Source organism: Rhododendron vialii, chromosome 6a, assembly GCF_030253575.1.
Source record: "Rhododendron vialii isolate Sample 1 chromosome 6a, ASM3025357v1".
NCBI classification, from domain to species: Eukaryota; Viridiplantae; Streptophyta; class Magnoliopsida; order Ericales; family Ericaceae; genus Rhododendron; species Rhododendron vialii.
In genome coordinates this window covers 39,785,658-39,853,857 of record NC_080562.1, presented here as the reverse complement: position 1 = coordinate 39,853,857, position 68,200 = coordinate 39,785,658, and the positions used below count along the sequence as shown (strand labels likewise).

The 68,200-nt window shown below is 38.4% G+C and overlaps 5 protein-coding genes across 7 annotated transcripts; 2 read left to right on the top strand and 3 right to left on the bottom strand.

Moving 5' to 3' along the window:
* Nucleotides 1–9,903: 9,903 nt before the first annotated feature.
* Nucleotides 9,904–16,997, bottom strand: LOC131330282 (uncharacterized). 3 transcript variants are annotated; one of them, XM_058363817.1, is made up of 4 exons: nucleotides 13,160–13,245; nucleotides 12,958–13,065; nucleotides 10,809–11,164; nucleotides 9,904–10,141 (listed from the first exon to the last, which is right to left on the bottom strand). In XM_058363817.1, coding segments are annotated over exons 1-4 (504 nt in total). In that variant the 5' UTR covers nucleotides 13,199–13,245; the 3' UTR covers nucleotides 9,904–10,140. The 3 variants fall into 3 exon arrangements, 2 of the variants coding, with proteins under 2 accessions (XP_058219800.1, XP_058219799.1); XR_009201033.1 differs by lacking the exon at nucleotides 13,160–13,245 and adding an exon at nucleotides 16,935–16,997 and having other exon boundaries at nucleotides 9,911–10,214; XM_058363816.1 differs by having other exon boundaries at nucleotides 9,911–10,214.
* Nucleotides 16,998–25,454: 8,457 nt separating this feature from the next.
* Nucleotides 25,455–27,288, top strand: LOC131330281 (uncharacterized mitochondrial protein AtMg00810-like). The gene has a single exon (XM_058363815.1). The coding sequence runs from the start codon at nucleotides 25,902–25,904 to the stop codon at nucleotides 26,976–26,978; it is 1,077 nt and encodes a 358-aa protein (XP_058219798.1). The 5' UTR covers nucleotides 25,455–25,901; the 3' UTR covers nucleotides 26,979–27,288.
* Nucleotides 27,289–27,769: 481 nt separating this feature from the next.
* LOC131328734 (iridoid oxidase-like) lies at nucleotides 27,770–28,626 on the top strand. The gene is made up of 2 exons (XM_058361638.1): nucleotides 27,770–27,885; nucleotides 28,006–28,626. The coding sequence occupies exon 2, from the start codon at nucleotides 28,087–28,089 to the stop codon at nucleotides 28,624–28,626; it is 540 nt and encodes a 179-aa protein (XP_058217621.1). The 5' UTR covers nucleotides 27,770–27,885; nucleotides 28,006–28,086.
* Nucleotides 28,627–29,218: 592 nt separating this feature from the next.
* On the bottom strand, nucleotides 29,219–31,092 carry LOC131329802 (uncharacterized). Its single transcript, XM_058363173.1, has 3 exons — nucleotides 30,700–31,092; nucleotides 29,852–29,945; nucleotides 29,219–29,749 (listed from the first exon to the last, which is right to left on the bottom strand). The coding sequence occupies exons 1-3, from the start codon at nucleotides 30,760–30,762 to the stop codon at nucleotides 29,427–29,429; spliced, it is 480 nt and encodes a 159-aa protein (XP_058219156.1). The 5' UTR covers nucleotides 30,763–31,092; the 3' UTR covers nucleotides 29,219–29,426.
* A 20,790-nt stretch (nucleotides 31,093–51,882) lies between these two features.
* LOC131329812 (indole-3-acetic acid-amido synthetase GH3.6-like) lies at nucleotides 51,883–54,729 on the bottom strand. The gene is made up of 3 exons (XM_058363188.1): nucleotides 54,283–54,729; nucleotides 52,821–53,749; nucleotides 51,883–52,711 (listed from the first exon to the last, which is right to left on the bottom strand). The coding sequence occupies exons 1-3, from the start codon at nucleotides 54,603–54,605 to the stop codon at nucleotides 52,119–52,121; spliced, it is 1,845 nt and encodes a 614-aa protein (XP_058219171.1). The 5' UTR covers nucleotides 54,606–54,729; the 3' UTR covers nucleotides 51,883–52,118.
* Nucleotides 54,730–68,200: the final 13,471 nt, after the last annotated feature.

Below are 68,200 nucleotides of genomic sequence, written 5' to 3'. Positions count from 1 at the left end.
AAACCCAAACTGTTTCTCTGACACTGTAGTCACCATCCTCAAGCGATGCTCAATAACTCTTTTCCACAACTTCATCGTATGACTCATCAATTTAATACCTCTGCAGTTGTTGCAGTTTTGGATATCCCCTTTATTCTTATAGATAAGTACTAGCGTGCTCCTTCTCCATTTGTCGGACATCTTCTTAGTCATAATAATTTTGTTAAACAATTTCGTCAACCAAATCACCCCCAGGTCACCTAGACTTTTTCACACTTTCAATAAGGATATCATCTGGTCCTAAGGTCTTACTTGGTTTCATCCTTTTCAAAATTTTGACCACTTCGAATTTTTGTATTTTTAGATCATTTTATCCTCAATAGTTATAATTAATTTTTTAACTCTAGAACTTTTCATATGAGGGCCTTAAAAGAGTCGTAGGACCAATTGAGGACAACTTTGTCTTTTTGAATCAACTCACTTGAGATTGGATTATGAATACCAAATCCTAGGAGGAATTCGTAATACCCCTATGGAGCTCACTGCTCATCCCAACAGAGTAATAATTCGATTATCAAACAGGGGTTTGGGAAGCCCTTGAGATTGGTAGTCCAATCCTAAGGCATAGTACAGTTATCAAACGTGGTCATAGGGTAATATAAAGCAAATTAAGCTGCTACGGAAACCCACAGAAGAACCAACAGTGGGAACCAACGGCCATGCGAAGCCCACTCCGGGTCCTGCACAGATAATCCAAGCCGTTCAATAATTTAAAAATAAAAAATCGAGTGAATTTGTGAAATTAAAATAAACTCAATCGGATATGTATAAATGCTAGATCGATCCAATCTTCCATTTTTTTATTATGATTCTAGGATGATTGAAAAAATAGAAGATTGGATCTATCTAGCATCTTCACATATTAGATTGAGCTGATTTTTGACGAACCCATTCTATTTTTTATTTTTAAATTATTGAACGGCTCAAATCATCCGTATGAGGTCTGGAGTGGACCCCGTGGCCGTCAATTCCCACCATCGGTTAGCCGTCGGTTTCCTTAGTATTTTCGAATGGAAAGTCAAAGTAGCGATCTAGATTCATTTGAGTAAACAATGATGCTCCTTGAGATGATGATGATTAAAATAATAAAATAATAATAATAATAATAATAACACCACATGTTTCTACTTCTTTCAACCCTTTTACCAAGAACCCAACTCTCAGATGATTTGAATTCTGTTTGAGAGTTCTTATATGTACAGTACGTATTTGAACACATAGCTAGTTTCAAGAGAAAAGTACACCAAAAAAACAAGTTCTCAAACACAAAAAAATGGTGAGCAGTTGGTTTTCACTTACATGGTTGAGAACTTGAGTCACGTTTCGCTACCACTTGCTCTTCTTCTTCTTCCTCTCCCTCTTTTGCTCATTTGGACTGGGGCGCGGAACTAGGCAACCAAACAGAGACCACCAGGGCCAATTGGGGATGGCCAGTGGTTGGCAATATGTTTGATCTTGGAACTATGCCACACGTAACCCTGTGCAAGCTCAGATTCAAATATGGACCAGTAATTTGGTTAAAGCTTGGATCGGTAAACACCATGGTTATACAATCACCCAAGGCAGCTGCAAAATTGTTCAAGAACCACGACTCCACCTTCTGCGACCGAAGAGTCCTCCATGCACTGACATCATGGAACTACAACCAAGGATCAATGGCCATAGGAAACTACGGAACATTCTGGCGATTACTGAGGAAATTGTTAAATTATATCGTAATCATATAAAATCTTAATCGTGTCTGTGGACACACGCCCCAAAAATTCTATTTTTCGTGGATAAAATCGAGTGCGCCCTTTTTTGGAAAAGCGCGGCGAAACGCTTCGATTCAGAGTCCCCACTTGGGTTTTGCGGTATGCACCCAAGGAACCAAACTTGAAACGTTTGCTACGTGTTTGATTTGAAAAAGGCTTGCAGATTGGACCGTCGTCACCTTCGATATCTGAGGTTCTGGAGCTAGGTTACGAGAGGTGAAGGATTTTATAGCACCCCTCTCGCCCAATCGGAGATCGATCTCTACTCGGGCATTTTATAAAATATTTGCATTTTTCTCTCATTAATCATTTTTTTTAGCCAATTAGGGCGAGGGAACAGTTAAAGGGATTGAAACTGTAACAAGTTGCGTTATATGAGAAAATGTGATGGATAATTGATTGAAGCAATAAATATAGATTGAAAACAAGCACCTGTAAGCATTTTAGACAAACTGGGACATATCGATCCCGGAATGACGCACACAAAGAAACCTGCATACACTGGCAATGCCACTGCATGTAGGAGAAACCTGCGTACGTCACACTAGGACTGTCGTGCGCCGGTAGACCTAAACTCACAGCTTCTATTCTCAACCCTCTGGGCTCTGGAAAGGACCAGCGCACACTCAGGACAAACCACGCAGTTTATACAGCAGGATATGTACAGAAACAGATAGCAGGAATCACTACAAGAAAATACACATTCGCCGACTGAAAGTTTAGTTGCCAAATGTTAGATTTTAGTCGCCCAAATATTTCAGCGACTAAATTTTTGGTCGCCAAGTTTGTCGTTGACACTTGGTCTGGGAAAGTTTTTGGCGACTAAATATTTTGTCGGCGAAAGTAAACGGCTTGTGCCGTCTAAATGTTTTGTCGGCGAAAGTAAAAACCTATGCTGACTAAGTATTTTGTCGGCGAAAGTAAAAACCTATGCCGACTAAATATTTTGTCGGTGAAAGTAAACAACTTTTGCCGACTAAGCATTTTGTTGGCGAAAGTAAACAACTTATGCCAACTATATATTTTGTCGGCGAAAACAAACTTTAATGCGAACTCCGAGTTCAGAACCATACTTTTAGAAATTTCGAAATATTTAATAATTTGTGACCCAAAAATCTTCATGCAGTATTTCAAGTCACTCCATTTAACTTGTAATAATGGTTTTACTGTTCTATGATGTAAGCGGAGGACTCTATGATGTAACCGGCGGACCCTTTTATGCCTATAAAAGGGGTACTCTCCCCGTTGTAAAAAGGATCAAGTAAGTGTTTCATAATAAAATCCTGTGTCTTATGTTCTCTCTTTGATCCTAACCTACCTAGTGTTTGTACCCACTTCGTGTCTGTAAACTTGGTATCAGAGCCATGTCTTCTATTCTAGCTTAAACCCTCTTCTGGAAACTTCTTTTCCAAAATTACTTTAAATCTTTTCTAAAGAAAACCTTGAAGTGTATGCTCTGTGGTTGCCTTTTAAGGATCCTCCACATCAGAAACTTCGTCAACTATTTTGGTTAAAAGAATTTTGTGTCAGCGGGTTAAAGTACCTTGAGACTTTTGGCTATTGGCTATTGAGCAGTGTGTCTCGGTTTATCTACCCTGGTATACAGAATTTTATTAATCAAAATTGGTTGAAAGTCTTACGTTGAAAAAGGAAAATGTTTGTTGTACTAAGGAAAAGGAGAACCCAGATTTCTACTTAAAAATGAATCATCTGTTTACCACCCACTCCTCTGCTACATCATCCTTAGTTCCTTCATGTTCCTCCACCAGTAGAAATTCCTCATCTTCTTCTTCTAATTTTGAATATTTGTATGAGTTTGAATACCTTCCTGATGATAGTAAGGTTCCTCTTACTGATCTTCCTTTCTTAAATCCCTATAATGCTTTTGTCAGACCACAAACTTCTGTAAAAAAGACCGTCACTCAACTTTTCTCCACAAAACGCCTAACCTCCGTAAAAGAGTATGTTCAAGCCTCTAAATTTGACCAATGCTTTATAGCAGCTACAGAAGCTGAACAACTTTTACCTTTAGAAATTCCGGTTGATTTGCCTCGCCTTTGGCAACAACAAGGATTTACCCATCTTCATTTTGGTGCAATCCGCTTGGCTATTACTTTCCATGGTAGAAAAGGTTTGCCTGTTACTTCCAGACTTGCTCTGGTCAATACCAGGTTTCTACAGTACCAGCACGCATGTATCGCTACAGTCCAAACCACTTTAAATGTTGAAACTATGATCTTTACCTTCTACCCCAATTTCAACATGCCGTTAGCAGATCCTCATCTGCTATCCGCCTTGAAGGTCCAAGTTCAAATTGGTGGTGCCTCCCAAATCTCCACCACATATGCAGCAATCCTTCACTACCAAATGGCCTATCGTCTTCAAAACCATGCCTTTGACATGTCCTTACCATCCTCCACAGATGAAGCCCTTTTCCTCACTGTTAACGCACATCACCAAGCCTCTTGTGTCCATGTACCCCGTCAGATTTCCCGTCCTGAGCTTCTAAAGCTTCTCCCAGAATCTTGGGTTACAGCTTATGAGAAAAATCAAAACAAGCCCATACCTGTCCAAACATCCAACCCAACTTTCATCACTAAACCTGATGGTACTGTGGAAATCACTTTTCCAAAAGAAACATCTGCCTCATCTTCAACCCATCCTGTTATTTTTCCCTTAAAAATTAACATGTTTGTGGATGGTTCTAGGCCTAGTCCTCCAATTAAATATTTTGATCCCAGTGGCCTTCCAGTCTTCTATTTTAAAAATCCAGAAACAGGTCATTGTTATTTTGATACCTGTGACTGTGATGAGTGTCTAGAAAAGAGTTTCCTAGAAGATGACGAGGATTTTGAAGATCCATGTCCATGTTCCATATGTCTTTCATCACCTCCCACTCCGTGTAAATCTCAACCTCCTCTTCAACATCCCTCTGATGATGATTCTTCTGCTTAACTGAGTGGATGTTTTATGTTCACCTCACCTCCTTCCTGGACTGAAGCAGATTTTTCTCCTTTGGAATTTCATAATTCCCAAGAAAGGACGACCCATCGACATAAAATTCCAGACTCTACTACCATTCTCCCTGATGATAGTACCAAAGCCGTTTCAGCAGCAGAAGCAGCAATAAATTGGTAGTCAGCAAATTCTCTGGCTCAGAACAAAATTCTTCAGAGAATTGCTAACTCCCAGCAAAATTTGGAGAATGTTGTTCATAAGAAGTTATCCACCTTGGAACTTCTTATCAAAGATCTGCAGCAGAAAATTCAAAATGTTCACCAAGAGCTTCTCCAGATGGCATGTACTAACCAAGCATTTTCAGCAGCTTTTTCTTAAAAGGATGCTGAAATGAAGCACCTCAAAAACCAGCTTCACTCACTTCAAGCTCAGCAGTAGTCTCAGCACAAAAGCCCATTTGACATGTTCCCTTCTTACTCTCAGGAAAGTTTGTTTGGGTATCCTCAAATGTCTCAACCCTTACCTATAAATCCTATTTCAAGATTTGGACAGTCCAATATCTTTGGGAGCTTATCAGCTTTTCTTCCTCCACCAAAAAGACCATCTCCACCAAAACTTCCTTTCCCCAAGCCTCAGATAAAACCAATCCAGCCTCCAACAATTCCGTCTCCACCATCTACATCTACATCTACTCCAACTACCTCTACTCCCTCCAAACCATCTGACCCAAATTCAAAGTCACCCCAGTTAATGGTTCAGCCAACTTCTAACCCTTCCAAAAATCCAATCTCCACTCTCCTACATACCTTAGCCACTATACAAGAAGGCCCATCTCCTGAACCAACTATTGAGTCTGAATCAGATACTGAATTCATTGACTCGATGCCCATTCCTCATGTTTTCATGATGAACCCTGAAAACCCAGAGGAAAATGTTGATGATCCTATTATTGAAGAAGGTCCTGAGTTTGATACACCTCCACCTCCAGAAATCCCAACCTTTGATTCCTTCTCACATTTCAATATCCATACCCAAGGTTTCTCCTTTGATAACATTCCCCCATCAAAATGGTTGGATAAACTTTATGAGATTCATGCTTGGTGCACAGCTGCTATGCTCTCTCCTAATACTACACTCAGTGATGTCATTACTAAGTGTACAGCAAAATTTCTTGGTCGTCTCCGTCAATGGTACTTAGCTCTGGGTGAGTACCGACAGCTACAACTTAAACAATTGCCAACCCTTGATCAATTTATCTCAGTTCTGCATACTAAGTTTCTTGGTGACCACAACAACACAAAAGAGTTTGTTCAAGAGGAATATCTCAGCATGAAGTGCTGTTCATTCAAAAGGAAAGATCTCGAGATTCATTATGACCGTATGTCTCAGAGATTTTATCTTCTCAACGGCATGGATGATGTCAATCTTAAGCAAGCTTTTCTCAATTCCCTTCCTGAACCATTGGGAAATGAGACAACAAGATTACTTCAGACAAAAGGATTGACGCTGAATGCAACATCTCTTGGTGGCATTTACCAGCATTCTTTGATTGTCTTGGAAAAATTGTGCAATCACCAGAAATTCCTCAGAACTCTTGAAGAACAGGGAAAACTTCTTGGCAAAGCATGTGACCGACCAGACTTATCTATAAAGTGCAAAGACAAGAAGTGCACTTGCCGTCCTTCATATCGGAAGTCCAAACACTTTCAAAAATGGAAGTTCCAATCTCCTGGCAAGTTTTTAAAGTTTCCAAAATCTGGCAGGTTCTCACGCCGGAAAAAATGGAAATTTTTCAAGAAGAAAAAGTTCAGAGGGCAGCAAAAGTCTGATCGCTGCAACATATGCGGAAAGAAAGGGGACTATGCAAAATATTGTCCAAATAAAGCAGCACGAGACAAAATGGTAAACTCTTTGGCTCTCATTGATGATGATCTTGCAGATGCTGATGTCGAATCTCTGTTTTCTATCGACGATGAAGCAACAGATGAAGCAGTCCTTGCATTCACTTTTGATGATTCAGACGATTCCTCAGAATCAGGTGACTCTTCTGATGATCCTGACTCATTCCCCTATGAAGTCCAAACAATTGGGTTTTCCAACATCATGCTGGCTCAACCTTTAGCCAAGGTCAAAATCTTGCTTGGAAAATATGAGAAACCCATACCAGTCATCGCATTCTTTGATACTGGTGCAGCAGCTTCCATTCTCAACCCAGCAATCCTTCCCAGGTCTTACTGGCAGTCTTGTTTTAGACCCTTTACAGCAGCCAATGGAGAAACTTTTGTCATCACTTTGATCAGTAAGCCTATTATCATCCAACTTTTCCCAGGATACACCATAAAACACCAAGTCTATAGTTCTGATCTCCCAGGAAAAGATTTATTGTTAGGCTTTGATATTCTCCAAAATCTCAGCAAAGTTTCCTGGCTCAAAAAAGGTTTGAAATACAAAAACTACTTGTTATCCTGGACCACCCAACCAAATCTCTTTTCCATAGAAACTTTCTCCACCATCAAAGAAGCCATAATCCAATCCCAATTCCTCACCAAATGCTCCAATCCACTTTGGAAAAATCCAAATTTCTTCATTTCTCTTCCTTTTAAGAAAAATGAAGACATCAACCCCACCAAAGCTACCCATCATGGAATGAACCCAGATCATTATCAGCTTGCTCTACAGGAGCTCCAGCAACTTCAATCAGAATGTTTGATTGAGCCCACAACCTGTCAGTGGGCATGTGAAGCATTTTATGTCAACAAAAGAACAAAGCAGATAAGAGGAAAGCTTCACTTGGTTATCAACTACCAGCCTCTTAATTATTTTCTGCAGGATAACAAGTTCCGTCTTCCTCGAAGAAGTGTTCTTTTTGCAAACTTGCCTAAAACTCAAATTTTCTCAAAGTTTGACTTGAAAGCAGGTTTTTGGCAGCTGGGCATCCATCCAGATGATCGCCCCAAAATTGGTTTTTGCATTCCAGACCACCACTTCCAGTGGTCAGTCATGCCTTTTGGATTGAAAACAGCTCCATCCTTATTTCAAAAGGCTATGATTCGGGTATTTGCTCCTATTCTATCCTCAGCCCTTGTCTATATTGATGACATCCTACTCTTTTCTCCAGATATTGAGTCTCATGTTGTCTTACTACAAATTTTCCATTCTCTAGTCCAAACCCATGGTATCATGCTTTCAGAGAAAAAAATATTTCTTGCTCAACCAGAAATTGATTTTTTAGGGATGCATATCTCTAAAGGTCAACATACCCTCCAGCCTCATATAGCCTCCCAACTTGACCATTTTTCAGATGAAAATCTCACAGTCAAACAAGTTCAACAGTTTCTTGGAATTGTTAACTATATGGCTGATTTTATTCCCAACCTGGCCCAATATCGAACTCCTCTCTCAGCTCTACTAAAGAAAACCCCTCCTCCTTGGTCAACCCTTTGTACCAAAGCTGTAAAAGACCTCAAAGCCATAGCCAAAACTCTTCCTCCACTTACCATTCCTTTAAATGGAAAGAGAGTCCTTCAGACAGATGCCTCTGATCTATATTGGGGAGCAGTTCTTTTGGAAGAAAACACAGATCAAAAGCGCAGAATTTGTGGATATAAGAGTGGTGCATTCTCTCCAGCAGAACTTCATTACCACTCTGCTTACAAAGAAATTCTTGCAATCAAAAGGAGCGTTGAAAAGTTTGAATTTCATCTAATCGGTCATCATTTTCTAATTAAGGCTGATATGATGAGTTTCCCCAGCATGCTCAAGTTCAAACAGAAGCACCTCCCAAAGGCACAGTTACTCAGATGGGCAAATTGGTTTTCCAATTGGAGTTTTGATGCTGTTCACATAAAAGGAAAAACAAATGTCCTCCCTGATTTTTTGTCAAGACTCAAAAAATAAATCAACCAATTTTCAAAAACAAAACCACATTCATTTGTTCCTGGTTGTTTTCCCATGATTTCCTGTTTCCATCCAGTCAATTTTCCTGTCCAACTTCAGTGTCATATTTTAGAGTTAACCCTTCTTTTTAGATGTGTCCAAATGTGTCAAAACCTTCAACATCTCTGTATTTTCAAGTATGGTCTTGATGAAGGTCCCATAAAAGGTCTACCTTTTCACCCTGTCTATCCTTTTCTCACCCAGTTTGAAGTGTCTTACCATAATGTCTTTTATTTCAAAAAAGAAGCATATCTTCTCTTATGGTATTTAGTCGATGTATATACTATAAGTGTGTTTTAATAAATCAGCAGTCTTGGTTTATCTGGCTCATGTGGCGTTCAATCAAGTTCAACCTCCTGAAGATTTCTTTTTGAAATTTCTTCTGCTTTTTGGAAGAATACGCTACTGGCAACAAAAGATCAGACAAGTTCCCACAGGACCAGACGAAGACCTCCAATTTTCTTTTTGGACAACTCGCAACAACAGATGTCTTCCTAATCCTAATGGTTCTATCACTTGGAGAAAGGAGTATCACACTATATTCCTTTCAGCATATCAAGAGTCTCTGAGTATTGAGATCCACAGTGGAAATTATCTGGTCATGACTCAAACACTGTGTTCACTTAATGGATTGACACCTGCAGACATTCCCTCATCTCTCCTCCATTATGAATCTGCAAACTGGAAATTCAATGATACTTATCCGGAAGAGTGGCGCCAAAATATCCGCTATCTTTTGGAACAGTATTACTTGACTGACAGAGATGAAGAAAGTAGCTCAGATGATCCAAAGTGACAATCATGTGCTCATACCAGCTGTCACTTTTGTGTGGTGTAATATAAAGTATGGAAGTGTTGTCCTCTTTTCCAGAGAGGGTGAATAATTGGGTTTTACTATTAGTGTGTACTGTTTAATATAATTTGTGTATACTGTTGAATTGTCCATAAATGTAAAAGTAGTCAGGAGTATTAAAGGTTGCAGATAATAGGTAGAAAAAGTCCTACGTAGGTGGACTAGTAATAGTAATCCAACCAAAAGCAATAACAAATGAAACATAATATTCAAACTTAGTCCATCCAAAAGCACAATTTAATATATATAATCACCAAGCATAAATCAATTCCAACTCTAAATTTTCATAGATTACATATTCATATCCATCATAACCAAAAATGACAAGTCAACAGTCTTGAGTAAACCAAAACCATCCATCTAAGTCCTCCATGACAAGAAAAAATCATCTGCCAATGCTCCATATACAAAATCTGTCCATCAAAGTCTTTCCATAACAGACAAAAAATCATCTCCCAGATTGCTCCATATACTAAATCTGTCCATCAAAGTCATCACGACAAAAAATCATCTGCCAAATTACTCCATGTACTAAATCTGTCAATCAAAGTCTTTCCATCACGACAAAAAGTCATCTACCAAATTACTCCATATACAAAATCTGTCCATCAAAAGCAAAAATCATCTTTCAAATTGCTTCATTTACAAAAAGCATCCCTTGATTGATCTCGTATCTGTAGATGAAGAAGTGGTAAACAACAAATTGTTTGTCAATTACCCATGCACCAATATACAAACAATTATAACCTACCTATGTCTACTCATTTGTCTACCAGTAACTCAAAAAAGAAGGCAAAGATGTCAACAAAACATCCCTAGAAGGGACCAAGGCTGTCTACCAAAAAGCCGAAGGTATACTATAGCTTATAATTTCCCACTTTTTACCATACAAAAGAAGAATATCAATCAATGAATTTTGTCGCAAGGCAGCCTATCAAGGTGCCCTGTGGGGTACGTTAACATCCCCCAAGGCCAGCACCAACACCATCCCAAAAGTTTCAATAGGTTACACAAAAATCTGCATGACCTAACACAGTTTTCATTCTTCTGTATAGGCAATGCCCAACAAACCTAAAACCCTACAACTTGGCAAATAGGGCCATGAAATGACAGAGTGATACAACTATATAGCCCAACTCTGAAATAAACAGGATCGACCCACGTCCCAAAAAGACAAATTGGTTTGATCAATCACAAAATTAGTCAAATGGGCAGCAAGAAATTCTACTGAATGGCCTAAAAAATGAGTGTACAAGGAGTTCACTTACCAAGGAGTTCCACGAGTGTCCAGGAATTTTGTGACAAGGCTTTCAAGCCTAGCAATGCGATCTCGCTCTTCTTGGCGCTCTCTTTCTCGCTCCTCTCGGTCACGTTGATACACCTCTCGCTCTCGCTGTTGTTCCTCACGAAGTAACTCCATTTCAGATCTGATACTTACCAGCTCTGAATGTGCTCGTGACTCAAGATGTGATTTGAAAGATAAGGAAGTGGGCATTGGGCCAACCCCAAGTCCTTTAAGGTATTTAGGATTCTTTCCTTTTCCCAACACCATTGTTGAAAGCTCCTCATGTGTCAACGAGACTCCAGACTTCAATGCCTCATCTCGCGCTTTTTCCATCGCCGCCTATCAGTGCCAAAGAAAAGATTATACAGACGAGATAATAAAAATAGAAACCCACTAGAAATAAAGTGAACAACCTGCAAAAATAGAGTGACTCCACCCCAAACAACAAGAACAATAATTGGTAGGCTAATGGTGTATGATCATGTTCTGATCAGAAGTTACAACCACCAAGGAAAACCCAAAGTACATAAAAAACTTACAACCATGTTCTGATCAGAACAGAAAGAAAGCTAAGCTAACTAAGCTTATCATCTTATTCGAATCAGAGTATCAGACAGCAGAACTAAAAGCAAAAAACAGGACCCCCAAGAGTATGAGACAGCAGCACTAAAAGTAGGGGACTTTTTAATTTAGTAACTATGCTTTCTAAATTTCTGTATCGAAATGGTTAACTACATTGAATCAATAAAAGAAGGCCAATTCAAATAATAACAAAATTCACCTTCACAAGACGTTAACTTAAACTGGAAAAAGGAGATCATTTCACTCCCTAAGACTTGATCATTTCACTCCCAAAGACTTGAACAAAGCATAGATTGCGTTAGAACAATCCTTTTCCATGTCAACATTAACATCAGACATATCAGCTCATCAATTATGCATGTGATTCTAATGCATACAAACAACAAGCCCAACACCTTCGATCCAAATTTGGCCAATTTGCGATGAACGTGCATGGTGAAGTCTCCCACTTTTTAGATTGCTCTATTGAAGATAATAGCTTTTACAGTACAATGTACGTACTATAGTGTAACTTGTAAAGTTGTCCAAGGAACTGAAACATTGATCCTAAGAGTTCGAAAACCTTCCAAATAATCAAATAATTGTATGCTATTCCTGCCCAAGGATTGACAAGAGATCAACCCCAATGAATTACAATATAAACCTCAAAAGGAAGCTTTCAAAATGTGATAGAAGCTTCTCCATAGAGTACTTTCATATCCCCAGCCAAATAATCAGCTCAAAAAAAGACTCAGTAATGGCATTAGTCTTCTAATTCAGCAAAGGAGAAATATAAGCAAGCATCAGCATTATCAAGTCGAGCAGCAGTTCCATGAAAATGCAAAAAGAGCAGCAGATCCATGGTCAGCAGTTCCAAAAGGTCAGGGCCAGTATGAAAATAAATGCAATTCAGCAACATGAAACCAGAATTTGCAGCTAAAAGCTCAGTAGTTCAGCATCAAAGGGAACATCCAGACACACAACATATAGCAGAGCATGAGAGTCAATGCAGTCCAACAACATCGAACTAGGATTTGGCAGTTAAAAGTTCAGCAGTTAAGCATCAAAAGGTAATCATATCGCAAGGAGCAACCGGAAACAAACAAGGTCAGACTAAACAAAATAAACCCTAGACTCAACAACCAAAGCCCACAACAACCCCACTCCCAACAAACAGAACCCCCCCAAAAAAAATCAAAAGACAACAAGATCTTGATGGTATTGACTGTTTAGTCGGACCTATAAAAAATCTTTCACGTCACAGATTGTAGTCATTCAAGAATCTATATCTTTCTACAAAACATGACTCATTTCTCAACCTTCAGTTGCCCTAAAAAAGAATAAATACTTGAGCCGCTCCAAACAGAGCTTAACAGTTACACTATAGTACGGTAGCACAGCAATCCAAATCCGGATCAAAGTTAAAAATTACGAATTTCACCGCCACTGATAACTGAAAAAATTCTAACTGACCAGTGAGCAAAGAATTCAACAATGGCGTAGGTGGCCGGGGTGTTCCTGAGGACGGCATCGAAATTAAGGGCCTAGAATAACACAGTTGGAAGACATACATGTAGCACTGCACAAGTAGGTTTGATCCACTCTTTTGTCTTCTTCAATGTATGTGATTTTTTGAAGAATTTACAAAAATCGGGAAGTTCATTATCATCTCCTTCAGCCTGTCAAATTCAAGTCGATAAAGTTTGACCAATCAATATCACCAAAAGTAACAATAATTTCCTACTATTACATTTGCTTTTCTAAACCTCTCACCTCAATGGACATCGCAGCAGGAAAAGATTTGGACCCCATAGTGTGATTATACGGGAGTTTTTTCCTATTTTTTTTTCCAGCTACGCAGCGCTCGGGTGTAGCATTTGACACACGGACACCTAATGGCAAGCTCGGGTGCAGCATTTTTCATTGCAAATTCAATGAATGAATCGACCCCTTCTCGATATTGACTACTCATTCTATTTCTAATCGTCATCCAATTCTTGTCCATTTCATATCACCTACAACCCCAAAAAAAAAAGTAGAGAAAAAAGAGGGGCCCGGAAAAGGCAGAAAAATAGATTGAATGAGATTAGAGAAAAAAGAATGGTGCAACTATAATATTTTAGGATTGGGGCCACACATCATGAAGATACATGTTTCCAGTCACATCAATTACCATAACTTTTAATTTTCTTTCTAAAGGCCATTCAAAGAATTGTTAACATATCAGGTCCTACAAAACCCGAACAACTATGCTTTTGAATTGTCACTCTCTTCTTTTTTTTTCAATAAAAGCTGTTAGAGGTGAGATGATTATGCATGCAAAATGCATGCAAAGATGCAAACAAAGAACTGAACAATAAATAACTAAGGAAACTTTTCAGCAACTTTCTAGCACTTCTACATAGTAATTCAAAGTTAATCGATCAACTAATAGTATACATTGGAAACTTCTAAAAGTACATAGAAGAAACTTTTCATTTCAAATTATCTATACATTATTGTACTATTATAAGGGAGATACAGAGACCATGCTATTTGAAACTGAAGAAAGCTAACTTATAAAGATCCGAGTAAGCCAATAAGTAAACTTGTTCATCTTTTCTAGTTAGGACCATTTTTTTTAGCAATTTGATCAAAAAGTTTATCTAGGTGCCAAATTTGGTCAATGGGAATACAGATGGTGTACAAATAAAAGGAATAACGACGAAGCGAGAAATTACCTAACAGCTAGAGCAAGATGTCTTCTTGTTGTCTTTAAAGGAAGAGACCTGATATGAAAACAAATTAATTGCTTCCCAAAAAGTAACTATTAGAAACTAGGAGAATAGTACTGATTTTAAAGGATAGCAAATCTCAACCCAAGAACTTTGAACTCTTACATAGGAGATTAAAACTTTATCAATATAACATTGTGTTCACGAGCTTAACTGACCTGAGCTAGGGTATACTTGGGGGCTTGATCAGTAAACGGGCCTAAAGTAAGAAAATGGAATTATGTGCTTAAATGTGACCATAAGGGGGGATATTGGCACATCAATCAAACTAGAGGGCATACCTTCACTTAGCCCTATATTGAATTTGTGTTGGTATATGTATATTTTAACTTTTGTTGTCTTGGCTTGAGGTGCTTCTAAATTAATTTATCGCCTACCTAACTTCTACTCCTATTTTATGGTGATGATAAGAGAATATCCTAACTGTTCAATGACCCTCTCTATCTCTCTCTCTCTCTCTCTCTCTCTCTCTCTCTCTCTCTCTCTCTCTCTCTCTCAGGTTTGGGATCTAGAGAGCAGGTGTATTACTGGCAGTCTACAATGGGAATCCAATATAACTGCTTTCTCTGTAATCTATGCCTCCCATTTCATGTACTTAAGACAATAACTTTGTTTGTCACGTTTTTTAACATGATTAGCTGACGTGGCTGCAGAAGGAAACAATGGTATATGCTCAATAAACCTTTTCTGTTGTTGCAAAAACACAGGTATATTGGAGATGAATATGGGAGGATGTCTGTTCTGAAGTACCAAACTAAGGATGGAGGGCTTTTAAAATTGCCATATTATGTATCTCTGGATCATATAACAGGTACTGTTATAACTTTGTTTAACATTATACCCTATGAATTTTTGTACACTAAAAACCTTACAAGTCCCACACCCTATCCTTGCCTACATACGATTTATAATAGCATGTCACCATTAACCGTAACAAATGAGCGCTACATAGTCCCCTCTCCGACAATTGCCTAGAAATACACTTTGTTAGACACTCCACCTCTAATAATCAATTAAGATTAAACCCATACAAAAAATTGGGTCCATTTTTTCCAAGAATTGTGATACTTCAAAGATACATTCACATACTTGCAATGGTCACTACTTTTAGAAATTAAATCTACTATATCACATATTTTTTACTTTTCAAAAGGATTACTGTTATTTTATTTGCTCATAAAAATGCTAAAAGGGCTCAATCTTGAAGTTCATTTCGAGCCCCCAAAATACCAAGAACGACTAGTTTTGTGCGTGTCTCTAGCACATCTCCTTGTGATTATGGAATATTGTCAAAATCACTTTAACATTCATTGAAGGATGCTGGGTGGTCACCATTTTCCTTTTCAAGTACCAATTCGGACTAGCTATTAGAATTTGAAGTTTCATGAAACTCAAAATGTGCAAGAAAAAAAATAAAGGCACCTTTATCTGAGGAGCTAGCAAAGACGAGGGTTCTGATCCAATGAATAGTGTCCTCAAATTCTTACAAAGAAATCATAATTTGGGAAGCAGCCAAGGTTTCCCATTGTAAATACAACATTATTATAACTCTAAATTCGGTACCCAAAACCTAAAAAAATAGGTAATGTTTTTTTTTTTTGATCAACAAAAAGATTACATTATTAAAAACTTAATAAGGGTACATCAAGGAAAAAGAAATCAAAACCATGATATTGATACATGGAAAAGGGAAAGAAGACTTCCAATAGAGCATTGGAAGAAAGAACGCAAAGACTGAAAACAACAGGCTGGAAGATCAGATGGAAAGAAGATATCCTAAATCAGAAAAAAAAAAAACCAAACATCATAGCTGGAGCACCCTTTGGGCAGCAAAGCAGAGATTTTAGGCTTTTTAGCTACAATCCAAAGCATCATCAGACACATTAAGGCAATTGGAGCACAGATTTGCAGATCAAAAAAAAAAAAAAAATTGGAGCACAGATTCAAATGAACATTGACCACCATGAGCACTTGCTTCCACTTCAATAAGCAAGGAAATAAGACCTTCTCAACACTTATATTCTAGAATTGCAGACCCCCACATCACTTGGCCCTCACAGTATTGGGAAAAACAGCAGCACCAAACAGTTTGAAGTTATAATTGAAACATCATGTACTTTACGAGAGACCACCAGACCTCATAGCCCTCAGCAAACTGGTCCACCAAGAGCCTTTATTTCCACTTTTAGTGGGCAAAGAGAAATAGGACCTTTTCAGCACTAACCTACTAGGATAGTATTCCCCGGTAACTCTTAGCAATTAAGAAAAACCCATAAAAGGATACCACCCCTTTCGAGGTCAAAACATACTAACTTTTTGGGATTAACCAAAACCCTACCCACCTTTTGGGATTAAACAAAACCCTACCCCTTTCTTCCACCTTTTAGTTAAAATAATATGAAAAAATCAAAACTCTGCCTCTTTTTTTCTACCTTTTAGTAAACAAATACGGAAAACCCACAAGCCTACCCCTTTCTTCCACCTTTTTTGTTAAAATTAATACAGAAAAACCAAAACCCTACCCCTTTCTTCCACCTTTTACCAGAAAAAAAACAAAAAAACAAAAACCCTACCGCTCTCTTCCATCTTTTAGTAAAAATTTGACAAAAATTAAGAACCAAACAAGTTTTGCATTCTATGCCAGCAGATTGAGCCCTATTGTTGTTTGTAATGTTTCCAAACACATTGAGCAGCCTAGATTTCACAAATTGTCCACATGCACAGGAATTGCAACGAGAGAGAGAGAGAGAGAGAGAGAGAGAGAGAGAGAGTACGCTATGCTACAGGCCTATAGTCATGGTCACTTCTCCAAAATTGCACATCACGTTGAGCCCTGATTTCACACCAATAGCCCACCTGCACAGAAATTCCAAGAAGTCGAAGAGAGTCAGAGTCAGAGTCGGAGAGAGAGAGAGAGAGAGAGAGAGAGAGAGGCATATGCTTTCACTAGAGCAATGTCAAGCAGGAGCGGGAGTAGTAAAGTGAAACAGGGAGGAATCGAGATAGGAGTATCTAATACCCTGACCCAAAAACTTACCAAAACTACGTAGTTTTGGGTAAATACCCCCACAATTAATTTTTTTTTTCATGGATGAATTATTTTAAAGCCCCGCCAAATATTTTTACGGGATTTTTGGGCGGAATAATCAAATTTATCTCCGACTAAAATTAATTAGTTGGTGAAACTTATCCTTCAACGACAAAATTTTTGGTTGCCAAAGGTATTCCCACCTTCTGGCACCGGTGGGAAACTTTCGCGCAAACATTCCCCGACTAAACGATATTTTAGTCGGTATAACATAGTATAACATATACCAATGGCGACAAAACATATTTTGGTCGGCGAAAGATAACCATTCCCCGACAAAACTATTTTAGTCGGCAATTTATGACCTTCAGGCGACCAAATTTACTTTGGTCGGGGAATTTGGTCGCCGAATGTGTATTTTCTTGTAGTGAATGGATCTAAAGACATATAATGAATAGAACACCCCCTAAATAGTGTGAGGAACAAATAGAAGCCAGGGCTTAGCTGCGATGTAAGGGCCAGCCACTGGACCTTGATATAACTGTCGTACGCCAGTCGTAAGGAACCGTACGCCAGTTACATCATTTGCCATGTACTTGGCTTTGCATCATTTGGGCTCTGGATCATAACCAGAAGGATCCAAAAGGCATTCTAAAGCAGAAATAGCAGACAAATAGATACACAGTTCTAAATACAGAAGGCTATAAACTGGTTATTTGCATGCAATAAGGTGATAAAATAGGAAGGAAAATAGGAAAAGAATGATCGGTGATCCCTACGCCAGTGCTGCACATACTGCCATAACTGGCGTACGACTTAGGTCTACTAGCGTGCGCCACTTATCATTAGGTACAATTTTTGAAACCTTATAAGCTTTAGGGCCAGGACTAGTATTGAGTACTAGTCTTAACCCTGCTAGCACCCCTCAGGGATCAAAACAGAAAGTTTCACAAAGGTGATATACCTTTGGTTTTTGGGGTTGATGGAATGTTTTTAAGCTTGAGCTTGAGGTTTGAGGGATGGAGAGTGAGCACAAGGCTACCAAGAGAATATGAGGTTTGCTCTTGCTTACTTTTTTAAGTGTAGGAAAAGAGAGAGCAAGAAAACAAGAGAGAGAGAGAGAGAGAGAGAGAGAGAGAGAATGAGACTTGAAGTCTTAAATGAAAGTAACCCTTGTGAACCCCTTACAAGAGTGAGAGAGGGGAGTATTTATAGGCCAAGGGGCTGAAGAGAGGGGCACTAACCAGGCTGGTTGAGGGTTGGTTGGGTTAAGGAGGGAGCCTCTCATGCATTAAATGCATGGGACTAGGTGATGGGTGTTATAGGAGAGAAAGGGGAACGGCCCTGCAGGTCTGCAATCATCAGGGAGCTGTTCATCGTACTGGGGTGGCCGCAGAAGTCTCGAGCACGTGGTTGAATAGTGACATTTGACTAGCTTTGACTGGCGTATGCCCCTAGATGACTGGCGTGCGCCATTAGAAACTGGGTCAACGATCGATGACTGACACGTATGAGTTTACTAGCACACGCTAGCACAGTACCAGCGTATGCAAGTAGGGTTTTGCTGAGGCCATTTGGTTCTAGCTTGAAGGGTTTGGAAAGAAGTTCAAAAGGGCTTTGAATGAGGTTCGGAACGCTCAGAGCTCAAACACACACCAACACTCAGGATGCTCTTGACCGTATTCATCATCGGGGAATCAAATACCGTAAGTACACTAATTTGGAAAGTCCAAAATAGGGTGTCTACAGTGTCCACATATGATATTATATGATGTGATTTCCTTAATCCCCTTGATTTTAGTTTGATTGTAATTGATTCCGATTGAATTGTAATTAGGATGATTTTTCTTCCATAGTTAGGCATTCTCCTCTGTATAAATATAGGTCTCATTGTATACTTTCATTATCAAATTCAATACAATATCTATCCATTCTTCAATACTTTCACATGGTATCAGAGCTAAGGCTAAATACTTAGCCTTGCCATCGCCATCTTCCGCCTTGCCCTTACCGTCTCACCATTTTGCAGCCACCAATTTTTTTTTGGAGACCACAGTAGTTTTCAATCATCACAGCCAACTCCACCAATTACCATCAATTTCTAATTTTCCCATCTACTACCTAAACCCATCTCAGTTCCACTAAAGCCAAAACCATCTTCAGTTTCCAACAATCACGTTGGGTTCATCTCGATCTATTCCAACCAATTGAAACCATTTCAAGTCCAAACCCACCAATTCCAAATTCAAGTCAACCCCATCTGATCATTATCATTCCACCCGACTCAACCAGATTAAAACCAGCTAGCTTCAATATTATCGGTCGGCAACAAAACCATACACACGTGACCCACCCACACAAGGACACCACAACTCCAGTTTCGTTCTGTTCCCGCTTCAATTTCAAATCGACTCTGCACCATATATATATTTTTTTAACCGGTTCACGCCGCCTCCTTTTTTCGGTTATTCTTCGGTATTTTGCATCCGATCTCTGGTGTGTTGATTCACTCCGTGCTCTCTGATTATGGAGCAATCTGTCACGGCGTCATACTTTCAGATCATCTTGGAAGGTCTCAAACAATACCCTCCGTCAACTCAGTTTACCAAAAGTGAACTGCAATAAGTTTTTGCAGACATTCTCTCAAAATGTGGTATTTTATCCGAGTCTGGTAAGAATTCTACCGCCTTGTCTGCTGCCACAGGTATATCCTCATGGTTCTTTGATTCAGCTTGTTGTAACCATATGACATCTGATTCTACCATTTTTTCCTAAAAATCACTTGCCTCTCACACTCCAGCCATCCAAACAGCTAATGGTTCTCACATGCATGTTGGTCATATCTCTACTTCCACCATATCTCTATCTGATACATATTTGATCCTTAAACTTACATTGAATTTAATCTCTATTGGTCAATTGTGTGAACTTGGGCTTAACGTTATATTTCTGCTACTGGCTGTCAAGTGCAGGATCCTTGGATAGGTAAAACTCTTGGGATAGGCCGTAAGGTCGAACATCTATATCAGCTCATCAATCTTCATATTGCATCTCAATTCTCATCTCTCAATTTTGCACCTCCAGTGAGTCAATCACAATGTTCGTTTACGTCTAATTCTTCTAATTCTCTTGGTATGTGGCGTTCTAGATTGGGTCATGCGTCTTTTGGTTGAATATGTACCCTAGTTTCAAGTGGACATTTAGGATCTGTTAAAGATGAACATGTAGATTGTCTTTCTTGTCAACTTGTTAAACAACCAGCATTGCCATTTACTCAGAGTGACTCTTTCTCCTCTGCTCCTTTTGATTTAGTTTATTCTGATATCTGGGGACCTTCACCGAACACCACCATGGGCGGATCTAAATATTTTGTTATTTTCGTAGATGATTATTCTCGTTTTACATGGTTATATCTCATGAAAAATAGATCTGAATTACAACAGATTTATTATGATTTTTCTAAAATGATCCAAACTCAATTTTCTCGTCCAATCAAAGTTTTTCGTGCTGATAATGCCATTGTCATGACCCAAAACCTACCATGGAAGTCGTGACCGGCCAAGCGGGTGTTAAGCCGTCGAAGGCCTGGTCATATTCTAGTTTAGGGATTTCTCGCATTATTGTCATTATGAACCATATAAGCAAAGTATGCAGAAGCATAGAATAAATAACATAATCTCAGAGCTTCTACGTGTACAAGTATAATAATTACAAATCATTAGACTACACATGATTTTCCATGGTTATTCTAGCACTCCATTCAGTCCACAACTTGCTATCTACCTTAACCTGAAAAATTGAAAAAGGTTTTCATAAGCTGAAGCTCGGGTGAGAAACGTATAGCAAAGTTACAAGTTTGACCATGGAAATACCTCACATTATAAAACAGTTCAAAACAACAATTCAAATATTTTGTTGACCATCCAGTACAAGCATTTTTGTCCGAAAGCTCATTTCTTCGGTCCAAGAGATAGACCCTTTTCATTTCATTTCTTTTTCAATTTTTTCACTTTTGAGCGATAATAGCATTCAACGGTAATTTTGCCAATCGGTTAGGGAGCGACCCCATTGAAGAGTGGTAAGATATCATTACCCGGTGATGCCTGGCTGCATCTCCTACCTTATTACTTCACGCCACTAGTATCTTTACCCGTCCCCTAGCGCTCGGGACATCGTTCAAATGAATCATATTATCACGAGCATGTACTAACAACCAGTAAAATTCAAGTTTCCAAAACATATTGCCATGGTCTAATTTAACTGAAACTCAAAAGATTTATAAACCAGCCATCTCATGCATTGACATCAATTAAACAAAGTAGGAGGTTCAAATTCCATATTTTCCAGCAAAATCAAGCAATGGCATCTCATTTCAAAATTTCAGAAAATACAAGTAACTAAAGTATGCGCAACTCACCAAAAAGAAGTAGCAGTCTCACTTTACATGCGTCACCTCACTTCCCAGTACTTGCACCTACGCGTAATGTTCTGATGTTATTCCTATATCCGAAATTTAACCAGTTACTCTAGGTAGTAATGTCCATATATAACTGAGGTAGTGTCATATGTATTTTAAAAGTCAAAATACTCCTTTAGACAATTTAGGGTCAATTAGTGCACTAAAAGTCTAATTTCTCTACTAATTTTAGGTATTCTATTTTTTTCACGTAAATTTTAGATATCCAAGTGGATACCTCAATTTTCCAATGTTCCCTGAGCCTTAGTCTAAAATCAGTCAATAACAATCAAGAATTTCAAATTAGGCTTTTAAGATCCTATTTTTAGGGCTGATTTCATAACCGCGGTGAGTCTCGAATTCGAACTCTTTGGCGGAAGGAGTTTTGCTTGTGTGAAAATATTAGGTGTTCTAGTGCGGCGAACGCGTGATGAGAAAAAGATACGGTGGAAAGGTGAGAGGTGAGAGGAAGTAGCATAGGGTGGCCGGTAGTCGGGGCTGCCAATTTGTGGTGGTGTGCGTGTATCATGTGTGATTTGGGTGTCTTGTATTTTTCACTCCACTTTCTAATATAGATACGTGAAATACCTATTTTAATATAAATTTAGAGAGTGGGAAGGTGAGATTACCAGATGAGAGGGAAAAGGAAGCTCGGCAATGGAGTCTTCCAATGAGCGGCTTGTTCGAAGGGGAAGTAGTCGACTATTGGAGTTCACTCTTCTTCTTCTCTTTTTTTTTCCTTCCTTTGCTTTGTACAACTAATAGCACTTAATTCCCCTTTTGTCTGGTATATAAAACAGTGGAATGGTGAAATAGGATAAGGAATTACACATGTTCCCTCCCCTAAATGACATGGCATATCACACATCCGATGAGCGCGACTTTAATCCGTACGTGTTCAGATTTCGGTCTCCGAAAATTCTCAAAAATTCAACGTAGACTATTAAAAATACGAGGATCAACGTGGCGGTGTCCGACTTTTAAGAAAAAATCCTTCGTCGCATAACTCTTACCATGTATCACATGGAACTCAATTGTCCAATAGTATTTACAAAATTATATTAGGATTCTCACATTTATTCAGATCACAATTCACTTTGCATAGTCTATCAAAATTAAGTTAAAGTATTGAGTTTCTATTCGGACCACATGACTAATATTTTAAAAGTCAAGATTTTACAGCCATGGAATATAAAGAAGCAGAATTTTTAAAATTTCTTCGCCAAAATGGAACCCTGACACATAGGTCTTGTCCTGGCACTTCTTAACAAAATGGTCGCGCTGAACGTACGTAAGCATAGACACATTCTAGATATTGTCCGTGTAATTCTTATAAATGCCTCTTGTCCTGAGTGACTTTGGGGGGAAGCGGCTCTCACCGCTATCTATACCATTAATCGTGCATCCCCCACCATTGGGAATCAGTCTCCTTATGAATGTGTAGACACCCCATTCTGGACCATCCAGATAATGCTATTTTACGGTCTTTTATTTCCCCAATGATGATTATGTTCAAGAACAGTCTGGGGACGATGGTGCGTTTGAGTTTTGAGCGTTCCGAACCTCATTCAAACCCATTTCAAACCCTTCAAACCAGAACCAAACAGCCCCAGCAAAACCCAAACTGGCTTACGCCAATATTGTGCTGACGTATGCTAGTTAACTGCCATGTGTCGGTCATCGACCATTGACTCAGTTATTATTGGCGCACGCAGGTCAATACATGGCGCACGCCAGTCAAGCCCAGTCAAATCAACTTTATTCAGCCACATGGATGAGACTTTTGTGCCACCCTAACGTGGGCTACAGTCCCCCTAATGATTATATCGTCCAGGGCCGTTCCCCTTTCCCTCCTACAAGATCCATCACATTGTCTCACGCATTTAATGCATGGGAGGCTCCTTCCTAACCTAACCAAGCCTTAACTCAACTGATCACAGCCTGATCTCAGTCTCTCTCTCCTCTATAAATACCCCCTTGCATTCATTTGCAAGGGGTTAACCACATAAAGAGCCAAAAGCCCTCTTTCCCCTCTCTTTCTCTTTTCTCCTCCATTGAAAGAGGAAGGAAAGAAGTCTTTCAGCCATATTTTCCACTGATATACCCCCTACATTGTCACCATCCAATCTCTATCCCTCCAAATCAAAGCTTAAATCATCCATTCATCCCATCCAAAGGTATACCACCTTTGTGTTTCTTTCTGTTTTCGACCCCTGAGGGGAACCAGTAAGGTCCAGGCTAGTAGTCAATACTAGTCCTGGCCTTAAACTGGTAAAATATAACAAACGTGTCAGATGAACAAATGGCGCATGCTAGTAACATAATGTCGTACGCCAGTCATGGCAGTACGCGCACTACTGGCGTGGGAATCATTGATCATCATTTTCGCTTGCTTACATTTCTGTCAATCACCTTAGCATGCTAATAACCAGTCTACTGCTTTCTGTATATTTAGAGTTGCTTAGCTGTAATAGTTAATGCTTGCTCCTTATCTGTTTAGAAGACCTCTGGGATCTTTTTGGTCATGTTCCAGAGCCCAGATGGTGCAAAGTCAAGCACTGGGTAAGGAAGCTAACTGGCGTACGGTGTCCCTTGACTGGCGTACAACAGTCTTTCCCAAGATCTAGTGGCTGGCCCTTGCATCTTAGCTTAGTCTTGGCCTCTTTTATGTCCCCACACTGTTTTTGGGGTATTCTGTTGTCTTTTGTGGCTTAAAGCCGTTTTATCTAGCTGTAGCTGTATATGTTCTGCTCTATTAATTGTGTGGTTTGTCCTGGGTGTGCGCTGGTCCCTTTTCAGAGCCCAGAGGGTTGCAAACAAAGACTATGAGACTAAATAAATGGAGTACGCCAGTGTCATGGTGGCGTGCGCAGGTTGCGTTGGTATGCAGTGGCCTGGGCGGTGCATACTGGTGCGATACCTGCTCACGTCCCTTCATGAGCAGTGTACTCCAACTTGTTCAGGCTGCTCTCAATGCTTGTTCTCAATCTATGTTCATCATTGAAAAGCAAATCATCATCCATAAACATTTTATCACATAACTGCAACTTGTTACAGTTTTAATCCCCGTTAACTGCTCCCCCGCCCTAACTGGCTAAAAATGATCAATGAGAGAAAAGAATGCAAACATTTTACAAAAATGCCCGAGTAGAGACCGATCTCCGGATTGGGCGAGAGGGGTGCCATAAAACCCTTCCCCTCTCGTAACATGGCTCCCGAACCTCAGATATCAAAGGTGACAACGGACCGGTCTACGCCTTTTTCAAAATCAAGCAAACGTAGCAAGGGTTTTCGAGTTCGGTTCCTTGGGTATTTCACTGCTAAAACCCGAGTGGCGACTCTGAATCGAAGCGTTTCGCCGCGCTTTTTCAAAGAGGGCCGCACCCTGCCTTAAAACCAAAAATCTAGGATTTTTCGGGGCGCGTGCCCACAGAATGATTATATGGTATATTGACAAACTATAGTCTTCTCAAAGTTTTTGGATGTGCTTATTCTGTTCTCTTACAACCTCATGAGCGTACAAAGTTGGAACCACGCCCTCGTCTATATTGCTTCTTAGGATATTCGATTGAGCATAAAAGATATAAATGTTGGGATCCCTCTTCCCAACGTCTTTGCATTTCTCGGCATGTCATATTTTGGGAATACAAAATGTTTTCTTCTATGTCCAAGTTTCACTTACCTGCTGTGTCTGCTTCTCCTTTCTTCACTGACCCTTCTGCAGATATATTCCTTGATGACGTTGATATAGGTTCTTCTGAGCTTCCTTATACAACCTATCCCGAGGTGCCGCTTCTGTCCGTTGATCCTCCTATTGATCTTTCTACACCACCTCTATCTGATGCTTCACCACTTCGTCGTTCTACTCAGGTAAGGGAAGTACCTGTTCATCTTCGTGATTATCATTGTTTTTCTACTATCCTTTCTCAGCATGAACCTCACTCCTACCGTGAGGTAAGTTCTAACCCTCTTTGGCAGCAAGCAGTGGCAGAAGAATTACAGTCTTTGGATAAAACACACACTTGGGATATCGTTGACCTTTCTCCTGGCAAGACTCCTATTGGTTCTAAGTAGGTTTTCAAGATAAAGACTTGATCCGATGGCTCTATAGAGCGTTATAAAGCTCATCTGGTTGCAAAGGGTTTTGCTCAAGAGTATGGTATTGACTATGAGAAAACTTTTGCACCAGTTGCTCGTCTCATTTCTATTTGGAGTTTACTTGCGGTTGCTGCCGTACGCAAGTGGAATTCAAATCAAATGGACGTCAAGAATGCCTTTCTCAATGGTGATCTTACCAAAAAAGTTTATATGCGGCCTCCACCTGGGTATAATCATCCTCCAAACAAAGTGTGTAAACTTAATCGTGCTCTTTATGGTCTCAAGCAAGCTCCACGTGCCTGGTTTGCCAAATTTAGCACCACTATTCAGAATTTTGGATTCTCTTCTAGCCAATATGATTCGGCACTTTTTATCCGAAAGTCTGCACATGGTATCATTTTTCTTCTTCTCTATGTTGATGACATGATTATTACTGGTGATGATAATGTTGGTATTTCTGATCTTAAAGCCTTTCTCAACAAGCTGTTTCAGATGAAGGATCTAGGTACTGTGAGCTACTTCTTAGGTCTTGAGATCTCATCTACATCCGATGGCTACTATCTCACTCAGGCTAAGTATGCTTCTAATCTTCTTAGTGGTGCTGGTATCACCGACAACAAGGCTGCATCCACCCCACTTGAGCCGACCACTCAACTCACTCCTTTGGATGGTTCGCCACTTCCTGATGCCACTCGTTATTGCCAATTGGTTGGCAGTCTTGTGTATCTTACTATCACCCGACCTGACATTGCCTTTGCTGTTCACATAGTTTGCCAATTCATGTGTGCTTCTCGATCGACTCATTTTGATGTTGTCCTTCGAATTCTTCGCTATGTCAAAGGCACCCTATTCCATGGCCTCTACTATTCAGCACATTCTTCTCTTGAGTTATGTGCATATTCTGATGCTGATTGGGCTGGTGATCCTATTGATCGTCGATTTACCACAGGCTACTGCTTCTTTCTTGGCGATTCTCTCATCTCTTGGCAAAGTAAGAAACAATCTCTTATTTCTCGCTCAAGTACTGAGGCAGAGTATCATGCTATTGCTGACACTACTCAGGAGTTGATATGGCTTCGATGGCTCCTCACTGATATGAGTGTTATTCATTCCACTGCCACTATACTTTGTTGTGATAATCAGAGTGTCGTTCAAATTGCTCGCAATGATGTGTTTCATGATCGCACCATACATTTTGAGATTGATTGTCACTTCATCCGACAACATGTAGTCTGAGGTAGCGATCGTCTTCTCTCAGTTTCCTCAACTGACCAGACCGCAGACATATTCACGAAGGCTCATCCTCCTAGACGTTTTCTTGATTTAGTGTCCAAACTCAAGCTGGCATCTGCACTACCACCTTGAGTTTGAGGGGGATGTTAGATTTTATCATAATCATATAAAATCGTAATCGTGTCCCGATATGATATTATATGATGTGATTTCCTTGATCCCCTTGATTTCAGTTGGATTGTAATTGATTCCGATTGTATTGTAATTAGGATGATTTTCCTTTCATAGTTAGGCGCTCTCCCCTGTATAAATATAGGTCTCATTGTATACTTTCATTATCGAATTCAATACAATATCTATCCATTCCTCAATACTTTCACAGAAACTATGTACCACGGAGCTCCTGGTCAGCAAACGAGTCAACGATGCAGCTGCTGTCGGGCAGAAATGCGTCAATAACATGACCCGGTGGATCGAGGAGGATTTGTTGGCATCGCGTGCATTTGGAGGATCGGGCGAGGTAGAGTTAACCTATTTTGTCTTCCTCATGAGTTTCAATGTGATAGGCAACCTCATGCTGTAGAGAGATTTGTTGGAACCACACTCGGAGGGAGGGCATGAATTCTTCGATGCCATGAACAAGATAGGGGAGTTGGCTAAGCCCAGAGTAGCGGATTTCTTGCCGTTTCTGAAATGGATGGACTCCATGGGGACCAAAATATGGATCGGCACATGGGACGAGCCATGAAGATCGTAGCCGAGTTTGTGACCGACAGGGTTTCAGCAAAAGAAGCATTCAGGTACTGAGAAGGTGAACAGAGACTTCCTGGACGTTATGCTGGAGTACGGAGGTGATGGCAAAGAAAGGCCAGGCAAGATATCAGAGTCAAATGTGACTATTATCATAATGGTGATAACATCCTTCATTCCCATTTGTGTGTTTGTGATTCAATTGGACATTTCTTAAAAATGAAGCTATTCGGTCCGTGTGACTCTTGGTAATTTTTCAATGTAAGTGTCAATGGTGCAGGAAATGTTTTCCGGAAGTTCAGACACTACAAGCAGCACAATCGAATGGGCAATGGCAGAGCTACTATGTAACCCCGATTGAATGAGAAAGGTTAAAGAAGAGATAAATAGGGTCGTTGGACTCTACGGGAAGGTTGAAGAGAAGAATATGGATAAGCTCCCTTATTTGCAGGCAGTAGTGAAGGAAAACCTCCGATTACACCCTGTAGTTCCATTACTTCTACCACGGAATGCAATGCACGATTCTAGCTACATGGGGCATCAAATACCCAAGAATACACAAGTGCTTGTGAATGCATGGGTAATCGGGAGGGACCCAGAGTCCTGGGACGACCCCTTGTCTTTCAAGCCCGAGAGGTTTCTGGGCAAGAACATTGACTACAAAGGGCAACGCTTCGAGTTCATCCCGTTTGGATCTGGGAGAAGGATGTGCGTTGGATTTGCGTTAGCTCAACGGGTGGTTCACCTTGCTCTGGCCTCCCTCATACATTCTTTTGATTGGGAGGTTAGCTCTCCGACTACAGAAATTGACATGACCGAAAGGGCGGGGATGGGATTGAGGAAGCTAGTACCGTTAAAAGCAATACCCACTAAGCGAAATTCCATACAAGTGACCATCTAGGTTTCAAGTTCATGGAAAAACATGATGCATTTTCTATGCTTTGTTGGATGAATAAATGATGTGGAGGTGATCATATCGTTTGTTTTGTTTTTGGCCTTGTTTTTGCAATTTCATCCGTTGTGGTGCATGTTGTCTGTTTCTTGTGTTTCTTAATAAATGTTGTCAACAAAAAATAATTTTTTGTCACCAACACCATGTATCGAAAGAAGAAGTTATTTTTGTTGGCACTGAAATTTGATCAAGCATTGCAATACCCAGAGCCAAAGACAACCAAATGGTGTTGGATGCATTTCAGGGAGTTCGCTATAGATTGACAGGGCAAATCACGGTTGTACGTACAATCGCAGTAGTGCAATCCGAGGTTGGTTTGGATTGCACACAGCCATTGACACGCGGTGCAATGCGATGTATGATCACACTGATGCGATGTAAATTTGGTTTTCTCAGCTGCTGCTGATAAAATACCTGTTCTAAAGACTACAATCTGTGGCGCATATTTGTATTGAAGCAGTGCAGGAAGTTTGTTATCAACACCAAAAGCAAGGGCGAAGACCGGTGAAGAGAATGTCATTGATCCGAACTTGTAATGATGTGCAACGGCCAACAGAAATTTGATTTTGGCAATTCAATATTTCAATTCACTAGTTTCCTTAAAATCTGCTGAAAGTTATCATAACTCTTTATTTGGCAACTACCCAAATCCATCTGTGCACTCTATAAGAAACATCAAAATCCCGTTACAAAAAAACTTTAACAAGCTTAGCTAATCCATCAGTGCACTCATCAAGAGAGAATGAGTCCTAACCCCTCCTCATCACGACCAACATAATAACCATGACTGCCAATCCCATGAAGGATGCCGCGACAGCTCCACCAGAAAAGGTTGTTCCGGCACTTCCATCGGTCTCTGCTGTTGGGCTTCTAAATAGATCCTTAAAGTAATCAGATAATTTGTTCGTCATCTCAACCACTTTACTCTTCACGCCCTGAAAATAATCCATATAATGCTCATATGCATAATCTGCAAATTGCGCGGAATCATAAGAATCATCGACGATTTCTGATGATTGACGATCAAGAAAACTTGCATCGGCAGCATATTGTTCCATGACTGGATCCATATCTGAGAAGGCATTATTTGCACAGATGAATAACATGAAACTTGGTGGTAACAAATGCCAAAAAAAAAAAAAAACAGAGGAACGGAAGGCGGAAAAGTTCTTACTGCTTTTCTGGGACTTGAAAAACTCCACCAGTGCCTCGTTTTCAAGTACAGCATCCCATATTTTCGGGTCACTCGCAATTGAAGCAACAACAGACTACAGAAAACACCAACATCAGAAACCATACTTATGGGACTTGAAAAACTTCACCACCGACTCATTTTCAAGTACATCATCCCCTATTTTTAGGTCACTAGCAATTGAATCAACAACAGACTATAGAACGCACCACATTCTGGACGTATCCGTTACATTATCTTTTAATTCCATAGGTTATAAAACTAGGAGGTGGATCAAAGAATGGAACAAATGGGAGTCAAATAATCAATAACAGAGATCTTAAAAATGACACGATGAAGTCAGAAACATCAGCTACCACACAAAATGTCCCCAACTATTTTGAAAGTTGTGAAGAACATCATTAGCACGCACTTGTCATTTGTGATATTTGACCTATTAACATGATTTCTAAGAAGTAGAAACAAATGACTGCATGCTCGAAGTTGAAATGGCCAGTCACACTTGCTACCAGTTGAGATACTCTCCAGCTTTAATATAAAGTATATAAACTGGCCAAATGGATACCTCTCGAGTAGGTAAATTGCTCAAAAAAGTAAATTGAGTGGAATATATAGCAAGTTGTACAATACTATAGCACACATACATTAATAACACAAGTTGAACAAAAAAATTAATCTCCCAAGCACAGTGTAACTAAGTAAGAGCACATACATACACTGGACATTTAATTCGATGATTTCATAGCATTGTGGGAAAATCACATAAACATGAGTAATTAAGAAGCTACATTTTGGAAGGAGATGTTAAAAGAAAATTTTCTTCTCAGTACCTGAGCTACCTGACTCTCATTGAGAAGCCTAAATGCTTTAATAGCATCTTTCGGAACTGACATTGCTCTGGCCTGACCTGTACCGCAAAGCAACAAATCAGACTCATGATCACCAGCATACGGATCACCAGAGCCAGTAGAATAAGGCGAGGACAGATAGACCCTGAAAGTTATGCCAAACAAGAGAACAAAAAAAAAAAAATCAGCCAAACAAATTAGAGGGTATCCTGAAGAAATAACATCCGTAAAAGAGGACTAAGCACTAGGTGTGGGGTGGTGTTCTTCAGGAATCTCCTATTTGGTTCTCTGGTTCGGATCTAGCCGGAGGTCCGCCTTCAGACCTAGTCCGCTAGTCTTTCAAGGCAAAGAACCACAATCAGCGCCTAACACAGGTGACGATCGGGACCAATGGTTAAGTAAGTCCTTGATTGAGAATGCGAAGTATAGAGCTTTTAGGTGAATAGTAACAGCATACCTCAATCTTTAGGTTGTGAGACTCTAATTTGTCTTAAGCTAGGCACATACCCTAATTGTCTAGTGTGGCATCATGGATGACATAGTAAACCAAGCGGTTATGCTGACATGGCCAAATGGTCCGTTCGCTAGATAGGGGGATCATATAACTGTGGCTTGGGTAGGACTGGACTCGACCCAGCAAGATTCAGTTTGGATCACACGTTCTGGCCATATGATCGGCCCGTCATACACAGTTCAGCCTGAACGCTTAGCCCAAAATGTCTGGTAATCCACTAGGCCCAATCGAACCTGATGATTCAGCCCAGTACACTATGCTTTCTAAACCACCTGTGAAGTCCAACTCACGCTTGTCATGTTTATCCTTGGAACATTAAGCAACTGCGAAGAAACATGTCCTACAATATGGGCAACTGACAACCAGTAGAATGATCTAACATTCCATATCAACGACAATTCGTTACAGATAACAACCACAATTTTATACCTCAAGTCCCAGAAGGCGGACTAACATAAGATTGAAAAAAAGTAGGACACGATCCAACAAAATTATTAGCAAACTTCAAGTCATACGGCTACAGGAGAATCCTATCCAGGCTATCTAGCCAACTTATCAGTTATTAGCAAGCTGCGAAAAGCAAACAACCAATAACTGAAAGGAGGAATTCTAGGCTGTAAAGTATTCCGGACCCATGTAGAAAACATGAACACATGTCCTAAATTATGGTACAGAAGAAGTAGGCTTCCATGGATTACAATGTCACAATGTTTGAATGAAACTAAAAGAACTACTGGTGTAATCTACAATGCCAGAATGTACTGACTCAATGGATACTTAAATCCAAATTACCTTCATATATATATTGGAATCCGCTCCAAGAGTAAAAGGGGTGATGAAGGAGAGAGGTACATCGATCTTGTATTTAAAGGTAAACATGCTGAGAGAGATATTCGTTTGGCAATTCGGTTTGTAACTAGTTTAAATCGTTTCAGTGGTCATGAACGCTTTTCAAATTTGGGTTAACAGTGAGTAATTATTCAGCACTCCCACCGTCTACATGGTATTCCCAACCATTTACGTTACAACAAATTTTGCAACAGGAGTACTATTACTCACTTTTGTTGGTCGACTAGAAGACAAGAAACAACCTATATTGTGTGATGGTTATCTTCTTCGTTTTTTTAAACAGCCCCACATGATACTCCGGAATTATTGAGTAATTTGCGGTTAACGATAGTGTTAATTAGGTGGGTAATTACGGATGACTACTTCTAAAAGATTAACGTATGTCCAATTTTAGCATATTTTTATGCTAACAAAAGGCAGCACAATATTCAAGAGTACCAACCGCTGGCGTAATAAGGAGAAGGAAATGACAGCACCCAAATCAACGGCTAAAACACAACACGTATCCCGCGAAACACCTAGATCACACCAGCTGGTCTACTATCACAGCCGAACACAAAATTACAATTCTAGACACCCAACACTACGCGTATAAAAATCAAGTGGCACAATTGAAAAAATCAACCAAAATTGACATCCCAAAAAAAATCCATCCATTTTATTAAGGGGAGGATACAATCATACAGAATGTTATTTTTAGTAATAATACAGATAGAGTAGAAAAATATATCAAGAAATGAACTTTGAAATTCATGGAGTAACAAATTACTCCAACAAGATTAATTAAGATTAATTAATATATAAATCATAGCCGATAATGATGAGACAATAATGTTATCAATTACGATGACAGGTTTTAATTCTTATAAGAGGATAATTAACACCGCTGCATCCATTTCTTTGGAGCTTATCTATGCAAAAATAAAAAGAAAATGAAAATGAAAAATGGCAACGAGGAAAATCAAAAGATGGTGTGAATTTACAAAATGCTTTTATTTTTTTTCCATTCTTGTGAAAGGCAATGAGATTTGGTGATTCAATAAACTTCTCTTTTAATTAGATCCTTAAGATTGTGCTTGGATTAATGTATGTTAACAGAGAAAAAGATTGTGCTTAGAATGTGGAGGGATTTCCTTAAGGATTTATTTTATTGAAGGTAGAAAGGAAAGGTAGAAGAAAGGGAAAAAACTGAAATAGTTGCTAAATATATATAGATAAGCCCATATATCGATTTTGCATAAGTAGTTCTATTTCGCTTTCATTTTCAACATTCTATCAGATTCATAATCTGTTCTAGTCACAATCCAAAACCTATATCTCACAATACAAAGTAAAAGAAGAAGAAGAATTAGGCTCCCAAACGAGCCCTAACTTTAAAAAATTCATTATAATAAATGTACACCGAAATTTATAATATATGTAACCTCATGCATTTGTTTAACCAAGTAGGACTAACTCAGTTGGTCTACGACTCGTGCTTCTCAATAGAAAGTCAGGATTCGATTTCGAATCTTTTCACCTAAGTGTGAGTGTTATTCCTTTTATATTTGTTGAGATTAGATTCTTTCTCACGTTAATGGCACTATTAATTGCGTTGAGCTTATATCGATTGTGGACTTGTTTATAGCTTGATGTAATTCTGATACTTACATTCACCTATCTCTTGTAAATATATATATATATATATATATATATATATATATATATATATATATATATATATATATATATATATATATATATATATATCTTAATATATGGAAAATTCTAAAATTAGCCTATTGGGCTGACAATAATAAGTGTGTGAATGTGTATTAAAGGGCGTAAAAGATACATAGAAATACTTATTTTTCTTGTCTTTTAGTGTACTTATCGTTAGCCTACTGGACTGACAATAGCAAAACCGATAATATATTTACGAATTCTGCAAGAAATACGAACCTTGAAGTAAACCTTGGGCTTTGTTTGGTGTTTGTTGGGCTCAAAATCTTGGGCTTTTCTTGTTCTTAATTTTTCCCAAACCAGAAGAGCGAATAAGAGTGACCACTTTCTAAGATAAGCCTTATAAGGGTCTTAACTAGTTCATGGGCCTTTATGAGCTCAATTCACATAAATTTTTTTCTTTTTTCGGCTGGTCAATCCACATAGGTTAGACCATACTAATTCTTTTAGGGAAAACGATAGCCAGTGACGTATTTTGATAATTAATGTCTTCCAAAAATATGTTGAAAATATTTTTTAATGCTGAAAATGTACTTAACGGGTATTAATTATCAAAACTTCTCTAAAAGAAACCAGGCTGACAAACGAACTAAGCTACCAAGTTTGATTACTTTTTTGGTTTCGTTAAACACTTTAACAAGACATTCCGTGGACAATCAAGGTTAAACCAGTTACTATTCGCTTTGATAACCTTACGAATCAATGTTCAATAAATCAAGATATTGAAAACCGGCTAAAAATTCGTTTGAGATCGGGTTGCTTAATAAATAATTGTAGTTAAAAACAAGAAAATCTTGTCCCACTTTCAAACTCGGTTTTCATTAATTGGTTGCTCTTTTGACTCGTTCCTCAACGCTAACTAGAATATGGTGTCATGATATAGGTGCATAGGAGGAATATATAATATGATTTAGGCCTCGTTCCCGGACACCAAATAAGTTTTATTTTTTAATAAGGTAATTTTAAGTTCAAAAATAGTAGATTTATTGAAATTTAAAAATATGCAATATGAATCTAATTTGAAAGATCTCATTAAGATCTTTAATACGGGCAGAAAAAAATTTTGAAATTTATTTTTTATTTACATTATTTTTGAGTTTAAAAATGTGAAATAAGTACTTATTTTGTAAGAAGGTCTTCTGAAACGGACTCTTAGAAACATTGCATGTCGTTAAGACAGACGAGATCAGAGAAAAATTGTACGTAGTATCGTTCACAAATGAACAACCACACCTTTACTTCTTAACCATATGATAAATATGTGACTTCTTAAGTACAACTTGTACATGATACATTTGGTTTTGGTTTTCATTTCTGCTACTTCAATTTGGGCTTGCTCTGTGTGTGTCCAAAATCCAAGTAAGAAAGCATTAAAAATAAAGATGCATGATTTCATCACTATAATTTTACGTGCTCGTCGGAGAATGGAGAGCCAAGTCCAATAGTATGACGTGCAATTCGTTATTAGTGGGTGTGAACGTTCTACGTACGTACTTTCAGTGGAATTTACATGGGTTTCCCTTCTACAATCGAAATGTTTAATTATTAGGAACCCATACACAAACCACCTCAATTGAATATGATTCTTTTTTTTTTTAATCTAATAATAATAGAAGCTGTCTTGGTTCATAGTTTTGATCCATATTTTAGCTACATCAAGAAACAATTCATATAAGAGACTCATCGATATCTAGTTGAACATAAAGAGCAGTTCCGATTTTCAAAGTGAGATCTGATGCGATCCCTACTTGATCCACTTTCGAGTTTTGAGAAAATGTTTTTTTCTTTGCACGGTTCTCAATAAATTTTTCTGTCTATTTCTCTCTCCACTCATTACCGCTCACTACATAAAAAAAAAAATTCCCAAAACCAAACAAAGTGGAATCATTCATATTTCTCTCATCATAGTATAAGGCTTAGGAATACACAAGTGGAAGCAATCGTGGCTTTTGGTCTTAGTTTTCTTATCACTATTTGTCGACTAAAGTTTGTCTCCTTTTTCTCATTTCCCTATTCTTTAAATAATTCCCCCTTCCAACCTATATATCCACAGCATTTTAGTATTATAACTTATAATCTAAATGAGGATTTGTTAAGCTATTTATTAATACCAATCACTGCCACTTGTTACTACTATTCAATAACCGTCAGGATGTTTTCCCGAAACTGGACAAGGCAGCATATATAATTTTCACTTCTTATTGGATATTCCACTAACAAATCAATAAAAATATTATTATATAAATAAAATAGAATATTGTGGCATTATCATGCACAATCGAAACTTGGTGCTAATTGCATGTGTATATATTAATTAATAAATCCATCAGTGATCAGTCCTAATCTCGACTAATTATTTAATTAAAACCCGATATGTTAATACACCATATATACAGTGTTGTGAATTGTGATTACCTCACGTATTTAACTTGTGAGAGACATGACTGCTCAATTATTTATTAAGCATGTTGTTTAAACTGCCAACAATCGAATTATTGACCCCATTTTTTAAATTTAGAAAAGGAGACCTACATATTGCTATGACCGGTGCAGTTTCTAGACCTTGTTCGAATCGCACGGAAACCAAATATTCAAAATCTTAGGGTCACTTAAGCGTTTAGCGATGAGTTGAGATTAGTCGATCGAAGCGTGCAACCGGACATCCGGTTATCAAAAAAAAAGTGCTAGTCAAGTCGATGACGTTCTTGTCATTATCCTTTGTGACCCGTTGCCAAAATCAACGGCTTAGATTCAATGACATGATGCTGGAAGTATATGATACTATTATTGTTAGATCATAGGTGGTTGATTAATTACCGGTCGGGGTTGAATCAACAAAACAATGCCACTGTTGATGACAAGTTTATGGGCCCTAAGACTGGGCCGGATGGGCCAACAAAAGAGGGCCCGGCAAGAAAACAGAGCGGATATGTCTCACGTGCGGGTGGGGCCAGATCCAGGGCCAGTCAAAGTCTAAGATTTCTACTATCAATGGCGGGTCACACGTGTTGGTGTCTTTTTTGTCAAGGATAGACACGTGTGAGATGATAGAAATGGATTTGTGCACACTTCCACGACCACACAAGTTTTTTGCAATGTTTAGATGAGTTTTTGATAAATTTTATTTGGTTATGAGTGAAGAGAGAAATGAGAGTAATGATTGAAAATATAAGTAATGATCGGAGAGAGATAGAGAGAAAAATGAGAATAATGATTGAAGATAGAGGTGATTAATGATTAAAAATTGGGGTAATGAGTATTTTTTGAATTAAATTTTTTTTTTCAAAAAGCAATTCAAACAAAGCATTTGTTTTGTAACCCTTAGCTAAGCCCAGCTTGCGCGCCTTGACTAATTCCAATGCCTTGAAGTTAACGACGAGCAAACCCTTCAGTAGTCCAAAAATTTTTTCTGAATATGTCACCTCTTAAAAGGATAACTAATTACTCCTACTAACTCTCTATTCTATTGACCAACCAAATCCCTTGGAGTGTTTTCTTTCCTTAACTAATGTCTAAACTAGGGGTATTCAAGAAAACCGCCCGAACCGCAAAATCGGTCCGATCCGGATCGAACCGTCCAATTTGGTCCGGTTCTGTGGTTCTATGGTCAGGTTATAGTTCCAAAAAAATAAGAACCGTTAATTTTGGTTCGGTTACTGGTTCTCAATTAATGAACCGTGGTTAGAACCGAACCGGACCGTTTAAAACTAAGATAAATATAGATATACTTATGTGTGTGTAATTAAATATGTACTCGAATTTGGTAGGTTAATCTTTTCCTTGCTAAATTTAATTTATTTAGAGATGAAATTTCATTTATTAGGAAAGCTTTTATTTTCTTTCTTCCTTTCCTATTCCACGAAATTATCTTTCTATATCTTTAATTTTATGAGTTCATATTTTGTAAATAAGTGTTTGATGCTTATTGAATAGAACCGGAACCGAACCAAAACCGAACCGGTCTTGCGGTTTGGTTCTGGTTAGGTTCCATGCATATATTGGTTAGGTTCTGGTTTTCAATTTTTTAGAACCGTTTGAAATGGTCCGGTTACTGGTTTTCTAAAGAACCGGACCAATCCGGACCGTGTACACCCCTAGTCTAAACCAACTTGCACACATCTCGACTAATTTCGGAGCTCTAAAGCCATGTTTGATAGGAGATTTGGGACTGGGGAGGGGGGAGGGAAGGATTGGATTAATAATCCTATGGGGCCTTTAATACCTTGTTTGGTTAGGCTTTTGTCACTACAAGAAATTTTGTTTTTCCCAACATTTCACAAACGTCGTTAACGTCGTTAAAAGTTCAAAAAATGCTGGTAAAGAGTATTACTGGCGTTTATTACAAATGTCGTCTAGAATTGTGTCGGTAAAGGTACAAATGCCGGGAAAGGTCTTTATAAATGCCGGGAATAGTTGGACTTATTTGCATTTGTACAAATGCCGGGAAAAATTGCACCATATAAGACAAAATGCCACGTGGCACCCACGTGTCCGCCACATGGCACCCACCTAGCACTTGTATGGCGACCACGTGTCGCGCAAATTTTGGGGAGAAATTGCTTCCCCCAAGATTCGAACTCGTAACATTAGCCTCGCGCGCGCGTGAGGCTATCAACTGGGCTGGCCACCATATTGGTTCACCTTGCACAATGAAAAATATTTATATTATACGAACATTTTTTCCGGCATTTTTTTCAACAAATGCCGGTAATAGTTTGGCGGTATTATTTTGGCGGAAAACTCGACTTTTACCGGCATTTTTTTAAACAAACGCCGGTAATAATTACTTTTTTCCGGCAGTAATAGTGGCTTTTCCGGCATTAATTAAAATGCCGGGAATGACCATTTTTCTTGTAGTGTGTGGGAGGGACTAGTTGTCGCATGGAATTGTTAGTCTCCCAAAATGGGGGTATTAGCAATACCATGGGGATGTTACTATGAATCCCATCCCCATGGGATTGAGCAAGACCAGTCTAAAAACTCACTTCAATCCCAATTTCAATCATAATTTTAGCCAAAACAAACATGTTATTTACAATCCTACAATCGAATCATGTGCAAAACAAATATGAATAAATGATTCATTCCCTCATTAATAATCTTACCTCATTACGAATCTCCCTAAAATGAAATCTGTAATCAAACATGCCCTTAAGTTAACGATCGGACATAACCTCCAATGGCATGTCTAAAAGCTTAAAATATTTGACCTCCGCGAAAATAAAACTTGTGACCTTATGGAAGAGCATTTATTATATACTTTATCACAAAATCATTTGGCCAAACTCCGACCCTCTCTGAGTTCACAACCACCCAAGTTGGTGGTGGGCCGGTGGATATGGTGGTGGTGGTGGCCGGCCGTCAGTGCGTCATCTCTCTCTCTCTGATGCATCCAATATTGTAAGTGACATTCCACGTGAAGATTTAGACACAAAGGCCGGGCTTTTCGGATGAGTGGCACTTTAAAATAATCAGCCAATCTTAGCCAATGAGTGGTATTTTTTAATATTGCGTTGGTGTTATTTATTCGAAATGTATCACCCACATTGAGGGTCCTGAGGTTAAATATTGGGGGTCCCATTTTGAGTCAGTTTCTTAATGGCTCTTAACTACAATTAGTGGATTATCACGATGAATGCATATATATATATATATATATATATATATATAATGAGGGATCCCTTACTTGAAAATTCCTCTATATGAGCTAGGTTCCTGTGAGGGATCCCTCATTTTATTAAAATGCGGGACTCTCCTTCCCGATTGAATTTCGATGATCCGAGCCGCTCAAAGTGATCAGAACGTGATTTTAAGGGTCTTTGTGAGAAATCAGCAAAAAAAATGACCGGAAAGGGCTTCATCCGAGCAGTTTTCATTGAACGGTTCAAAAAAAACTGCTCGGATGACGCCCTTCCCAGTATTTTTTTTGCTGATTTCACGCGCGGACCCTTAAAATTACGTTCTGCACACATTGAACGGTTCGGATTTTTAAAATTTGATCGGAAAATGAAAGTCCCTCATTTTAACAAAATGATATATATATATATGTATGTACGTATGTGTGTGGGGGGACAAATTTTTAAAGATAGCCTTGAACTTGGAGTTATTTGCAGCTTTCTGTCATGGGCATAAAAATTTAAAGGACCGAAGTGATATGCTAGAAAATCCATTTTCTACTGTCTGCCTTGATCGGATACGAATATCGGATTGACAGTTCTATATATATATATATATATATATATATATATATATATATATTAATCTATTGAGGTAGATATTCGGTATTCAGTGAAAAAATTTACGGTCTTTAATAATTACTCGGTACTTATTGTATTCAAGTAATTACTCAGTATTTTTGAAGTAGCATATGACGTTGTCCGCGTGATTCTCCCGACAAATCACGAGTATTGACCCATTTAACATAGAAGACACGAGATTATGCACTTTTTCTGGTAAGTAAAACACAATGTGTGAGTCACATTGATCGTGGTTTCTCGATCACTTGATGTATCATGTGACAATGTCATTTGATAGTCCATATAAATATTTGATGCTCTAAGTTTTTCCTAAGCACAAACAGATTAATTCATTGCAATATATATACAATAAACATGGAAGGAGTTATTTATCTATTCGCATTCATTCAACAATTAAACGGACTCTTTATGTCTAATGGTAGTACTGTTGACAATGAAATTACTAGAAAAGAGAAAAGTTACTCAGTGCAGTACTCAATTTTTACTAAAAGAAGAACAAAGAGATTCATTGTTGAAATCCCTGAATCAATGCAATTAATGAATAGACTAACTTCAAACAGCGAACTCCAATCACACAAACCAAAGTAGAAAATAAACGCAAGGCACAAGGTTTATGTGAAAAATTCTAAAACGGGAAAAAACCACGGGAGGAGATCATGCACTATAAATTAAACCATGCGTAGTGATTACAAAAAGTCTTTCTCAATAACCGTGTATCCTCACCATGAATCCTAAGACTTACTTGTCGAATCTATGTTCATCACACCTCTACATGACCGCTGAATCTTGAATCCTCAAGCCTTCCAACCGAATCGCCTTTCGAACTCCACGAAAAGATTGAATATGTTGAAGCAGACAACCTCTTGAAGATGATTATTTTGCCTAAGGTATTGAAAAACCTCTACTGGTTTTCGAGGTGCGCAAACCCTAACCGCCAAAAGAGGCAGGAAATGAGAGATATTAATTCTCGACTTTGTTTTGGTGTAGGTCACGTTCTATGACCGGGATGGTATTTATAGTGCAAATTTTGGTGTAGACAAAACATCCGGTTTTGCTTGAGCCAAATTCTCCTCCTTCAAAGTGTCGAGAACACAACATTGAGCAAAATAGTTCACTTGAGCCAAATTCTCTTTTTCGATAACACGCCCGTTTTACTTGACTAACAACTACCGCACTTGAAACATAAATATACCCTTATGAGATTCCTTTCTACAATCTAGTACAGACGCTCTGGAAATTAATTAAATAAACAGACTACTCGATAATAAAAAATACATGCAAATGCGAGTATTGGTTACGAAAGTACTACTAATAAAAAAAGAGCTCAGCCTATGGAGCTTACAATTGTTAATTAGACGGATTTCTTAATTTAAATTAATGCTACACGGTAACACATAAATTAGAAAGGAAAAATTACTCACTGCATTAAGTTATTACTAAGCATAGTGCATAGACAATTTACGTTAGAGTCGTTAGGCTGGGTTCCAGAAACAAAAAAAGAACTTATTTTTTGTTGAATAAGAAGGGTTGTTCCGGAAAATAAGAAGGAGGGTAATTATTTTGGTAGAATTTATATAGGTACCAATGGGCGGCGGGAGGGAAATCGTACCGGCGGCCGCGCCAGGCCGTCTCCGGCCTCCGGACAGCCGATCCGAGCCGTCCAAAAATTCTATAAAAAAAGCCAAGGGGGCTTACGCGGGAATCAAAGGCATCCGAGGTGTGCAGGGTGCTTGATCCAAGCACCCTACACACCTCGGATGCCATTGATTCCCTCGAAGGCCCCCTTGGTTTTTTTTTTTAGAATTTTTGGACGGCTCGGATCGGCCGTCCGGTGGTCGGAGACTGCCCGGCGCTGCCGCCGATACGATTTCCCTCCACCGGCACCCATTATCATAGCAACAGTCTTTTTTTTTGTATGAGGCAACTTTAAGCTCAAAAATCATGTGTTTACGCAAATAATTTTCCTACTACTATGTATCTTGTTTGATAGATCTCATTGAGATCTTTAATACTGTGCAAAAAAAATTGAATTTTTTTTTCATTTACATTATTTTTGAGTTTGAAAATGTGAAATGAACTTTTTAAGAAGGATTTTGTGGAATGCTCCTTCTTATTTTTGAATTAGAAGTGGCAAAATAAGTACTTATTTTTTAAGAAGGTTTCCGGAACGGAGCCTTAGTTAGACTAATCACATTATCTTCAATAATTATTTACTACTAACGTTGGGCTCTCTCCATCAGTACTGCTCCATTATTATTAGAATAGATGTAAGCTTTCTCAACGATGATTATCCATGCCATTAACCCATTACAACTCTCTCTCTCTCTCTCTCTCTCTCTCTCTCTCTCCCTCCTGATTTTTCGTTACTTTCATTATCAATCAAAGCTTTTGGGTCATTATCCACAAGCCCTATCTCTCTCTCGTCGTCGTTGTTGGGCCAAGTTCTGTCTCGAAAAGAGAGACTTTCTTTATCTTTCAACCCCAAAGTTTCCATCTCGACTTGTTTAAATGCATCATCAATCACCTCAATTAGTCTCTCACTTTCACCATTATTATTGTACATTTTGATGATGGCAATATACCATCAAAACTCCCACACCAACAGCTTTAGGGTTATAAACCGTTTTTAATTGTTTGGCTATGTTTCCGGTAGCAATTTGAGAAAAAAACGTAGGCGTTTTTAGCATGTCGTTCATACAAATCAACAAGTTTTGATATTTTACCGTCTCATTCATGGTAACTAACAACTTGTCAACAAAAACTTTTGTGGCTACAATAACTCTACTTACAAACCCATCTACAATTTATTCACTACAGAAAATACTTAAGAACTTGATTGCTACCAAAAAAAAAATCACAACTTATTCACTACCGGAAACATCACTTGCCCTATTTCCACAAATGAAAATCGCTAAAAACTTAAGGCATTTTACCATGTTGTTCACGCTAACAAAAATAGTTATTCCATTTTAATACTTTGTTCACACAAAAGAAAAGTTTGTCAACAATTTTGTTTTCTCAACAACTTTAAAAAAAAAATGTCCAGATTAGTACATCCTTTAAATTTTTGGAGGGTTTTAACTTAAAATCAATTAGCATAGGCGGAGGTATGGACTAAGGAGTTGAAGGATTTGACTCGGGCGAAGACTCAATAATGTGAGGTGATACCACTTAAGAGTTAGCTCGGATTACTTGCGAAGACTTTCAAGCCATGACTGAAGTGACAATTAACGAAGTAGCTTTCGCAACATATTAAAAAAAGCTTCGATGACATAGATGAGCAAAAAGGATAACGTCTAACGAGTACAGATGCAGACAACACTGTGGGGGTATGCGTGTGTATCCCATAATGCATGGTTATAAAATGATGTACTATTCCAGTTCACACGTGACGTGAGTCTTTGCTTAATTAGTTTTAAGGAATGTACTGAAGTTCAATGAAAATAATTCTATTCCTCATTGGTCATTTACATGTCATTACGAAGATAATTTAAAAACTTTAGCAACTCTTTTTCCTTTTTTGAGAGACAAATCCGTTTTGTATATCCAGCATGGATGCATGACCTATTTAAATATCATGACATCAAATTTTGTACTTATTTAAAGTCAAATATGTGTCCTTTTCGATGTTTCACCTTTGTCTCAATAGTGGACAAGGCCAATCTGTCACTTTAATTTATATATACAAGCAAGAAACACATCACGAAACAAAACAAACAATAGTGTACTACCGTGTCTGTCAAAAAAAAAACAAACAATAGTACTACCATCTCTATCCAAAGAATTTATTCGGTCTGCAAAATGAGAGTTTATAAATAAATATCTATTGGTGATTGACGGCTCAGGTTTCATTTCAATTGGACGGTTGAGATATGTTTGACCGAGATGAAATCTGAGTCGTATATTGCTAATTATGGACGATCCAGATGGGACAACAGCCATGGGACAACAGGGTCCCCCATTTCATATCTTTTTCAAAAATTGAAATTTTTTGCGCATGTTACTAGGCATCAATTAGTTCTTTTTAAATGATAAAAAATTTAATTTAAGTTTTTCATAAAAGATACATTTTCTTAAGTTCTAGTTTTATAGACTGGATAAAATTTTCAGAACAAAGAGAGTAACATGTACTGAATAATTGTATTCGCCTCATACTTATAAATACTTAAGTAAAATGTACTGCCTTAAATAAATTTTTCATTCCAAAAATATATGCCGGTTTTTCGTATCAAATTGTTGCGCTCTCTATTTTTGTTACGCCCTTTTACGATGAATGCAACGTACTTATAATCTTGTGGTAGAAGTTAACGGGGAATAGGGTATTTGATCTCCTAACAAAATAGGGGCTTGTTTCCCGAGTTTCGGGGTGCACCGTACTCATGCGGTGATGAGGGGAGGAACTTCGGTGTCACATTGGGGCAGCAACAGGGGCTGGTTCCCTGGGTTCTGGCATTGGTTTGATTGTTCTTTCCCGCGAATTGGTGATTCGGACACTAGGCGTTTCGGTTTTAGGGTGTTTTGGGTTATGTTTGGTACCGGACCAGCATTTGGATTTTGGGTTGAGCGGGAGATTAAGTAATTTTTCGGACCAGCGTCTGGGTCTCGGGTTGAGCGGGAGATTAAGTAATCTTAATTCCCTTTTGGCCCTTGTCTTTTTAATCTTTGTAATTTATTTGCGGAGATTAATAATAAAAAAAATGCCGATAAAAAAAATGATTCATGTTTCTTTATTAAGCTAGTGTAGTTTTTTTTTTTTTTGTCATTCTTTAATCCTAATCTACTAATGCCTTTTTGCACTTGCTAGATAGGTTTAGATTCTTAATTAAGTAAATTTGAGGTTTCTAATGAATTTCAAACCGTGCTTGTATGCGGTTGGGTAGGCCTCGGCATAGGCCCCCAGGGCCCTGACATTGTACTAGCACTTAGTGCAGGTGAGGCTCTGTGAGCGTATGTCGATGGGCTGGCCTTCGGTGTGGTAATCCCACATTGGAGGTTTGGGTTGTGTGTGTTTATAAGGCTCACTCATACTTCACCTAGTCAGCAATTGCGTAGGTGTCTGGGTGAATGAAATTATCCTTATGTCCCTCATTCAAAATAGAAATAAATTTCAAATTCATGAAATTAACCTCAACCTAATTGATGAACTTCTCTTGAGTACTAAAGACAAACTAAGAAATTATAAAAGCAAAAACAGAAAAATAAAGGGTGAAGAAATTTAGAATATTCATTTGATTTGCTTACATTCCCTCAACCTAATCGAAGAAATGTTAAGTTGAGAAATGCCATATTATTCCCACTAGTGAATATATAAGTTGTTGATGAGTATGTGAGTGAAAAAGAATGATTTGGACTATATTGACTAAGCTAAAAAAACATAGATTCTTTTTCCGTAAAAGATAAGAAACTTTCCCTCTCCAACCAAACTAATACACTCCTTCCGTCCCAAAATGTCTGTCCGGTCTGCAAAACAAGAACTAAAAAATAATATATTTCTTTTAAGAAAAAATTCAAACTTTTTTCATAAATAAAAAGAGTTAACTCGTCGAGACCTAGTAAAATTTTTAGAAGATTTCAAAATTTTCTTGCGAAATTTGAATTATTTTTACTTTCTCGTTTTGTGGACCGAACAAACATTTTGGAACGAAAGTTTTATAAACATAATTTCCCTCCAATGGAACCTCTAACAAGACGTATTAAGAAAACATATTCTTTTCGTCCATGAGTGGAGTCCGAGGAGGTATCCAACTCTCAATAAATGTATGGTACTTTTGATTTGAAATTTTCGTTCGTCTTTTTTGAATTACCTTTTGATTCATTTTATGGAGTAATCATTTATCCAAAAGCAAAAGGAGAAAAAGTTCACTGGAGACTATCCAAGCAGCTGGTTATTTTGGTTGTTTAGTGGCTTTTTTAACTTCGGACCACATGTTTATAATTTTCTTTTTTTTTTCATCAAAACGAATGATTAATTATAAAATGGGTTTTGTTAATGTATGCCCTAGGGGCATATGTTAGTACTCATTTAATGATGCCAACTATATCCAAAATTGTATTGGAACTCCAAAAGGTAATCAAAAGGTCAGGCAACGTTTACTAGGAGAAAAATTTATTTGTGTGAGACCAAATTACCCCTTTTACTTTTCCCTCCATGCTATAATCTTTCCAACTCCTATTAGTTTTCTCTAGGTCTGCGGGTTTAAGAAAAAATAAACTCCTACGTATTATCTATTCTTTGGCTTTCGTGTTGTTTTAAAAACTTTTGATCAAGAGAATTTATTTCGTTAATTCATTTTGATGAGAGAAAACGTAAAGGTAAAAGTAAAAGAAGACAATATACAAAAATGTTAAAAAAAGGATAACATTAGCCCAAAATGTTTAAAATCTGGTTGACGGAAAAATTCCATAACTTGTTTCGCAATGTATTACTAGTATTTAGTTATTAAAAGAAGTGCTACGATTTATTTTCCTTATTTTGGGAGGTTTTGGGGCTTTCTGAGTTTTGTCTTTATTCAAAAAAAAATTTCTTTTGTTGGTTTTACGCCAAATTTTTATGGATTATTGATTCGTCTCGATGAAAGTAATCATAAAAGTAAAAAATTATGACTGTTACCTAAATATTTAGGCTATATCTTAGATATTCCAAAAATATTTGGGTAAGAGTAAAAAAAATTACTTTTATAAGTTCTCTCGTTGAGACAAATCAATAATCCATAAAAAAATTTGGCATCGCAAAAAAAAAAAAAGAATAAGGATAATACAAAACAAAAAAGCTAAGCTAACGGGAGACTTTCATTTATTTTTTCAAGCTTCACTCTAGCTCTTTCCTTCATTTTTTCTGCTTAGAGTTCAACGGAATAAATAATTAGTTGTTTTTTTTATACCGGTGACTGATATGGAGTACCCATAGGGGTGGTTTTTTTTTTTTCTTAAACCCACAGGAGTTTAAAGACCCAGAAAAATAAAATGAGTTGAAAAGATAGCATGCATGAAGTGAAAAGTAAGAAGGGTAATTTGGTCTCACCATAAATAAAGTTTTCTCCTAGTAAACGTTGCCTGACCTATTGATTACAATTTAGAGTTCCAATACAATTCTAGATATAATTAACATCATTAAATGAGTACTAACATATGCCCCTAGGGCATACATTAACAAAACCCTTATAAAATTTACAAAAAAAATTAAAAGATTACAAAAAATCAAAAAATACCAGACCAAAGAATTGTACGGATACTTTTTGAGAGTGTCGTAGGCTAATTTGCTAGTGGTAAAACCGAGGGCGAATGTACGGTAAAGGTGGGTTGGGCTATAGCCCGTGAACTTGAATTCTTTTTTTGTTTTTATGTGTATAATTTTGGCTCAATAAGTTTTAGCACACCTCATTTTATTTTGTAGCCCAACCCATTGAGAGAGAACTTATTGAAGATATCGACTCATTCAATAATACATTTTTTTTTTTTTGCTGCTTTAGCCCATAGCAGATTAGTTCCTGGTTCCGCCTGCCAAATATAAGGTATGATCCTTTTTACAGTTTACTCTACTCTAATTAACCAGTTAGTTTCATTAACTTTCGCTAGATTTGGGAATTAATTAAAAAGTTTCTTTAGCTACACAGATTTGCATGGCACCTACACATGCAGTTTGTTTGATTGTGTTTAACTCCCTATAGCCATTTGATGTGGCTAGCTACACATAGCTTTTAAGTAGCTAGGGAGCTTAGCGCTCAAAAGTTGACCCCAAATTCGACCGTTCAATCAGTTTTAATTACAACACGCAGCATTATATATCAAAGGCACAACACGTGACAGACCCGCGAGGAGTAGCCTACGTAGTCATCATCCCCACGAGATCTAGGCGGCGCAAGTTCCAGCATATCAAGGCACCGAAGGCCGAAGCTATAGTATGCCCATGAGAGAGAAGAATGACCCAAGACAACTAGGTCGCGGTATATATTTGGGCTCAAATTTGAACCTCTCTTACCCCTTTTAACTAGATTTCATATCATAACACACAAAGAGACTTTAGCTTTGCTTCGATTCAATAGTAAAATACGGCATATAATAAAGTAGAGCATCCGCATTATCATTTTAGGAACCAACATAGAATTAAACCACACGATCTAAAAAAATTGTAGAAAAATATAGGGCGATGCTGGAGTCCTGAAGTCCGCATGATCTGATTGGGTACGTGGGTTGTGAACAGTAATTGATCACTGATCCAACCGTCCACGTGGTGTGCTGTTTCCTTAATCGGTAACTGCCACATATGGCCCGGCCCGGCTCGCATTGTAATTTCATATTCTTTCAAATTGTGTCACATACTCTTGTTTTCTCAATTCTCGAATTGTACTCAATTGCGTTCTCAACCATCACTCTAACAGATTTTATAGTTACTTCGAAGGCATGTTTCATGCTCGTGCTCGTGTATCGGACTCGAATGTGACTTGGGTTCCACCATGTGGATCCATCTAGAGAGAGAGAGAGATAAATCTAAACGTACGTCAGGTCAACGAGCTAGAAACGTGGCGAAATTCTGGAGCAGGTCCCCCCCTTAGCTTACTATAGTACAGAAATACACCAACACACATCGCACTCCGCATCCAAAGTAACAAATAATTTTCCCGGATTTTACGTTTTCTCGGGAAAAGCAAGTTGCATGGGACTTTTTGGACCCCACAGACAAACTACACGATGATTACGTGGATTTGTCTCCGTCACTCTTCCTCGCCGACTTCTATTCCAACTCAGGCTAAAATTTTGCTTTAAAAGTAAAATAGTGGAGTAACTTATTTTTTGCGTCACATTTTTGTGACTTATTGTTTTATTTTGGAGAGAGAAATCGGAAAAATAAAAAACTTTGATCGAAACACATAATTTTTTTCAAAGAGACAAAAATAAGTAAAAAAAAAACTATTTTATTGACTAATTTTTGTCTTTATTAAAAAAATTATGAGTTTTGATCATATATTTTTATTTTTCTAATTTCTCTCGACAAGATGAATCAATAAGTTACAAAAATTTAACGCAAAACAAACAAATGTAATTTTTTTTGAATAAAGACAAAAAAAATAAGTACTTATTAATCCAAACCTACCCTCAACCTCCATTATTTTTGCCTATAAAAAAAAACTGGATTTTTTTTTTAAACTTTCGTATTCGTTCTGTCAATTTTTTGTATAATTATTTGTTCGCAATCAACGAGAGGAATTTAAAAAATAAAAAATTGTTAAACAAATTATTATTTTTTGAATAAAGAGAATAATCTAGAAAATTTACATCTTTTTTGGATTATTTTTTATTTTTTAAGCATAATACTTTTAAGATTCCTCTCGTCGAGACAAAACAATAATTCACAAAAAAATTGACGCAAAACTAACAAAGGATGATTTTTTTTGGGTAAAAACAAAAAAAAATATCCCATAGGATTATTAAGACAAAAGAGCTATGGTCTTCTTAATTATTTTGTAAATATTATTTTTTAAGCAGAAGACAAATTGTTAGGGCTCGATCTTAATAAAAATTATAAGCCAAAAAATTTATTAGTCGAACACGAACAAACCCTTATTGATAGTCATTCGAACTGCTTCTTTTTTGTTTTTTTGATAATCAAAAAGGGTGAGAGGGGGTGTTGAGACATTTTGTCTCATGTTTGATTATGCTCTTTGCACACACCGCGCAGACCCGGTTCATTAAATGGAAAAATCAACGGAGTGAAACTGTTGGTTTCGAAGCGCCGATCAACGGTCCAAATTTAATAGAACGAATGGGTGCCTTTCAAACGAATGGGTAATAAAAAAAGAACTAACTCTTCAAGAAGTGTGTCTTCGAACAAATGAGTGTGCATGGAACAAATTGTTCCAGGGGTGTGATGTTTGAACGAAAGAGTGTGAGCACATATGTGTTCTTTTGAAGAGGTGTAATCTTTTCCAAAGGGCACTTCTTTCTCAAAGGGCACTCAGAACTCTTATATAAACTTCAGAAAAGCTACGTGCACAGCAGCTGTGCACAGACTCCGTTTTTGCGCGACCCGAGGTGGGAGAAAATGGAATCTGTGCACAACTGCTGTGCACCAGCTGCTGTGCACGTAGCACAGCTCTATAAACTTTCTTCCACCCCCGACGTTTTTTCACCCTTACACAAAATCCATCTCTCTCATGATAGTTACAGTAGACAAGATTTTTTTGAAAGTTTTTCAATTTTGTTAGTTGCAATTCTTCGTCTTTAGGCTTTGTTAAATTCTAGGGACGACTTTACCTGAACCCAACAAGAAACTCTATCCAGTGGGGGCAAATTACATTATAAAAATAGTGTTTTTAGATACGTTTCAAAGTCTTCAAATCTCATCATCTTAACATTCTGTCCCAACAGGTGGCGATCAGCATAGCAACTCCTTTTGGGCGTGACCATAGGAGCTCCCTACCCGCCAATAGAATGTCCAGTTCGAGCTATATTTACCGTCCGGAAGGACGGACCGTCACCACGGCACTATTTTAGTGCACAATTGGGGAAAACTCTCTCCCTTTGATCCGCAAACAATCTGCCGGGACTTGAACTCCCATCTGCATTAAGGGAGGTAATAAGCCTCACCAACTGGGCTACCACCTCGGTGGTTTTCGAACTGCTTCTTGCCTGCCAACAGTTCGATTCGTTTGCACGCCTACTCAGGCGGCTAAGCTCCTCCTCCTCCCTCTTCATCCCTCCACCCAAGTCCTTGATGAAGCCTTTACTCTGGCTGTCGTCTCTGCAGTACTACTTGTCCCTCTGTGTTTTTTTTTCTGGGTGTGTTGAGGCTGACTTATCAGAAACTGTTTTTTGTTTGATTCTCCATACCAAAAGGCAACAGTTTCTGATAACTCTTCTGTACACTGCTTTTTTTCTCAACTTTTTCCGGCCACTTCCGTGACCATAACTTAGGTCAGTGTCAATGTCAATGTCCACTCTTTTGCCATTATTACAATTATCCCAAACAAAAAGACAAGCAAATGTATGCCCACAGAAATTGTGTGCTCAAATTCGATATGCGGTCCACCGTCACATCATCGTGTAACTCCACACAGTACACATGATTGTGGAGGAGTCTCTCTATTATTGATCGAGGCTTAGATTGCGTTCAATTTAACTGGCGCAAGTTTAGCTTATAGCTTAAAGCTAGATCGAAGTTTCAAACAGGGGTAGCATACTGCGTAACGGAACGCATAATGTTGGGATTGTGAATTTAATTATGTCACATTCAACTTGCTCTTCCCAAAACACTCGTTGCCATGTTTTTAATTAGATAATCCCTTTTTATTATTATAATCTTGCAAGAAGGAGTGGGTCCCTAATTCACTTTGGCAGGACTAGTTTAGTTTACAAGATTTACTGTGTTAATTAATTGTTGTAGGGAAATGACTGGACATGAGTTGTACACATGGGGGTGACCAATAAACAACAGTTCTAAGTGCAGTTCAACCACATTGTAAAAGTTTTTGTCTTTAATCCTCAACTACATGCAGGGGCTATAAAGTTGGCTTGCTTTTCCCTTAAGATACTAATAGAAAAATTAGGCAAATTCCATTTGGGGATTAGCTCTCTTTTTTCTGTTTTTAAGACCTGGTCAATGGTTACTTAAGTGGGCACTGGGCTGAATTCCTGGCTTGTATTATGAGAACAGTGCCCCCCATAATGTAGCAAAATTACCAGCATAATTTAAGTTTCAATAACGGGTAATTTTTTAAAACACTATTAAATATACTATTTAGAGTGCATTTAAAAATAGTTTAAGAATAACATCTCTCTAATAAGCCGAACCATCCCAAAAGAAACTAAAAATAAACACGAGCGAGCGCGGAGAATGAGAGTCTTCCTTGACACACGAAATTTTTGTACATGGCTAATTTGGAGTCCCTAAAAACTTACAAAAATTGAGGGGGTAAAACTTACAAAAACGACGAAAGAAAAATGAGAAAGGCCAGATGGGTCAACCTAAAATGGGTAAAATTTATCCTAAGACGATCACGCACACTTGTTTTTTTGTTTCCCTAATGAAACTACCAAGAACAATTCAAACTCCCTTCTGTTTGTCAATTGGTGCACTGCTCGATCCATTCCTTACGACCAGGAATCCATTTGGGGCACTTGGGACTGAAATAGCTGGACACGACCCTCGAGTTCAGAAGCTCGACAATGGGCGCAAATTTCACGCACCGAGGCGTCTTGTACTGGTTGATCGAAGCCCCCAAGCTGATTGCATAGTCCATAAGCTTGTCAAAGGTTCCCATTTCCACAATCTTGATCTCCAGCGGCCCGATCGACTTGTCTGAAACACGGCCTTGTCGATACACGCTGTTCAACGACTCCTCGATAGTCAAACAGCAATCCTCGAAAACAGATGGGGGAACCGGGGTCGACCCGTTGACGGTGATTTCCCAAAAGAGCACGTAGTGACCGGGGATCGATGTTGTATCGGCGTAGCTTGTGTAATCTGTTAGCCTCGCGTCAAACGGCATTAAGTGGTTCACGGCGTTTTTTACCGCGTTTTGGAGCTCAACCTCGTCGGTCTTGTCCGAATCGATGCTTAGGACGACGTTTTTTCGGCATATGAAGTTGAATTGCGGTGCCTTGTTCTTGAACCCGGCCACTCTAAGCACGTCGCCGACTCGATAACGATAAAGTCCTAAACAAAACAAAAAATACCCAATTCAATTTAAGTACAAAAAGGTACAACTAAGGATTAATTTTTGAAGATTAATAAATGAAATTGAATAGGAATATTGGGAATTTACCTGCATAAGTGGTGACAACAAGCTCATACTCTTGGCCTGGTTTGACATCGACCAAATCGACCAATTCTTGCTGTTCTTTCTCGTTGAGGGATTTGAGCATGGAAATAGAATTGGTGACACCATTGTTTCTGTGAACAGGTAAGAACTCGAAATAGGCCATGGTTGGGATAAGGGTATAAGAGACCTCGCTAGGCTTACAAAGAGGGTTGAGATTGACACCAAAATAGCACTCAGAAGAGGCATACATGGTACAAACAAGGGGAAGGCCATTGCTGTAGTAGTCTAAAGTGGGGATATACTGTGACATGGTCCCAGTGACAATAACATCCACATACTTGGTGTTCGGCCACAACCTAGTTATGATCCCCTGCCATGACTCCCTCCCACATTCGCCCTCCAAGAAATCCGCCAGCTTCGGGTCGGGCTTCAGGATCCTCGTAACCGCCTCCCTGACCGACGGGTCCGTGATTTGTTGGTTCACGGTTCCGGTTCGGATATCGTTGCACAAGAGGGGCCAGTGCTTTTCGAGGAACTGGATTGCCCGGATAAACCCGGAAGCGAAAACCGCCCCTACCCGCAAGACCTCCTTGTTTTGGGAAAGGCCACAGAGCATTTGGGAATACATGCTTTGGTAAGAGTCTTGGCACAGAATGGTTTCGTTTGGGCTGGTGTAGTTTGTGTAAGGGTCATACGGTCTTTCCTTGAAATGATTACTTTTGTAGTAACTGGTTAAAACAGGACGAGCCACTAGACCCCCTGGGGTCTTGGCCTCTGACTTTATGAACAGGAAATACATTCCTTTGCCTTTGTCTAGACCAGGAACAAACTGGTTCATCACAGGCATTAAAAGGCTGTAGAGCAGTGACCTCCTCCCTAGCTCTTCCTCTGTTGTTGGCATCAATTTCCTCTCTCCACCAGATGTCCCAGAACTGCAAATCAACACAAACCCATTTACCAAATCAATCGCATAAACCAAACCCAAGATCACTAAGGTCAAACATTTGTCCATTACAAAAACATGGGACTTAATTTGCATATATTTTCTGTTCAAAAAACAAATTTGTATGTATATATAGATATATATATTTTATTCCTATTCTTGCTAAATTATTGCTTTGGTATTTTGCTATGTCTTTTTTAAATTTTTGTTAGATTCACATCAAGTTTTTTTAAATCAATTACTCTTTTCAAAAAGGCAAGTCTAAAAAGTAAAAATTGATGATGAGAAAAAAAAGAATTTACTAAAGACAACAAAATTTTGAAGCAGTTGTATTTTCTCTATGTTTGGTATGGTAAAAAAAACTTTTTTTAACCTTGAATTATTTTTTTATTCTTTTTAATATCTTTCCTTGGGACGAATGATTGCTCTCTTTTTTTTTTTGACAGACAGCTAAATCAAAAGATGACTAAAATTCAGGCTTTACATGACATGATGCATGTATGTATATGTATATGTTTGTACCTTGTGAGGAACTCGGAAATGGGTTGGGAGCAGAGGATGGGGGACATGTCGCCATTGGCGATGCGGCTGATATCGGACTGTATGTCCTCGTACTTGATGACCGGCACGAGTTTCTTGAATGAGTCTCGGTCGGTTTGACCGGAGAGGCCGTGCCGGTTCAAGTACTCCACGCCGGCGCTGCGAGAGAGGATTTCCGAAAGAACCCGCTTCTGGACTTGGTCTGCGTTTTCAGTCACATCTTCGATGAATTGAAGTGTCGTCTTGTTTTTCTCGGATAGGCTATAGTCTCCGCCGTTGCTATTGGCCTTTGGAGCTTCAGGCATGGTTAACTTCTAGTTGCACTAACCAAGAGATATATATATATATATTTCGAGAGAGAGAGTGAGTGAGATGATGATGAAAGCTGTCTGTTAGAGAGAGAGAGAGAGAGATGGTTTGGGTGTGGGTGAAGAAGAGAGGGATGGGGGTGCTTATATAAGGTGAATGGGGGTGGCTGTGGTGGTCCACGTTTGCAGCGTTTAAAAGTGCAAATAAGCAGTCCAAAAAAAAAAAAAAAGGGATGAATGGCGTGAAGGTAAATAAATAAGCCGTTTTGTGGCATTTATGTTTCCGATTTCACAACATGCTTTATGACTTGTGTTCCAATTATTTACCGGATGTGGTGTTGTTGAGCGCAGCGTTATGCTCATCGATGCCTTTTGCATATTTTACCAGAGTGCTTTTTTCAGGTTCGACGCTTAGGATGTTCGACTAACCTGCATGCATCTCGAGCGTTTCGTTCTTCGATCTCATCAAAGACAGAGTATTCTGGCTGGATTTAAAGAATTCGCAAAAGACTTCTCTCTTGTGGCCTTACACCAAAAGTTTGTAAAGTTTCGCGGCTTTGAGATTCTACTTGCAAAGTACTTTATTAATGCACTTTTGTTGCAATAATTACCAGGGGACATGCCCATCAAGTAATAAAGAAGTCAGGATAACCATCAACAAAAAAGAAGTACTTTAGGAAACCGTAATTTTAAACAAAAATTATTAATGCAGGTTTGATTGTAAGCAGGGAGATACGTGGATTACGTCCAAAATTAATAGCAACATGATTTGATCATTGGTTTCTCATAGAAAGAACAATTTTCTGGAATAGATCGTTCAGTTTACAACAAACATGATCGGATCATGTGATTTGACCCAATTGAATTTTAGCATGAATGATCACTGAATACGCAGATCACACAAATTAAATGATTTGCGTCCCTAAGGTAAAGGTGCACTGAATTAGTGCCACTAATGGTCCAACAAGACTGTCCAATAAGGTGTTCTTTGTTTTTTGTTTTACTTTTTTTTTTGTTATCTTGTGCCTGAGGAATGAAAGTGTGATATCGGTTAAATATTTCTCAAACGCTGAAGAATGTTCATTACATATTCTTCATAACGGATTGTGTAAAGAACCATTTATGTTACATAAAATACTTGATGTGAGTGTTTGAGTCTGTAAAGTCTTGAGCTTTCTTTGTAAAAGAAATGTGAAGGAGTAACATTACAAGCATGAGCCTTGTTATTCGCAAGGAAGATTTGCAGGAAACCATGTAAGGAAAAACGCGTTTGGACCCATTCCGGATTTCACAAAAATTTAGAAAAATATCTACAAATTTTTGAATATTATTTTATGGAGCCCTGTAAAAAATCAGCTCCAAAGGATATTGGTAAGTATTACTTTTGGATTCATATAGGTGAACTGAGCAGTTTCGCCCCTACGAATCCAAAAGTAATACTTATCAATATCCGTTGGAGCTGATTTTTTATAGGACCTCATAAAATAATATTTAAAAATTTATGAATATTTTTCTAAATTTTTGTGGGACTCGGAATGGACTTAAACGCATTTTTCCTTGCGTGATTCCCTGCAAATCTTCCTGGCGATTAGAATTTTCGATTTTTAAAATTTGATTAATATGATATCTGAATTTGAGTATTATTGATATTATCTAAGTTTTGAAAGATAAGCTATTTCCGATTTTTAAAATTTGATTAATATGATATCTGAATTTGAGTATTATTGATATTATCTAAGTTTTGAAAGATAAGCTTCTTACTTGTTGGTATGTGGTCAAATAGTCCAAATTAATCATGTTTATGGTCCACCTTAATTTGATTTAGAGAGAGTGAGAAACTTTAGTTTCCAAAGTACTATATATATTCTGTAGAGGAAAAACATTTTTTTAGTATTGAAGAGTGGTGAAGTCTGCATTGTCTCTTTACCACCAAACTTCCCCACATCTCTTAATTAATTAATCATACTTGCGATTAATTACACAACTTTAACTTTCACACACAACTAACTACTCCTTAATATAAATAAACCCAATTTAAAAGTATTCTTGGCGTCCAATAATCTTGTTTTAATCTGCATTAAGCAGTTCCTAGGGAGGCGGGAGGGCTACCGTGCGCCAGGGGGCGTGCTTGTCGTACAAGGAATAAACATGGAAAACGTACTCCCCCTTCGCATCTGGAAGCCGCCTTCCATTCTCAAGGCGGTACACCGGCAATATCCGGTAAACCCGCCCTTGAATTTGAAGCGTACAACCGGTCACATGCGTGCCTGTACCGCGGGTGTTCCTCCGCGTACCAGCAGCTTGCTTCCCCACGGGGTTCCGGTTCCCGATAAACACCCTCCATCAAAACGGGAATTTAGGAGGTGTTTGGACAAATAAGTCAAAGTGGCTTATTTTTTGTCCTTATTCAAAAAAATTTCGCATTTGTTCGTTTTTCATCAATTTTTTAGGGATTATTGCTTTGTCATAAAGAGAAAATCTAAAAAGAAATTTTTTTTGATCAAAACCTTTTTTTTTAATAAAGACAAAAAATAAGCCAATAAATTAATTTTTTCATCTTTATTAAAAAAATTGGATTTGGATTGAAATTTTTAATAGTTTATCCAAATTCTCCAACCGTTTTACATACATAGGAGTAGCATACATGGTGATAAGTAGTTTGCACATTTAAAAAAAAAAATCAACTTTTTTTTTTATCCGCAAACAAAATCAATGTTTACATTGTACTTTTAACTTGAATTACATAAAAAAATAATATAACTTTGGTAATAGTATTTTATTATTAGCATGATCTGCTTCGAAGAAAATAACTTCTTGTATTTTTTGAACCAATGAGAAGTTTTGGATCATGAAAGTAAACTCGGCCTGTTTGAATTTAAAACCCCCTCGTTTCGTTAACGATTCAAATCATGTTCACCTCTCTCTCTCTCTCTCTAACCCTAGCAACCGTGCCTCTCTTCCCTCCTCCCCCTTCCCTAGGGTTTTACACCGTAATGGGTGGCAGGAGGGGAGGGAATTCTTCCCCTCGTGGGTATTTTTCTGTTCTCTCTCTCTCTCTCTCTCTCTCTCTCTCTCTCTCTCTCTCTCTCTCTCTCCCTAGCCGATTTGCTCTATTCTCTCCATCGTCATACTCTTCTCTAGTCATTTAGATCTAGTCGCCGAAGCGCATATCCTACCACTTCTCGGCGATTCCCGCCTCCATCACCGTCGGCAGTTCCAACAAGTTATGGCCGCTACGGTACTTCTACAATAGTTGCACAAGCATTAGAACGGTGGCATGGGGAGTCCTTGCGGTGGGTGTTGACGTGCAATATCTGGTGGTGAACAGTGGACGAAGGCTAAAGTTTGGTGCGGCAGTGATTGAAGTGTATCAGATTGTTAGGGTTAGGGTTTTTCGTTTTTCTTTTTCTTTTTTGTGGATCTTTCTCCCCTCTGTGGGACTTTCTTACCTGGCCCCTTGGGGGTGTTGTTGGTAATGACTCGCTCGTTGGGTTTTCGTTGGTTGATTTGTGAGGTTCTGGGTATATGCTGTTGGCATGAATCGTGTAGATATTATTCTTTTCCTTACTTAGCTATTTGTACTACATGTATTCCTTATTTAGCTTTGTATACTACGTGTACTAGTGTAGTGCAGCACATCCTGTAACCCTATATAATACCTCTTCAGAAGGTTTAGAAATATACAAAAAATTTAACCTATTCAATTTATTGCTTTTATCTTGGTATCAGAGCTAACCCTAAAATTCCTAAACCCTACTTCCGTCTCTGTGCTTATTGCCCAGTGACATCCGATCAAAAACTCAACTTTCTTCCTTGCTTCTCGTGTTATTCATGACTGACGAGAGTAAATCCGTGGTGTCCGCTAGCGGCAACGCCCAAGTGGTGACTGTCCAGAGTGACTCCTCTATTGCCATTCCGTTTGGGATTAAATTGAATGGCTCGAACTACACTATTTGGTCTCAGATGATGGAGTTGCATGCTACCGGTCAAGAAAAAATTGGTTACTTGACAGGCGATACTCCTCAGCCCGCTAAATCCGATCTCAGTTTCCCAAAGTGGCAGAAGGAGGATGCCATCGTCAAGGGTTGGTTGGTGAAAACGATGGAGCCCGACCTCCTTGGCTTGTTTCTTGGTCTTCCTACTGCTGCCGCTGTTTGGAATGGTGTCACCCAGATGTATTACGATGGCGCTGATGAGTCTCAACTCTATGAGTTGCGTTGTAAGGCCACTCGTATCAAACAGGGTGGTCGCCTGATTCCGGTATACTTTGCTGAACTCCAAACTATATGGCAGGAGCTTGATAAGCGCCGCCCTATTTCCATGGCTTGCCCTGTTGATATTAAGGCACGTCAAGATGAAATTGTGAAAGATCGTATCTACGATTTTTTGGCTGGCTTGGACGATGTATTCGATAAAGTCCGGAGTGACTTTCTGCGGCTCAAGCCACTTCCTGGTTTAGAGGATTCCTTTGCCTATGTACGTCGTGAGGCGCAACGCCAAAATATTATGCTCGGCTCTAGTAGTGCCGGTGGTCTCCCTTCTGTGGCCATGGTCTCCAAAGCACCGAGTCCATCAATCCCTCGCCTTCCTCGGTTTTCTGATGTGGAAAATAAGGATGCTTTGCAGTGCACCTTTTGTAATGGTACTAGACATACGGCCGATATTTGTTTCAAGAAAATGGTTAACCTGATTGGTATTTGGAACGCCGTCGGCAGCTCAAGGGTGAACGTACTACTCGCCGACCTGGCGTTGCTGCTGTTGCAGCTTCTGGCATAATGCCCTCTGTTGGCTCGAGCCACAAGTCTACTATGTCTCATTGCAATTCCTCCAACCAAAGCATATCTTCTATTTATCAGCCATTTCTCGAAGATTCCAATTCAGATGCTAGTAATCTGGGCAAGGCTCTAATTTCATCCAATGATCGCGACACAGGTTGGATAATCGATTCGGGCGCCACTGATCACATGACTTACGATAAATCCTTATTTCAATATGCTTCCTTCCCTCGCAAAGACCGTGTTATTACTGCCAATGGTGATACTGTTCATGTGACAGGGGCTGGTTCTATTGCTCTCACTCCATCATTATCCTTGCACCATACCTTACTCATTCCCACTTTGTCCAACAATTTATTATCTGTGAGCCAAGTTACCGAACAATTGGATTGTATTGTATTAATGTTTCCTATGTTTTGCTTGCTTCAGGATATCCAGACACGGGAGATCATTGGGCGTGGTACTAAGAGAGGGGGATTATATTATGTGGATGATGTTGCAGCCAATCGAGTTCTTCAGGTGCGAGGGACAATGGATGATAAGTGCAAGAAAGTCTGGCTATGGCATCGTCGTCTTGGGCATGCTTCTTTTGGTTATTTGCGTCGTTTGCTTCCGTCCTTATTTCAGGATGTTAAAGACTCTGAGTTCAAATGCAATATTTGTATTCTAGCTAAGAGTCATCGTGTTCCTTATCCTTTGAGTTTTAATAAAAGCACTATTCCATTTGGATTAATTCATTCTGATGTGTGGGGTCCTTCCCCTGTGACTACTCCAACAGGAATTAGATGGTTTGTTACCTTTGTGGATGACTGTACTCGTATGAATTGGCTGTATGTGATGAAACATAAGAGTGATGTTGGCCCTATTTTTCGGGTTTTTCATCAAATGATCAAAACCCAATTTTCTCTTGCTATCAAGGTTCTTCGCTCTGACAATGGTGGAGAGTTTATTAATTTTGCACTCTCTCAGTTTCTTCAAGACCATGGTATGATACATGAAACTTCGTGTACTGACACTCCTGCACAGAATGGTGTTGCAGAGCGTAAGAATCGCCATATTCTTGAGGTTGCAAGAGCCCTTCTCCTTGGTGCTTCGGTACCTAAGCATTATTGGGCTGATGCTGTCCAATATGCTATCTATTTGATGAACAGACTGCCCTCTCGAGTTCTTGATTTTCACACTCCTATGGAAGTCTTAGCATCTCATGTGCCCCTAACAACCCACTTAAATTTGTCTCCGCGCATATTTGGTTGCGTGGCCTATGTTCATATTCACAAGAATCAACGAAGCAAATTGGATCCATGTGCTATTCGGTGTGTGTTTCTGGGATTTTCTCCTACACAAAAAGGATACCGGTGCTATCATCCTCCTACTCGACGCTCTTATGTTACTATGGATGTGACTTTCTCAGAGCCGGAAATGTATTTTGCTTCTCCCATGTCCAATCATGTCCTTCAGGGGGAGACGAATGTTGAGATTGAAGGAGAAATTGAAGGACCTGATTGGTTTGAGGTTGTTCTGGAAGATGTACCTATTGAAACAGGCCCTGGTTCAAGTCCTAACTCAAGTCCTGTAAGCTTTGGCTCAACTGAAGATGTGTCTAAAGCACTTGACTCATGCTTTCGTCCTTCTGATACACCTCAGTATGTGATGGCTGACTCAGTATGTGATTCCCCCTCTCGTGACTCTATAGTACCTGCCCATGCTCCCGTGGATATTCCCGAGGTAAGTAATTTGGACATTAATATTTCTTCTAATCCTAAAGCAATTGAAAAGTCTTCTTATCAGTTGCCTCCTAGACAGAATCGCGGTCATCCGCCCGATAGGTTTTCTCCAGAAGGAAAGGCAAGGTACTCAATTGCTCATTATGTGTCCTCACATCGATTGTCACCGCAGCATCAAGCATTTGTGAATCAGATGGCTGCAGTTCAGATTCCTAGCAGAGTTGAAGAGGCTTTGAAGGATCCAAAATGGATAGAGGCTATGAATGAAGAAATGAAGGCACTACAAAGGAACAAGACTTGGGACATTGTATTATTACCGAAAGGCAAGAAATCAGTGGGATGTAGATGGGTCTTTACCATTAAACATAAGGCTGATGGAACGATTGATGTACAAGGCCAGGTTGGTAGCAAAAGGATATACGCAGACATACGGTGTGGATTATCAAGAGACTTTTGCACCAGTGCCAAAAATGAATACTGTTCGAGTTTTATTGTCCTTAGCAGCCAATTTTGATTGGCCTTTGAAGCAGTTTGATGAGAAAAATGCATTTTTGCACGGAGATTTGAAGGAAGAGGTATACATGGACTTTCCACCAGGATGTGGGATGGTCAATGAATCAGGGAAAGTGTGCAGGTTGCGGAAGGCTCTCTATGGTCTAAAGCAATCACCTCGAGCGTGGTTTGGGAGGTTTACACAAGCCATGAAGGGATATGGATATCGTCAAGGAAATTCTGATCATACCTTGTTTATAAAACGAAAGAATGGTAAGGTTACTTTGTTGGTCATTTATGTTGATGATATGATTGTCACAGGTGATGATTCTGATGAAATTCAGAAACTGCAAGGTTATTTAGCATCTGAGTTTGATATGAAAGACTTGGGAGGTTTGAAATATTTCTTAGGAATTGAAGTTGCTCGCTCTAGTGGTGGCATTTATTTGTCACAACGAAAATATGTGTTGGATTTGCTGACTGAAACTGGAATGTTGGGCTGTAAACCTGCAAGTACTCCTATTGTGCAGAATCATCATCTAGGGATATATCCTGATCAAGCTCCAACTAATCAAGAGAGATATCAGAGGTTAGTTGGAAAATTGATCTATCTATCACTCACCCGACCTGATATTGCATATGCAGTGAGTGTTGTTAGTCAGTTCATGCACTCTCCAAGTGAGGATCATATGGAGGCAGTAATGCGTATTCTGAGTTACTTGAAGTCTGCTCCTGGGAGAGGTCTATTGTTCAAGAAACATGGGCATTTGAGGGTTGAGGGGTACACAGATGCAGATTGGGCAGGCAACATAACTGATAGACGTTCTACTTCAGGTTACTTCACGTTTGTGGGTGGTAACCTGGTTACTTGGCGTAGTAAAAAACAAAATGTGGTTTCACGGTCAGCTGCTGAAGCTGAGTATCGAGGTATGGCTCAAGGAATTTGTGAGCTTCTTTGGCTACGTTTGTTGCTTACCGAGATAGGCATTGAGGTAAGAAGTTCTATGCAACTCTATTGTGATAATCAGGCTGCTAGGGAGATAGCAAACAATCCGGTTCAGCATGATCGTACCAAACATGTGGAGGTTGATCGACACTTTATCAAGGAGAAACTGGATGAGGGTCTGGTGGCTATTCCATTCGTAAGATCAAAAGAGCAACTTGCGGATACATTGACACATGCGGTATCCGGGAAAGTATTCTGGGATTCACTGGACAAGTTGGGTATAGGAGATATCTATGCACCAACTTGAGGGGGAGTGTTGGCATGAATCGTGTAGATATTATTCTTTTCCTTACTTAGCTATTTGTACTACATGTATTCCTTATTTAGCTTTGTGTACTACGTGTACTAGTGTAGTGCAGCACATCCTGTAACCCTATATAATACCTCTTCAGAAGGTTTAGAAATATACAGAAAATTTAACCTATTCAATTTATTGCTTTTATCTTATGCTTGTGAATCTGGACCTCTTGGTTATTGTATCTAGTTGAGATTGATGACCCTCATTTGTATAGTTTTTTTGTATCAATGAAATCTTTTACCATTTTAACAAAAAAAAATCATGTCCACCTTCTAGTTGGCCCCCTAATTGGTTTAAGTACCATACCTTGGGGGCAAATTTAAAATTTAAAGTGGGGTTAATCAGTAAAACTTGGGTGTAAATTATAAATACCTTTTTTTTGGGTTTATAATTTTTTTATTTCTAGATTTTACATTTTTTTTTGGCCCCATGGTGTGGGTACCCTAAGCCCGTAGGCTTGCAGGGCTTACCTTTTGACCGGCGTTTTGTCCGTATAAGTCTTATACCCATACAACGCAAAGGGTGGTTGCAAGACCGCTGGATCTCGGACTCCAAGATCTATTGTCAGTTTACCTATTTGAATTTGAGAATTGCTTTTCACATTCTCCTTTTTTATATTCACACTCCTTTTTTTTTTTTGTCTTTTAACAAAAAAATACATAATACTTTCACCACTAAAAAACAAAACAAAAAGGAGTATAGTTATAAAAAAGAAAGTGTGAACTCAATTCCCTTGAATTTTTGGTAAGCCACATGTTGTCATGCATTAGAGGCTAGACGTATTTTTGTTAACCAATCAAAAAGTAGAGTATCATTGACCATTTCACCATGTGCTCATGTATTTTCTATTCTGAACTCAAATAACCGAAATGCTTAACAGACAAGTGTTGGAGTGCGAATATATATATATATATATATATATATATATATAAGATTAAGATAAAACAATATTTTTGTATACTTCGACTACGTAAAATAGTTATATTATTGTTGGAGTCTTGGAGATGTTTTTACTAGCAGCAGTGAAATAGTATGTAAAAACTAATAAATAAAATTTGAACTTCTAATTATCATTGCACTTCCTATGTCCTATTTTGTTTGATTACCGCAGAATGCCGTGTCATTTCGACATCCACCAATAATCTACTCTATCAATTTATTTTTAAATTTATTTTGCACCATTCAAAATTCTGGATGAGTATTTCAATTTAAAGCGGTGAAAAGAAAAGCTCGAAAAAATAATTCTCAGAAACAATTGCATGTATCTATTATAATTACGTACTGTCCGATACACAGTGGTTTAGCATTACCTTTTTTTCCATTCAATTTAGGCTATTTAGCTGGCTACCACGCACCATGTCAAAAAAAAAAAGAAGCTGGCTACCACGCTTGGTTGTTTGCCACGTGTACGAACGGGAAGTACGTGGTCAAATTTTTTTATTTTTTTTTAACCGACGTGGTCAAAAAGTTGCTTTGCACAATTCCTCGCCAAAACCTCCGATGGGTGAGATTGCTGTTTCTTATTTGGGTTTTGAGAAAAGTTTTTGCGGTAATCATTGAAAGAGATAGTAAATAAATTTATTATGGTTTTTTCTTGACATCTATTGCTAATTAAACTATTATGCACTAATAGAGCTGCTAAATGAACCAAACAGCTTGAACTAGGCTAGACTTTGGGCTTGTTCAAACTCGTTTATTAGAAATATATACCAAACTCAATCATGTTTTTTCGTTTGGTTATGAATTCAAGTCAAGTTTGAGCTATGTATTTGACTCGATAGGCTCGTAAATAAAGGGTCATTCCGTATAACAAAAAAAAAATACACAATAGATTAATAAATACTCCAAAATATGAGATATGAGCCTTTCATATAGATATATATATTTCATCAATTTCATAGTACTATTGCATCCAAATAGAAATCATTGAAGAAGCCTTATCATTGTTTATTTTTTTGATTATATATGAATCATAGAACTTGTATTCTTTAGAGGTAGTTAGGAGACAATTAAGAGTTTATTTTCTTTATTTTGCTTAAGATGATTCTAAGACAAGTTTGACTTTGAGGGTATTTAATTAATTTAATGAATGGTAACTAGTATCTGAATTTTATGTTTATAAGTTATTTTGGGCTAAATCAATGATGCTGGTTTTTCTTTATGACTTTAAATTAGTCCATTTCATTTTATACCTTAATGAACTTAAGCTCAAGCTTAAAAGCTTGAAATTTCACGAAATAAAGCTCACTCGAGATTGACCTGCATATTTCACAAGCCAAGTCAAGCTTATCACGAATACAAAATTTCAAGCTTGAGCCAAACTCGAACAATTAGTTTCAAAAAGTTCTCAAGCCAAGCTTGAACACATGTAACAAAGAATCGAGCCGAGCTTGAATAATATTGTGTTTGACTTGTTTGTCCCAATTAGCACCCTTTGCACTAAGGTGCTGAGAAGGATAGTACTAGTACGTAAACCAACATATATCGCACTATTACCCATTTACAGAAGTTTATCTTCAGTCGGTCTTTTTCATTTCAGAAGTGCCTTGGAGACCCCACGTTTTGTTTTATATACTAGTATAAAAGAGTAGTAGTTAAACCACATATAATTGGGCCTTTGATGCTATACAAATTATTCAGTGCAGCCAAGAGGCCTTTGACTCTGCAACATCATGGGTGCACCTGCGGCAGAATCGAGTAAGATGGTTAGGAGTTCTACTCTTCTATATAAGGTGTTACTCTTATAGTCTTATTAATTATTCTAACAATAGTACTTCCTCTATCTTTTTTTCAAATGTTTAATTTTGTAATTTCAACTTATTAAGGAGATATTATCATTACACTTTTTACATCAACTTTTTCCTTCACTTTTTCTCCTTACCCTCTATGGAGACATCATCATTACATTTTACTCACTAACTTTTCAAAATGGAATTTACTTTCAGGGGCAAAATAAAAAATTCACCAACTTTTACCCACTAACTTTATAAAATGGACACTTAATAATGGACTAATGAAATACTGGACTCTGAAAAAGGGACGGACGGAGTAATTCCTTTACCGGAGAAAAAAAAATTCAGTGCAGATAGGGTTTTGCACTCTCCTTTTTGATAACTACACTCCAATTCAAAGGAAATTTACTGTATGTTCCAATTTGTATGGCGTGGTTTTCTGGGAGTATTAATTACTGTTTAAGTTGCAACAAACAAGTTCAACTAGGCAGACCATGAATTTGAAGACAGTCTTATCGCTTACAATTGCTTTATTCTTCTTTTTTTGGTTTAATTATTATTAGTTTAATAATAAGGTGCAGGTGATCAGGTAGTTTCTTAAATTTCCTAAAATGGGGCAGACAGCCCCACAAAAGAATTGCCGAAGAACAAGATAATACGTATTATTTTGGGCAAAAGTTTGACGAAGAAGTTGGTAAAGGGTGACGAAAAAAGAATGAGCAAAGCGGCTAAGTTTTATTTGGACGCATGTATTGTTGATGTTTTCTACTTATTTCTTTTTTATTGCTTTTGGGCTGTGGATAACAGAAGAACTGGCGATTACTCGTTAATTCGATTTTTACGTATATGAAGTGCGCGCAGCAGATAACGTAATTATACCCTTGCGTTTGCAAATTTGACTCCAACCGCCAGGAAAAAATCAATCCTAGAGTTATCAAAGGAATATCTAGTAATTAAGTTCAAAGTTCTGGGGATGTATACGTTAACCCCCCAAAATGTGCGTTTTAAAGCTCAAGACTAGTCAGAGACGACTAAAATTCGTAGAAAAATGACACATTAAAAGTGACAAGATTTGCAGCTATTAGCTCGTAAATTTTGTTTTGACTTTGGTGGATAATAGAACAGAAAGTTGATGGATTTATGCGAAGAGGGTTAGCAGACATTTTGGTGTATTGGATTGAATTTTTTACTAAAAAGAGAAAAAAATGCGCTCACTGAAGTCAATGGACGGAGGATTGTTAACCTAACCCTTTGACAAAATTAGTGGAAATAAACAGAATTAGAGTAAACCAAAGAAAAGAAATACGTGCATGTATGTGTACCACGTATAAATATTGTTCTCAATATGTTAGAAATAAGGAAGGTTTATGAGAAGACTTTCCTGCCTTGCATTTCCGTCAAGCGTTAAAGTTGCCATTACTAGCTGGCATTGCAGTGTTCTTTGGAATTTTGAATGATTCAATTTAATTTTAAAAATATCCTAGCGCAAATTACTTTTTTATAATTCGGCCCTCGTATATATAGCTCGTGTCTTGACTCCGCCACTTTATGTAGTTGCGTGTTGTGGGACTTGCTTACCTAATGGTAAATCCAAATCATCGCTTGCGGATTAGTTGAAGAGAGATATTTAGCACGCACTCTAATCAACTTAAGTGGGCACCAAATTAATGAAATTGTAAGCTAGCCTAGCCTAGCCTAGATTACTTAAGTGTGAACTAATTAAAGAAATGTCTCTTTCTCGCGTCATGTATCAAACTTGCTAAGAGAAGTATACCCCAAACATAAGGGCACCAATTGGCGTGCTTAGTGTGAGAACTTAAGCAAAGAAAATTTGACAATGGAAAAATGTAAGCAAGCACAAAGTCAATATGACGGCGATTTTAGGTAAGAAGCAAGCAAGCAACTGATCATATCTATCTATCATCACTGAAAGCTACAACATGACACTCCACCCCGTGGCCGCCTTATCCCTGATCAGTTGTTGGCCATAAGGAGGCCAGGTTCAAACAACTAGCTAGTAGCTACAAGTTTTGTACAAAGAGTAAATTAAACTTGAGGACCCGAACAGAGCGAGAATTGAGAGCATGAGAAAAAAAGGAGGGTTCTACTATAGAATTATGCGACCTAGCTAGCTTCGCACTGGTTTAATTCTTGGATGTTAATATTAACTCCAACCATTTCGTTTGCCAGCACTTCACTAAAAAAAAAAAAAAACTAATCCGTTTGTTGTGGATAAGTGAATGAATTCATTTATTCTAAAAATAAATATGTTGCTTATGATGTAAAACGAAATATGAATAGTTTTACGCCTTTATTAATTTTTGGGAAAAATCTTCTACGCCAAACCTAACAAAGCAAACGAATAAGGTCCGCAAATTATGTTAAGGACAATCATGAGAGATGGTGGTATGGAGATCAGACGGAATGTTTGGTCACCACGTGAAAGAATACAACGCGCGGAGCAACCGAGGCAGGTAGCTAGCTAGCTAGCTAGGAGCGTTCGAAAGTTGGGCGCATAGTGCTTCGTGCAGTGGAGCGAGGGTTTTATGGGAATGTTTTACTACT

What these genes read in the sequence shown, in the direction of transcription:
- LOC131330282 (XM_058363817.1), bottom strand. Translation starts at nt 13,198, where the DNA reads ATGGGGTCCAAATCTTTTCCTGCTGCGATGTCCATTGAG. An exon ending in CTGCTGCGATGTCCATTGAG is followed by an intron (nt 13,066 to 13,159) that starts GTGAGAGGTTTA and finishes TGAATTTGACAG; the next exon opens with GCTGAAGGAGATGATAATGA. An exon ending in CTACTTGTGCAGTGCTACAT is followed by an intron (nt 11,165 to 12,957) that starts GTATGTCTTCCA and finishes TGGCACTGATAG; the next exon opens with GCGGCGATGGAAAAAGCGCG.
- LOC131330281 (XM_058363815.1), top strand. Translation starts at nt 25,902, where the DNA reads ATGGACGTCAAGAATGCCTTTCTCAATGGTGATCTTACCAAAAAAGTT.
- LOC131328734 (XM_058361638.1), top strand. Translation starts at nt 28,087, where the DNA reads ATGAGAAAGGTTAAAGAAGAGATAAATAGGGTCGTTGGACTCTACGGG.
- LOC131329802 (XM_058363173.1), bottom strand. Translation starts at nt 30,762, where the DNA reads ATGTCAGTTCCGAAAGATGCTATTAAAGCATTTAGGCTTCTCAATGAG. An exon ending in ATGAGAGTCAGGTAGCTCAG is followed by an intron (nt 29,946 to 30,699) that starts GTACTGAGAAGA and finishes TGTTTTCTGTAG; the next exon opens with TCTGTTGTTGCTTCAATTGC. An exon ending in TTTCAAGTCCCAGAAAAGCA is followed by an intron (nt 29,750 to 29,851) that starts GTAAGAACTTTT and finishes ATGCCTTCTCAG; the next exon opens with ATATGGATCCAGTCATGGAA.
- LOC131329812 (XM_058363188.1), bottom strand. Translation starts at nt 54,605, where the DNA reads ATGCCTGAAGCTCCAAAGGCCAATAGCAACGGCGGAGACTATAGCCTA. An exon ending in ATTTCCGAGTTCCTCACAAG is followed by an intron (nt 53,750 to 54,282) that starts GTACAAACATAT and finishes GTTGATTTGCAG; the next exon opens with TTCTGGGACATCTGGTGGAG. An exon ending in TGTTGTCACCACTTATGCAG is followed by an intron (nt 52,712 to 52,820) that starts GTAAATTCCCAA and finishes TGTTTTGTTTAG; the next exon opens with GACTTTATCGTTATCGAGTC.